This window comes from Bacillus rossius, chromosome 7 (genome assembly GCF_032445375.1).
Source record: "Bacillus rossius redtenbacheri isolate Brsri chromosome 7, Brsri_v3, whole genome shotgun sequence".
Lineage (NCBI taxonomy): Eukaryota > Metazoa > Arthropoda > Insecta > Phasmatodea > Bacillidae > Bacillus > Bacillus rossius.
The window spans coordinates 63,901,459-63,973,547 of record NC_086335.1 but is presented as its reverse complement, the minus strand read 5'-3'; the positions used below and the strand labels follow the sequence as shown (position 1 = coordinate 63,973,547).

At 39.8% G+C, this 72,089-nt stretch overlaps 2 protein-coding genes across 2 annotated transcripts; both read left to right on the top strand.

Moving 5' to 3' along the window:
• Positions 1 to 36,325: 36,325 nt before the first annotated feature.
• On the top strand, positions 36,326 to 42,491 carry LOC134534608 (odorant receptor 4-like). Its single transcript, XM_063373091.1, has 7 exons — positions 36,326 to 36,579; positions 37,068 to 37,305; positions 37,806 to 38,008; positions 38,977 to 39,076; positions 39,967 to 40,071; positions 41,618 to 41,773; positions 42,402 to 42,491. The coding sequence occupies exons 1-7, from the start codon at positions 36,326 to 36,328 to the stop codon at positions 42,489 to 42,491; spliced, it is 1,146 nt and encodes a 381-aa protein (XP_063229161.1).
• Positions 42,492 to 53,020: 10,529 nt separating this feature from the next.
• LOC134534607 (odorant receptor 22c-like) lies at positions 53,021 to 60,115 on the top strand. The gene is made up of 7 exons (XM_063373090.1): positions 53,021 to 53,274; positions 54,659 to 54,896; positions 55,550 to 55,752; positions 56,690 to 56,789; positions 57,286 to 57,390; positions 58,599 to 58,754; positions 60,020 to 60,115. Exons 1-7 carry the CDS (start codon positions 53,021 to 53,023, stop codon positions 60,113 to 60,115), a joined length of 1,152 nt encoding a protein of 383 aa, XP_063229160.1.
• Positions 60,116 to 72,089: the final 11,974 nt, after the last annotated feature.

The window sequence follows — 72,089 nt, the reverse complement described above, 5'->3', positions numbered from 1 at the left end:
ATAAATAAACAAAACTAAAAAGTAAAAAATACATAAGAGTTTTAAAAACTAAAATAACACGCTTTTATAGATAATCCAACTAAAAAATAGAAAATAAATTTTAATAAATTTAATTTTAAAGTAGTGTAAAATAAAAAATGTATTTTATTTTTAAAAAAAGCTAGGGGTGCTTTTTAAGATATTATCAAAATGATAATCCTTCTACTCATATCTGTAAGTAAAATAATTATAACTATTGACACCATGCACCCCACGGTTATTTTAAATAAAATACATTTTTTATTTTACACTTTTTAAATTAAATTTATTAAAATTTATTTTCTATTTTTTAGTTGGATTATCTATAAAAGTGTTTTTTTTTAGTTTTTTTTAACTCTTATTTAAAATTACGTCTTTAGGCCTGTTATGAAAAATGGTTAAGAGTGAATTTTTTATGATGAGCGCGCACCATGCAACGAATTTTCACAGGATAAAAAAAGGCTATATAAAATAAAAATTAAATTTAAAATCTCATGTTTTTTGTTATTTATATTAAATGCGCGTTCATATCATTAAAAACATCTATTTATTGTGGATATTAGTGATATAAATTGTTTATAAAAAATTTCAAGTGTATTTATATAAGTGAAGTTCTTTCCCGTAAGTCTAATTTATTTGCATTGTAAATTATAAATATTACCTTATTATGTAATAAATTATTAAAATAATAAATTAGAATAAACATAATTATTATTTTTTAAATTAAAATTTATCTCGATTATTTTAATAAATCAAATAATTCATTTTATACACCTGATTATATGATTGATTACTGAGTATTTTATTAATTTTTTTTAAATTTTTATAAAACATACTTTACCAACTCTATTTATTATATCACTGCAGTAATTTTTTAAATATTATTTGTATTAATTATTTTAACGTAGTAAGTATACCTAATTTCTAATGAGCGTACATAGGAACACGTACCCATTTTTGAAGTGAAAACTTCTATAGGGAGGTTTGGATAGGGAGTAAATTCGGGGACGTGGAAGACTGCCATATCGGAAACATACCATAATGACAGTATTCCGCTTGGCTTTTCCAAAAAGGCGGAAAAGTACCATAACGGTAATCTGGCATAAGCTTAAAGGACGAGGCGGAATTCTACCATATTTCCTTATACACTCCATGGAATGAGTACAGCTGATTTGCTCTCGAAGTAGTGTATAGAATACGTCGCCAGGTAGCACTGTTAACCCCCTAGCGGTTTCTTAGGTTAACTTAAAAGGCTACCGATAGACTGACGGTTACTTTCTGTAGTTCCAGTCATAAATCAACTGAACAGATCGCGCACTAATAGAAACAAATGTTTCCAGAAATGGGTTATAGGAAGCAGCACTGTATACTTATAGCCGCGATCAGTAAAAATAAAAATATGGTACTTTTCCTCCTGTTTTGACGGGGGAGGTGGGGCGACGGAAGACTGCCATACTGGAAGACTACCATACTGGAAGACTGCCAAACTGGAAGACTACCATACTAAAAGACTGCCATACTGGAAGACTACCATACTGGAAGACTGCCAAACTGGAAGACTACCATACTAAAAGACTGCCATACTGGAAGACTACCATAATCGAAGAATTCCGTTTGGGGGCGACGGAAAACTACCATAAGTTAAAACGCGACCATACAGTCCTAATACTCGAACGACATGAGTAAATTATGTCTATTATCTTAAAAAGAATTGGAATAAATAAGCAGCATACAAAGTCTTGTGATTCTAGTTCATGTTTTAACTCCATGTCACTAGTTGAAATGAAATGCAATCTAGTGGCCGAAAATCATAATTCCCTGACAACCGACGGTTAATAAGTAAGTAAAATATTGCATTATCTATATACTTATATATAAGAGATTTCCACCTATGTACTGACTCATCACGATATCTCTGGAACCATAAGACCTAGAGACTTGAAATTTGGTAGGAATATTCCTTTCGCCGAGCAGAGGTCAGCTAAGAACGGGTTTTACGAAATTCCACCCGCAAGGGGTGTTTCGGGGGCGTTAATTAAAAAAAAATCCACATTTTCAAAATTATAGGTATATAACTTAGCCATAATATTCTTTTTGGCACGTTAAAATTTACCAAGAACGACTTTTATGAAATTCCACCCACAAAGGGCCGTACTGGGGCGTTCAAAAAAAATTAACTTTAAATCTATAGCTCCTGCAGATTTTAAATTTGGCGCAATTATTATTTTTGTCATCTTGAGTTCAACTGAAAAGGAATTGTACGAAATTCCATCCACGAAGGGGATTGCGGGGGCTTTATAATGAAAATATAAAAAAATATTAATTACTGTTCGGGCTATAATGAATAATATAATTAATATGTAGGATTCTATACGGGTTCAATTAAGATTGCTGATGTCTACAGAAATATTAATTTGTTATAGAAGTTGAATAAGCGTTGTAAAAAACATAACCACGATTCTTTGTTCGTCAATAAACTCATCAGCATTTGATTTCAATCAGCGTCTTAAAACTTTGAAAAAAATGAAGAAAATTTAGCTAATCAAGTAATAATTTTTATAATTGTCACTAAATTATAAATGAAAAGTTATATCTTATCTAGTATTTTTTCCTTATTCATAGTTTTCATTGCGTAGAATACAACAATTGAACTTGGAGTTCAGTTTTCGCACGAAAATGGCGATAACATTTATTTTCTTTCCTTTTCAATTCTCGATTTTCGATTTATTACGTTCTTTGACTATTATTTAACCTCTGAATTTGCAAATCTCCAGTTCAAAAGATTAAACTCAGAAGAAAAAGAATAAATTTTACCAATTAATTAGAATTAATTTAATAAATTGTATTTCATTTAATTTATAGAGGTCATAATGTATTGTACACATTTATTATTAATTGCTCTAAATTCAATTATTTATTAAATATTGTCTTTTTTTAATTAGTTGGTTTATATTTGGTTACTTTATTTAACATGAAATTTTATTTTTATTTAAATAAGTTAATTTTGTAATTTGTAAATATATTAATTTTTATTTCAGTTATTAAATTGAAATAAGATTTTATTGTAATTTGTATTATATAACTTTATTATGTTCATAGAATTGAAGCTATCTTAAAAACATTCATTTCGATACTTTTTTTATTATGTCAAAATAAAAATATAACCAGACAGCTGTAAGGATAAATATTTTCAAAAAACAGATCAGATTGATTTAATTAAATCAATTAAACCTGATTAAAGTAAGGTTAATTAAGTGAATTAATTATTAATCTATAGTTATTATTTTCTTCGTTTTTGTGATTTTATTCGAGTAGAATATTTTAGTTGATGTGTATTTGATTAATATTTAGTTAATTGTTACTCAATTCAGACGTGATTTTATTTATATTTAAAGTGAGTGAAATCAAACTTAGTGAACTCAATTAATAAGAACTTATTCTTCATATTCTTGAAGTTTTGGTGAGTTTTTATGTAATTGGTTTTTCCGTTTAAACGTATATAATTCTAATACACTTTACTATATTCCCCATGGAATTTATCACAATAATTTTAAATAATTCAACTTATGAAATAATAATTACATCTCTATTTAATAGTAATTGCTAGATTCTTAATTAAATTTAAAAACATCCGTTCATTATTTTCTAAACTTTATTAAACATATTTTTTATTAATTTGATTAGTTAAGTTATTGATAATCAATACATTCAATGAAATTTTATTTATGGTTATAATGATAATTTAATTTTTTGAACATTTTTTTTTTCAATTTTTTTTTTTTTTACAATACACTGCACACAAATTTGTTCGTTACCGAGGTTAGATGCTACTGCACGTGTTAGTGACACAAGAAACTACAGTAAACTCGTGGAATAACATCATGTCAGTGTTAAGAAGACTGCAAGTGTCCGCTCTACCACTCTGGTTCTGGGGTAGAGCGCCTGCCTTGTGACTTGTAGGACCCGGGTTCGCGCCCCGGCTCCTCCAAGGCGGATTGCCCAGACGAAATGGTGGCATTTTCGCTGGTAGGAATACAATCCCTTGTAACAAGTCAGGCTACCAAAGAAACGGTGGGTGGAACAGAAAAAAACCTACCAGGTGGCTTCCAAATGGGGAGCCCGTTTCTTTTCTTGGGCTCCCCATGCGGTGGCCATTCCGGGGGTTTCTCCGGGGGAACGGAGTTTTGCAAAAATATTTTTGTAGTTTTGTAGCGTTTTAGTTTTTAGTAACTGTAGTATTATCATGTTATAAATAAAGCTCAAAAAAACATTTTAAAAAAATTAGTTTTTCTACATATATCTGTATATATTTTCTTGAAGTATTATTGACAGTTAAATTCTAGTCAGAAACCTTTGTTTTGTAGTATTTTAGCAGTTTTTGACGAAAAAATATTTATAGGCACATGAATTTTATTCCTAAAAATATTATTCCTGTAAAATCACATAGTTTTCAATCAGGAATATCGTCTTTAACACACGCTTTATATATATATGTGTGTGTGTGTGTGTGTACCAGTATAAATCCAGATGTAAATAAAATATTCTATTTATTTCAACATGAGCAAAGCCTTCAATACTTTCCAACATAATCTTATGATTAAAAAATTGTTTATTTTAGGCCTCGTCAAGCAATGCGTGGTATATGTGTTTTAATTATCTTACAAACAGACGCTTTGCAGTCAAATTTGGAAATGCAATTTCATGGTATTAGGTGTTCCGTAAAGTAGTAGTTTATCTCAAATACTCTTTAATATTTATTAAATTATATTCTACCTGTAATCAGAATTGATCAAGAAAAGATGCTGATGAGAAAAATATATAATTGGGAAATATGTTTGTGAAACTATTCAGCAAGATTTTCAAGTTAACAAACGTCTCTGAATTACGATAGCATTTATTGTATAACCTTTAGTCAAAAAAACTAATTTTATTAATAAAAATTATCACATAGTAAGTAATGACATTAAACGCGGTGTCCTCTTTTAAGACCTTCGAGTTATATTGGATGCCAAGCTTTTTTTCACCAACATGTAGATACTATTAGCAACACATGAAGATCTTTAGGTCTTATTTAATTTAAATTTTCAAAAGATTTTAATTAGAAAAGAATTGAAAGTATGCAGAAAAAGTTCTTAAATTAATATGTAAAAATTTCAGGCATTTAAATTATTTTGAATGTGCGATATTCCTATATAACCTATTTGCATTTTATATTTATTAGACGTTCGATCAGTGATGCACTTTTTACTATAAACACTTTATTTTACCATTTTTGTTGGTTCAGACATAATGACTCGGTTTGAATTAAGAATTACAACTTGTAATTAGAGACACTTTTAAAACCATTAGTAACTATAAATTGTGTAAAAAATTATAACTCCTTTCGAATAATCTATAAATATCACAGGTCTGCGAAATTGTTTTTGAAAATTATTTTTGTTAAATGGTTAATATTGTCACACATATTTTGTATACACCATTTTAGTTTCGGTTTAAGATTTTTGTGAACACCATAGTAACCAATTGGTTAACTTTATCAATCTTTATTATCTGTGTGTTGTGTTGTTTCGTGTTTTGTCGCATTCTATACACTACTTCGAGGACAATGCTGCTGTACTCATTCCATGGAGGGTGTAAGAAAATATGGCATTTTTCCGCCTTCTCGAAGAGGCCAGGCGGAATACTGTCATTATGGTAGTCTTCCGTCGCCCCGTAAATTCATTTAAGTCGTTACCGATATGGTCACGTGACGTGAATGTGTGTGTGTGTATGTGTATATATATAATACATACTCAGTGGTGCGCGCGCAGCCAGTACGCGTCTTCAGTCCCTGTACATCAGTGCTGTGCATTGTGCATATGTGAATCGAATGTGTGTATACAGTGTTCAAATTGTGTTTGTGTTCAATTTTTATTTTAAATCTTAAGTATACGATTACTGTGTAGTAAAAAGTGAGTATAAAATATATTAATATTCTCATATATATATATAGTTTGGGTAACGAATAAAACGGAGTCTTTGAAGCAATATAACCTAAAAATTAAGAACATCATTATTTATTTTTTATACCTACCTACAACTACTATGCAATGCGTATTTTATAGTAACTTAGGAGTTATTTTACTAACGTGATAAAACAAATTTGTTGCGTGATAATATTTTTTTTTTCGTAAAAATTGCGAAAACGTTTTCACTTCCATCTGCAGTCCTCATGACTGCTATGAAAAAAAAAAATCTGTTTTTCTTACGTAAATTACTTATTATTTTTGTCGTCCTTGATTTTCTGCGACAAAACAATGTTGTTGCGTCGGTACCTTCTTTGTTTTTTTCCATAAGCCTTTACCGTTTATTTCCGACCTATGTACGTGGGGCAGCCTTAAGCCTTCCAGGCCGTCTGTTGGCCAGTTCCCTCACGTCGTCCAGGCCCGGGAACATCGAGGAGACATCCCTCCAGAGGCATGGTCCTCACAGGGGGGGGGGGGGGGGAGGGGCAACCCCCGGCCGAGCACTCGGCTGTTTTCTCACGACGACACTCCCCCTCCTCCCCTCACCCGGGCCCGGCGCTACAAACAAGATGGCGGCCGCATGCGCCGTGCCCTCCCCCTGCGGACCACCGGGAAGCCTTCTGTTCACAGGCGAGAGAGCCAAACACCCGATCGTGAGTCTTCGGTTTTTTTTTTTTTTTTTTTTTTTTTCATTGTAAAAGGTTAGGTTAGCCACATTATAAATACTTTAAAACTTTGTGAACGGTTGATTTGGTTAGGATAGCTACGTTAAAGATACTGTGAAATCATGTAAACGGTTTCCCAGCCCTGGATAGCTATGTACATATTAAAAAGTTATTCGCTAAGCAACCATGAAATGATTTTAAAAGTATTTTTAATGTAGATATACTTACCTAATACAACCAACCGTCCGCAATGTTTTAAAGTATTTATAATGTAGCTAACCTATCCTAATCGACCGCAAAATTTAATGCTACACCGGGTTATGCAATGAGATAGAACGGAAAGAAAAAAAAGCGAGCATGAACTTCGGGGAACTTAGGGTGTGGCTCTCTCGTGTGTGAAATGCAGGCTTCCCGCCGTGCCCGGGTGCGAGCGAGTCCCGACCATGCACGACCATGCACGACCATGCACGACCATGCACGACCTTGCACGACTAGTCCTTCTCTCGAGTGCCGGTCCACAGTGCCACGTACAAGGAGACGGATCTCCCTGAGAACACATCCCGCCATCGCGTCAGGCTGCTTCTGCAATGCCACGAGAGACTTAACAAGTTTTTGACAACCTGTGAGAATGCGCATTTCAAGAATACGAAATATTAATGTGTTTTTTTAAAAAAAAATACATATATACACCGTGCTTCGAAATCATAGCACGGCAGTGGTGTTCCTTATATAAATTATGATACGTTTGGCCCGGGCAACGCTAATACAAAATAAAAAAATTTAAAAATTTTTCGAATCTGTGATGACGAAGAGAAATCTACTTAAAGGCGGTCCTCTGACTGTAACAGCAAAATTTAGGGTTATACGACTTTTTACTGCCGTTTCTTCCTCTCTCTCTCTCACTCTCTCTCTCTCTCTCTCTCTCTCTCTCTCTCAAAGCTCGGTTTCCCACGTGGCTGTGTCGGAAACAACGCGGGAAAATGTGCGCAGAAAACCCTCCCCCCCCCCCTATTCGAGGGAACATAATCCAAAAGACAGAGAACGTCAGGTAGAAGGGAGGGCGAGGGGATTGCGCTTGTATCTCGCGTGAGGCCCGCCACTTCTTCAGCGACCGCGGATCGTTCGAGGCGCTTCAACGCCCAGATCCTCTAATCCAGACGAATGGGTGTGTTCGAGGCGCCCTGTCGTCCTGGATGGAGCACGAGGGGCGCGGCGAGGAGAGGAAGGTTTCGATTGGTCGAAGGCGCAGCTCCCAGCCCTCCGAGGACGGGAGTCTTCACGCGACAGCGCGGGGGACTTGGCCGCTTGTTCCTCGGGCACTGGAGGTCGAGGTCGTGACTACACGCCCGCGTGCACGGCGCAGTTCACCAACAGAACAAAAAAAAAATTGGTTGTCTGTAAAGTCGGTTTACGGACGATAGTTTAACGTAACAACGTCATAACAAAACATTGACGAAATGATTGCATACTTTTATGAATAAAATTAAATCATTTTTATTGAATTATCACTATTTTGTACGGATACAAAGAAGGAGTGAAATGAAATCTACAATTTAACTGATAAATTTACTTTTATTTGCACTCATTATTTCAAATATGTTTTATTACTTTAACGAAGAGATTATTAAAACTATAACTTTTATACATGTTTGCTATTTAACTTCTTCCAATCTGTGTTATTCTGTTAAGGACAGGACGATGATAGGAAAAGTAGGAAACGGATGGGAGTGTTTCAAGTTTAATGTGCCTCGAAACAGTCAAATCGATGGTTGTTCCAATCGAGTGGAAGAGAGATAGATGCGGCGCAAGCGTACAATGAGCGTAACGGGACACAGCGTAACGGGACAATGTGCGTAACGGGACACTTTTCCGTGCGTTCAGCCGGCGTTCAACGATTTATTAGACGTTGTCACGTCAAAAAAGAATGGTGTCTGTAAAGTCGGTTTACAGACGATAATTTTACGTGATAACGTCATAAGAAAACATTGAAGAAAAATTGCACACTTTTTTATTTTCAAATATTATTTACAGTTCTTTGCAAATTTAATTTAAATAATTTGTTTAAATATAATCACGAACAATTAGTTTAAAAGCCCGCCTTAACCTGTTTGATATTATAGAAGATTTTCGCACGGTGGTTGGCCGGTTCTTGCACGCTCGGCTCAGGCGGAACGTGACAATGAGTCATGATTTTTCGTGCGTGCAGCCGGCGTTCATCGATTTACTAGACGTTGTCACGTCAAAAATCTCTACGTTTGCAAAAGATTCTTTTGGAAACCAGTTGCCAAGAAATAGTTGGTACCACTACAAGAAATACATTTTAACTTCGCACAACACACGGCTATGGTTATTTCTGGCTGCATGAAATATGTTTTCTTTCGAGATAATACTGAGCATTACTTACGAATATTGGTGAATGATTTTATATTTTATTATGTGATTCATGCAAGAATAATTTTCTTAAACCATGGAAAAATAATCGAATACTTATTCAATAATTTGACTTTATTCGATTTTATTATCCTTATTAATGTGCGCAGTCAATAAATACTCGAAAGCTATTCAGGGAACGGTTTACAAATAAGTTTAATTATTGGAGGTACTGGGACAACACAAAGCATAAATGCCCGGCTAAGAATCCGAACCTACTATTATTGCGAAAACACATGACTTTGCTCGTTACCCAGGTTCTATGTTTGCACAACTGGCGAGTACTTAAAGATTCGCTCATCCTTTTTATGCCTTTTAACTCTGTTTTAAATTTTTTTTTAAAAAAAAAGGAGAATGACAATGTAAATTACTGTCATAGTTGTCTGGTTATACAATAAAGCTTTATTTCGAAATTTAAATATAATATTTTATTAACAGCTTTGACGACTATGTTATTAAAATATAGAATGTAATTATTTGACAAGCAAGAGACTTGTATACAGTACATTGCGTTTGGAATTCAAGCTTTTTTATTAAGTAAATGTATTTTGTAGTTATAGTGCCAAATTATTAGCATTTAAAACATACATATATGCATGTAATTTATATATCACAAAAGTTCCCTTAAGTAAGTATTGTTCAGGGGAACAACTGCGCAGGCCAGAAGCAGTATTTATTAAATAGAGAATATTTCCCAGCTTCAGCTGCCAAGAGATCCCGACAAACAATTTCACGAAACTTTTGCATTCTCATTCTTCAGTAATTTTCGGGACATTCTTCTAGTGGAAGCTCATAGATATTTAATATGTTGCCATTTCTCACCCGCCACTTTGCTTTCCACGCTTCCGCAGGGCAACTTTCTGTCTCGTGATAAATGGCACGGGCCTGAAATGGTAGGTAATTTGCTGTCCAAACTCTTAACTCACTCAATACTTCTGAACCCTTTAAACTTTGCTAACTCAAATTTGATTGGCTTTGTAAAAGGGCGTGGGGTGGTAGGATTGAGGGGAGGAGTTCGACTGCACTGAAGGCGCAGTTTAGACTTTTTCTACTGCAAAATGATAAATGTAGAAGTTCCCAACTGCAAAGGAAGTGAAGAGGTTGGGTATGTTCATAAACCAATCTCCTAATTAACGTTTGCAAAATATTTGAAGTAGAGCAATGAGGTGTCATAAAAAAATTTAATTTACTAATGGCATTATCCGATGATTAGTAGTTTGATGTAGATCTTAAAAATACTTCTTTTATTTTTGTTGCATAGTTTTACCCGATAAACGTTGCAGCCGTTAGTTTATTTGTTCTTTAATCTCCAATTATTTTAACAGTGGCCGTAGTTTATCTTAAAAAAGACAACATAAAAATGACAAAAACAAGTTATGAATTTCAGGCATGGATAACTTGTTAGTTGAAGTTTTATTGAAAAATTCACACTCTAAAAAATTATTTATAATTTTTTTTAGTATCTACATTCCTCAAAACTTATTTCCAAGTAATTTACGCAGATATTTAAGCACAAATTTGAAATGTTTATTTTTTTATTTTAATTTTGTTTATTCGTTTTTTTTTTTGTTTTTTTTCTTCTCAAATTAAAATAGCTTTGTTGACGATGGTTTTGGGGTCTATGTACCAAAAAACGAAAAACTAAATAAAAATTTTCTGGAAGTCGCATCACGGCAACATCTACAATATGTAGTATTTCTTTGATATATATCTAAAAGAGCGCTTGTAACTCAGTACACGTGATAGAAATAAAACATCTTTTGCAATTCAAACCTAAACTCGTAAGTTTATCGTGAGGGGTAAAACGGTAGAGAGAGAGAGAGAGAGAGAGAGAGAGACATTAGACAATGTTATAAATAACCATGAATTTACAAATAAATAATGTTTAATAAATAATTAATAGTTATCAATGTAGAAATATGCAATAAAAAACTGTGCGTTTATTGTTTCTTCTAACAATTCTGCACTTTGGAACACGTCAAATCTCTGACATTCATAACATGTAGCGCTATCTATGTGGGAAATGCAGTAAGCTGTCCCAACAGCGCTCTCTACGCTGCTGGTTGAACAAGAAGTAACGCGAGTGCGCTGGTAGCAAATATAAAATTCAAGGCACTCACAGCTGACTGCATAGGATACCTATATCGATTTTCTGAAATAAGCGTATGCGCACACTCTCTGTTCTATTATTTCGTTCATTTATCTCTCTCCGTTCTATATGTATGTTGGCGGGGGACGAATTATCGCACAAAGAGGAGATCGAAAACGAGCCCAGCAACATATATAGCATAATGCTCTCTTTATATATCTTTGTGCAAGTACCAATCCTCTGTTTTTTTTTTTGCATCAGACTCTTTTCACAACAATTTTCACAAAAACGTTGCATTAAAATTTGGCCTTAAGATTTTACTCTCATCGCGCCTCTAAAATATGTCTACTTTTACAAAAGATTTCTTTGGAAACTAGTTACCAAGAAATAGTTCTTAATGCTACAAGAAAAATATTGCATATTTGTATAACATTCCTTTGGGTTTTTTTTGCATACATTAAATACGTTTTATAAAACAATATCTACTGATTATTTCTTTTTGCGCTTATGACAATCGGGGCAGAATTAAAATTTTCATTGAGTTTGTATACAATCATATTATTTTTAATGTGATAAATATAATCCAATAAAAAACAACTATATTCTGTTTTGGTTTATTATGATTGTTAATGTGCCCAGTTAATAGTGAAAAGCTTTTAAGGTAACAGTTTACAAATACATTTGACTAATGCATGTACTGGGACAACACAAAGCATTAATGCCCAAGTAAGAATCCGAACCCAGGATTGTTGCGAACATATTTTTTTTTTTTAGCTACACGTGGCTTTTGCAATCATCTGGAACTTTGCGTAGTTATTTCAGTTTCATTTACAAAAAAAATTGACAGTGTACGACTAGCGGTTATTTCGAGTAATGTCGAACGAGAGACAGGGTACGCGGCGGAGACCACGAGTTTTTCTGAAACACCTGTACCGACGCGCGTCGCGACGCATGCAAATGACCGTCGTGCGGCGTCTGTCAGTTGTTTGGGGGAGGGGGTGTGAGGGGTGGAGGGGGGGGCCATGATGACCAACATTTGTCCGCGGTAAGAAGGGGGGGAGTAGAGAAAGCCCGTGATTGGATGTCGCGAACCGACGGGGCGCCCAGATAAGCGACGCAGGCCGGCGTCCAAAGTGATTTGCGGGCGGCATTTGACTTGTCTCTGCCAGGCAAGAGCCAGAACGAGGCTTTTCTGCGTTTTATTCATCATCCTAACCCTCCCCCCCCTCCCAAACCCTCACTGACAACAGTACTTCAGCGTCCTCGGTGATGGCTCCGCGATTGTCCAGTGACGAATATCTATCCGAGCCCTGGCCCAAGATGAATTCATTTTTTACGATTCAAACAAAAATTACGTCAACGTTATACCAACCGAGTCCGCGCACTTAGTAATAACACGTCTACCCGCGCCAAAAATGTTTTTGGTGGCAATAACACAAAGTGGTTTATTAGTGACAGTGGAATTTTGTGGTCATTTATGCATAGTTTTTGGATATTTTCTTCTAATTACACAATGTTACGACCGCTAAAAATTTTCAAAATATATTCCTGGTAATAATAAAACTATTTTTTTTTTAATTTGCTTATTTTTCTTCAATGATTCAAGGAAAAACAAACACGATAACTTGTTATTTCAATCACTATTAAGTTGCCTAAAAGTATTCATTCCATTAACTGCAGCAAATGTTTAAATAAATAAATTTCGTGTTCAAGATTTAATCTAGTTGTATTCTTGACATTTGTTCACTAATAGTTAATAGCAATTCTAGAGGAATACCTACATTTCAGATGGTATTAAATGTGATTCATGTTACAAAAAAAAGTATGTATGATAATTATGTCATAGGGCCTGTAACATGCTAAAAAAAAGTAGTTTTTATAGCTACCTGAAAATATTCTCGCAAATCTTCTTTGGCAAAGTAATTTTAATTAAGATTAAATATTAACAAACAATATTCCTCAATGAATTGTTTTGTCTTTGCGAGAATCGCTAGGAATTTATTATTTAATCACATTCAACCGTTACAAACAATATTGCATTTATCGTACAGACGCAAACTTGAATGTCCGCTTTTTTATTTTTCGTATTTATGCCAAACTTGAGGTTCACGAACAATTTTAAGCACATTACTGTTCAACAGAACGTGTTTACTTAATACTGTTAACATGCAGTCAAAGACATGTTATATAACTTTATATGATAATATACAAATAATTGTTTCAATACTAAATGAAAGTTGTATAAGCTGGATAGCGGTCAGCCACCGTGTAGAATTCAGTTTAAAAAAATTTATGCAAATTATTATTTTTTTTAATAAATGCAAATGCAAAATACCTAGACTAAATTTAAACTACGTTTTAAAATTCAACTTTGAGAAGTTATGTTACAGTATCAAAATAAATTTTTTATCGTGTTTGAACACATCACAAAAATTAATAACTTAATTTAATACTGAGCATGCTACTACAGAATATTATCAAAGAGATAAATAATAAACCGACACTTAATGTAAAGTCAATAAAGTTACCACGTTCAAAAACTTTTATTTAAACGTGTTCGTTTTCCGTAGAGTTTTGGTTTTACTGACTTAAAGTTCCGTTTTTCAACGGTTTAGCTTTCCTTGTTATGTGTATGTATTTACATATATTATTTTTAAGTCTTGGTTTGTAAATATACTACATACACCAAGATTGCTTCCCAAATAAACTGCCAAAAGTAAGCATGACAAACCAAACTCCAGTAAACTTCATGTCAGTGTTAAGAAGACTGCAAGTATCTGCTCTACCACTCTGGTTCTGGGGTAGAGCGCCTGCCTTGTGACTTGTAGGACCCGGGTTCGCGCCCCGGCTCCTCCAAGGCGGATTGCCCAGACGAAATGGTGGCATTTTCTCTGGTAGGAATACTATCCCTTGTAACAAGTCAGGCTACCAAAGAAACGGTGGGTGGAACAGAAAAAAACCTACCAGGTGGCTTCCAAATGGGGAGCCCGTTTCTTTTCTTGGGCTCCCCATGCGGTGGCCATTCCGGGGGTTTCTCCGGGGGAACGGAGTTTTGCAAAAAGAAAAAAAAAGCAATTTTTATATTTATTTCAGCAATTTCGATGAAATGTTAGAAATATTTAACTATCATTATAATTACCAAACGCAGTTTCAAACATTTTGGTTTCAAATAAATGTATCAATTTCATTCAATCATTTTAGAATTATTGCTCATTAAAATGTAAAAAAGGAAGAAAAAAAGGTTTTGCATATGTTCATATGTTTACTTTCAATTTACAAAAAAAAAACTTTGGTTATTTTTTTTTCCCTGAAACGTTAACCTATCCTCTTTAATCATAGGCTATTGAAAATTTATAATTTTTCCAGTTCTCTAAATATAAAAATTTACTCTACAAAGATTAAGTTTGGATTATTACACGCTTTATATTAGCTTCACCTGTAGGTTTGTTTGTAACCGACTCCTTTGCACTCGATTTTGACCCACTTTAAACGGACAGATTTAATCTAAACTCCATACACTTATCGAGGACCGTTGACAATAAACTAATTTAATAAGTTAATCTCATTATCCTGATTAGGATCGATAGGATTAAATAATTTCCTCACCCAGCCTCTGTGTGAAAGCAAGTGAGACAACCTTGCACAGGCGCATGCGTACCGTCTACTTACTTTCCTGCTCAAGCATTATTTCAAAGTTTACTCGACAGTTAGTTTGTTGGCCGAGCGGATTATGGCGCGGGTCTTCGTTGAAGTAAACTTATAGATTCACCGGTTGTGGGTTCTAATCCGGTCCACGGCTGGAAAAAAAAATATTTATTTTGTTTTCTTTTCAACAAATTTTGGGATTGGTGCCGTAAATCCAACTGTAATTCGTCTGGCACTTCGCCAATCCTTCTATTTAAACTAAAGAGTGAAAAATAAATATAGCTTAAAAAAGTAATAAATACGCTTTTATAAAGCACATTGAAATAAAAAGTGAAAAATAATTTTTAAAATAAACTTACAACAATAATGAATGAAAAATACTAGTATTATTGTGAAAAAAGCGTGGGGCGCTTTGTTCCATATTATCGTACATCGAGCGCCCGATGGTAGAGCAGCCTACATGTCATTGGAAGGCTCTGGGTTCGAATCCCAGTCCGGGCTATCCGAATTTTTCTCACATATTCTATACACACTCATTGAGAAGGTCCAATCCTTATCCTTCCCAAAATTCCTGTTACGTAAATGTGGAACGCTTCACGTAATAATTAATCCGTAACTCCCATCCTTTCCTGCTTCACAGCATTAATTTCGTACAGTATGTAAGACTGGTCGATATCACTTATTCGTCAATAATCTTATACCATTAAGTCTCACTGTAGATATTGATAACGTTAAAATCTTTGAATGGCTTCTAAAATCGAGATTTGACTATCAATACAGCTGTGCAAATTAATAAATTGGAAAATAATTACAGTTAATTATAGTTAATAGTAGATTAAAACAAATAACAGTTTAAAAAAACACGCTTTTATAAATAAACCAAACTAAAAAGTAGAAAATAAATAATAGTTTAAAAAAACTAAAAAAACGCGCTTTAATAGAAAATCCAACCATAAAATAGAAAATAAATTTGAATTAAAAATAGTGTAAAATAAAAAAAATGTATGTTATTTTTAAAAAAAATATTTGGGTGCTTTTTAAGATACCTATTATCAAAATGATAATCCTTCTACTCATATATGTCAATAAAATAATTCTAACTAATGACACCATGCACCCCACGCTTTGTTTTAAATAACATACATTTTTTTTATTTTATACTTTTTTTTGGATTTTCTATAAAAGCGTGCTTTTTAGTTTTTTTAAACTATTATTTATTGTTCATTTTTTAGTTTGAACAGAAGGATTGGTGAAGTCCCAAAATTTGTTGTAATGAAAAAGGAAGAAAAAAATGCTTTTGCATATGTTCATGTGTTTACTTTCAATTTACAATTTTTTTACTGAAAGGTTAACCTTTCCTCTTTAATCATAGGCTATTGAATATTTATAATTTGTCCAATTCTCTAAATTTAAAAAAAATTACTCTACAAAGAGTAAGTTCGGATCAAGTTCTGATTTTTACAATAGTTTAGAGTGTGTAGTGCTAGTGATACTATATTTGAAAAATTCTAAAGTGAAATGTGAACAGTACCAGGAACAATGAACAATGCTCCGCGGCTGTAGTGGCGTGCTGAGAGCGAAGCTGACTGTCTTGCGCCTCCCCCTCCCCCCTCCTTCAGCAAGGGGGGTTTGCAATCAGGAAATGGAGTGGGCGAGTGGCCCTGCTGGGGCAAGTTTGTCTGGGAGGGGGAAGGGGGCGAGTGTAATGCAATCCGCCCTAATCACCGGGCGTCGCGTGGGAAGGTTGGGGGGGGGGGGGGGGGTTCGCTGTAACTGCCTGCGCGACACCCCTCCCCCCCCCCCCTTCTTTTCTTTTTTTTTTAGTTTTATTTTTACTCCTTCGCAGCGATTCCTTCAGGGACACTTTCCCTGGACGTGGTTCCGGGACTGCCTCCCCCCCCCCTCCCACCCAACACGACACGGTATAGTTGAGTAGTTGGTTCCGCGGCCCCGTGTCTCGGCTGCCTCGTTCCATCACACGCACACTGACGTCACATCGGCCATCTTGAAGTCTGCTGGAGGCCGCCATCTTGTTTGTTCCTAGAGTGCGCCAGCATCGCTCTGTTACTGCTATAAGTTTAAACCCCTACAAACCTCCCAAATAAATTGAATATTTAAAACTAAAAAAAGGGGGTTGTCTGTAAAGTCGGTTTACGGACGATAATTTTACGTGATAACGTCATAAGAAAACATTGATGAAAAAATTGCATTCTTTTTAATTTTCGAATATTATTTACAGTTTTTGCAAACTTAATTTAAATCATTTGTTTAAATATAATCACGAACAACTAGTTAAAAAGCCCGCCTTAACCTGTTTGATATTATAGAAGAATTTCTCGCACGCTCGGCTCAGGCGGAACGTGACAATTTTTCGTGCGTGCAGCCGCCGTTCATCGATTTATAAGACGTTATCACGTCAGAAAGGATTTTTAAAAATATTCCCACTTTTATACGAAACTACCAAAATGGGTTCACTAAGCGTATGGAGAATGAAGGATGTTGCCAGACCTATGTATAAGACCGTGGATAGAACTACTAAGCAGTGTACTTTTATTTGAAGTGGAATCTTCGTTGAACAGTACGTAAACTTACATGTGATGTCTAAACGCATGCGTGTGCAGTAGATATCAGTGGAGGGCCACTACTATGTTTCCAGTCATTTCATTGGTTGGAATGACCTGAATGTGTATCCAGCTTCCAATGGCAGTCGATTTTTTTTTTAAATTATTGTTTTAGACCACAGCTTGTTACATGAAAGCGATGAGAATACACTTAAACGATAGCAACGCGTTATCCTTTGATTGCTTATTTATTGAGGTTGTGACGGTTGTGACATGTCGTGCCCGTATCAGCGGATTGGTTCTCCCAACTTATGTCGTCATCGCTGTGAAGTCGGGTAGCAGAGCGTATGAAGGAGTATTTAAGGTATCGGAAGAAGAATACATAATAGCTTGTTTCAGGCATCGGGATGTGTATACACGAGTGCGTGATTCGTGAATCGTAAGGAGTATACACAGGTGTATGTTTCAGGCTTCGGTAGACATGTAGACATATACAAAGGGGCCTTGTGTTATTCGCCACAACACCTGTTGGACTGCAGCAGCTGCTCGATATTACTGCCGAATATCTGTCGCAGTGTGGCTTGCGTGTAAACGCTGCCAAATGCTTTAGTGTATCCCTTGCAATTGTCCCTCATGAGAAGAAAGTGGTGGTTGCAACTAAACATCGATTCAAATGTCTGAGCCAACCTATTTCGGCACTTAAGAGGTCTGATCAATGGAAATATCTGTGAGTTTCATGCATCGGGAAAAGAATACACAGGGATTTGTTTCAGGCTTTGGGAGGAGAGATGGCCGGGTCTCTGCTGGTACAGGATAGTGGCATAATCGAACTGTGAATTGTAAATTAAAATTATGGCAATTGATAATTCTTCACTTTTATATCTTATATCTGGTCAAATTGCTTGTCATTCTATCAAATTTATGTTTTTTTTTTTTTTGGGAATGCTAGGAATAATATCAAGGACTACTGAAACTTTCAAAATAAAATGACTCGTAGCGGCTATGTTGTCTAAAACCGTTGGCAGGGATCTGAAACATTTGCGTATTTTATATTTCCAGGTTGGCACTCTCTTACTTGTAAAGAAATATGCCGATGTAGGTATTTTGTTCTTTGGTCGCTGGGACAGTTTCCTTCTGTCTGATCGCGTGTTTCATTTCAAACCACCCACGACCTGCCTTCTCCAAATAATCTGGTGACTTGCCGGGTGTTCAGCCTTGGGCATTGTTTCCGAAGTATTCTCTCATTGTCATGATGTTGCACGAGCCATGCACACGCTAGGGGACAGACGCGTCTCAGGGCATATCCAGAGGGGCAAGGAGGCAGCTGTCCCATCCATTTATGAAGTGTGAAAATAATAACACTTGGAGAAAAGAACTGTAGCTAGAAAATTAAGTAACTGTTCCTAATAAATAGAGACCTGAAAAATGTTATGCTAAAATTCAAATAATTATACCTTAGTGCTGCTTCTGTCATTGGTTCACTGTTATTCTGGAGGACTGATGGCCAATTAGAGACCCTCACTCATGGAAGTGTCGAATCACAGACCATCCAGTCGAGACGACTCACAAGTCAACAGCCAATGAACAGTTGGCCTTTGCCCGAGTATGTGGAGGATATTGGAGTCTATCCTGGAGGTCATTGAACGCGCGAATTTTTCCTGTCTCTACTAATAAATAAGGGCACCTGTATTTCGCGAATACATTTCGTGTCAAGGTATTTCATAAAATACTGTAGCTTTTCTCCTGTGGTTATTGGCTGAGGTCGGTGAGAGGTGTCGTCCCTCACTTGACGAAGCCAATGAGAATGTAGTCACCGTACTGCTACACCCTCACAATTTGCCATGACTCTTAGAAAAAGCTACAGTGTTTTGTGAAATACCTTGACATGAAATATGAAATCGCGAAATACAGGTGTCCCTACTAATAAACTAATGTGATTAAAAATAAGTTAGTATTTCATATAATTTTTATGGCACCATGTACCATCCTGCATCATGAAAGAGGTTGAATTTCAAATATGTTCCCCAGCCCCTCTGCCGAATTTCAAAATATACCTTCCCCCCTTGAGCTATAAATGGAGGCGGTGAGAAAGCGCCCCCAGGGGCAGCTGCCGCAGGACATCTCTCTGGAAGGAGCGCGGTGAGGACGACGGCATAACGGTGTCCTGTTGGGTAGGGGGGGGGGAACATCCCGGGGCCTAACTGCGCAGCCCGGTTAGATGGGGCGTGCGTGATGGCAGAGGCGAACACCCCGCCCCCTATTTCCCAGCCGAGGGGCGCTGTTAGCACCGGGGACGGGAGACCGCGTGGGCCCGCGCTTTTTCCCCGCGACCGTTTCGTGATTGGCTGGGTTTACATCACGCGCATGTCTACTTTCCTTAAATTCTTGAACATGTGCCACTGCAGTTTGTCACGGTAAAAAAAATAATAAATAAACCTGCAGATGAACCCAACGATGAACCTAAACAGGTAAACACAACGGCGATAGCACAAGAATACCGTGGAAGGAATTTCGACATGAATAATGATGATAACAACAGCACAGACAAACACAGCGGGATAACAACGACGAGACAGTTTCAAGAAATAAGAAAACACGGCATATATGTCCGAACACAAAGATGAAGACAAACAGATATTATGGACAACACAATGACAACAGCGACGAACACATGAAGAAACCAGTTGCAACGTTTCGGGAACTGGCATCTGGTACCGTCATCAGGCATAAACAGACTGATGTGGGACACAGTTTACTGTCAGCACATCCAATGATATACATCCAGCGCGGAAGCAAAAGCATTCTGAATGGCCCAGCCAAATAGAGCAATGGCTTATCTTGCAGTCGGCCGCCAATGAACGAGCATACGACATTATGGCAGTCTAATGAGCGAACATATTTATTTTCACAATAAAAATTGGTTGTCTGTGAAGTCGGTTTACGGACGATATTTTAACGTGACAACGTCATAACAAAACATTGATGAAATCATTGCATACATTTATTAATAAAATTGAATCATTTTTATTGAATTATTACTATTTCGTATGGATACAAAGAAGGAGTGAAATGAAATCTACAATTTAATTGATAAATTTACTTTTATTTGCACTCATTAATCCAAATATGTTTTTTACTTTGACGAACAGATTATTTTAACTATAACATTTATACATGTTTGCTATTTAACTTCTTCCAATCTGTGTTATTCTGTTAAGGATAGGACGATGATAGGAAAAGTAGGAAACGAATGGGAGTGTTTCAAGTTTAATGTGCCTCGAAAAAGTCAAATCGATGGTTGTTCCAATCGAGTGGAAGAGAGATAGACGCGGCGCAAGCGTACAATGAGCGTAACGGGACACAGCGTAATGGGACAATGTGCGTAACGGGACACTTTATCGTTCGTGCAGCCGGCGTATATCGATTTATTAGACGTTGTCACGTCAAAAACCTATTTATGAAGGTTAATTTAAATGACACGAATATACATTAAACTAACTACACACTGTCCTGAAACCAATAGAAAGTATGAAGTCGTATGCGTGATAAAGTTTCTTGTAGTCTAGCATTGGCCGATGTTTCCGGGGTTCAATACGCTTATATTGAGACAGGTCACAAATTAGGTGATTATTATGTCCTGAAGCTTTCCAAAAACATTTTTTTTTTTAATGCTTGTTAATGGAGTCTCGTAGAGCGGGCAGCTGGGTGTCTTATAGTAAGGTTTCCTTTTGAGTATATAATGGCTTCCGCAGAATAAGTCTCAGCCCGACGACAGGTAATCTCGTATGCATCTGAGAAAGATACAAATGGCAGTTACACACAAAAAATTCTCTACTTTTACAAAAGATTCCTTTGAAAACCAGTTGCCAAGTAATATTTTATAATACTACAAGAAATGTATTGTAAGTTTGTACAGCACATGGCTATGGTTATTTTATCTTATATGAAATACATTTTTTTTTTCAATTTTCTACTAATTAATTCTTACGAAAATAAACGAATAGTTATATATTTGAATTTATGTTACATTCAAGCATAATATTTTTCAACCATATAAAGAGATAACAAACAGCATAGATTCTTGGGTAAGTATCCAAACCCATTTTACCTCAAACACTATTTTGTGGTGATACAGTTGTTTTCATGTAATTGCCCGAATTCACAAATATCTGTTGTGTTACATTAATATTTCTGTTGTATTTACTAAAAAAAATTGGTTGTCTGTATAGTCGGTTTACGGACGATAGTTTAACGTGACGTCATAACAAAACATTGATGAAATTATTGCATACTTTTATGAATAAAATTGAATCATTTTTATTGAATTATTACTATTTCGTATGGATACAAAGAAGGAGTGAAATGAAATCTACAATTTAATTGATAAATTTACTTTTATTTGCACTCATTAATCCAAATATGTTTTTTACTTTGACGAACAGATTATTTTAACTATAACATTTATACATGTTTGCTATTTAACTTCTTCCAATCTGTGTTATTCTGTTAAGGATAGGACGATGATAGGAAGAGTTGGAAACGAATGGGGATGTTTCAAGTTTAATGTGCCTTCAAAAAAGTCAAATCGATGGTTGTTCCAATCGAGTGTAAGAGAGATAGATGCGGCGCAAGCTTACAATGAGCGTAACGGGATAATGTGCGTAACGGAACAATGAGTATTCCTTTTTCGTGCGTGCAGCCGGCGTTCGTCGATTTATTAGACGTTGTCACGTCAAAAAAAAACCTCAGAGATTTAGAAATGGTCAAGGTATCAGATTAATCCGTTCACGAATATCATTTAATGATACTCTGAAGGGGTTGATGAATGGTTCTGTTTCCGTAGTTAGTTTTTAAACCCTGGGCACGATTCTAATTGACTGGTCCCGTCCAGCGTGTTCTGGACACTCAAGTTATTCAACTTTCAAAAAAAAAATTTAGTGACGTTTTCGGTTACGACGTAACCTTCCGACATTATTCGATCGAACGTTTCGGAAGGTGTTGGAAGCGTGAGTTTGACAGTGTGGCAGGACCTTCAACGGGAAACAGTTGGGGGTGGTGTGTTCCAGCGCGTGATGTTGTTAAGAGTCGAACTCGCGACCTGCGAGGGGTAAGTGGGCCTGTCGAGGGGTGGAGTGTGGGGGGAAAAGGCTGCTAAATGCGGGTGTGGAGGGGAAGGGGATAGAATGAGACGTCTGCCAAGCGCCGATTTAATTACAATAGCGCGGGGTCGCGCTGCTCTCTGATTGCCTGCGTGTCGTACTTCATAATTACTTGGTTGGTTCGCGCCATAAATTTGGCCTCCCTTCTCCCCCCCCCCTCCTTCCCCACTGCCACAACCGTTCGACGCGCCCCGCTCCCACAGAAGGAAGCAGGGAAAGGGGTGGAAGGGGGAGAGGGGGTGTAATTTATGCGTGCGGCGAAGCTGCAGCGTCAGTGAGTAAGCGCAACCGCAGGCTTGCACGCCACGCGCCGGAAACAACAGCGGTTAGCGTCGTTCCGTTCTGTCACGTTGGTTGCCTTGCGCGCCGGGGAAACCTCCTATATATATTCACACATCCCGAGTCAGACGCCGGAATAATCCCACCTTCGGGCATATTCGGGTTCCATTTTTTTTTTGACTTGATAAAGTCTTATAAATCGATGAACGCCGGCTGCACGCACGAAAAAGCATGACTCATTGTCACGTTCCGCCTGAGGCGAGCGTGCAAGAACCGGCCAACCACCGTGCGAGAAAATCTTCTGTAATATCAAACAGGTTAAGGCGGGATTTTTAACTAATTGTTCGTGATTATATTTTAAACAAATTATTTAAACTAAATTTGCAAAAAACTGTAAATAATATTTGAAAATTAAGAAGTATGCAATTTTTCATCAATGTTTTCTTATGACCCCCCCCCCCCCCCTTTTTTTTTTAGGCGCGAGACTTCTAAACAGCCGAGGCAGTGACTCATCAGAACGTAACAAAAAATTGCAACGCTCATGAGCATGGTGCTTTTTTTTTTTTGTCGCAGAAAGAAAGAAAGGTTGGTAATAACGAATAAGGTGGATGTTCAGAGAACTGCAAAACTCTTTGCAATTTTGCATTCGCCACTTAGGTGTGTGTTTCACATGAGTTATCCGAGCATAAATCACACATGTCCAACTATAAAACCATTATCTTATTTTTTTTATTACACATTATAATTAATAATTTTTTAATGAAAATGAAACAAATAGTTTAAATATTATAAATAAAATTTATTAAGTGGTTTTCATTAAGGCTGGAATATTTTAATTTCCAATATATTTTTGGGATATTTGCCAGAGTAAAAATTTATAACCATTCCTTAAAAGTTAGTGTTTGAAAAATTCACAATGCACGCAAACGCTCTAAGCGCATCAGGCAGTACGCAGGATGACGAATTTACGAACCCTAGGTGCACTCGGCACCGCCGCACCTTTCCTACATGTTTTGGAAGTCGTAATTCTTCTAGGGGAGTTGCTGGGAGTGAAGGACAGCTTTCAGATGCTCGCGCGTATGCGTGAACGGAAGTACTTGCGAACTGAAGTTACACATTTTTAGAGGCAGAAATCTCGAAAAGATGCCGGATCGGCGTGATTCATCCTATATATATTATAAATAAAACTTTATAATATTAAAACTATCCTGTAATACTTTTCATCATTTAAATTGACGACGAGTAATAATGCTAACGGTAACTTGTAAAAAATAGGTGGCCTTCAAATTAAGATAATCCTGTAGTTAACTTCAAAAGAAAGAGATAGCGCATCACATTCATCACACTGTAAAGACTCGAGAAATTATTTGTTACATTTATTCCAAACGATTTTGAATAAAAGAATGTATAGATCAAATTTCAACCATCAAACATTAAATGTTGAATCTCTGATTAATAATATTAAGGTTAGTCTGTAGGAACTATTTACAGCCTGATTAATTTGTTCAAGCAGAATCAAATATACAACCATAACATAGTGTCTTAGTACATAAGTTTTTTACAATGTTTCAGATTAAGTTTTAGTAACGCCACAGAAATACATTTTCTAGTACACCTTTTTTGACGTGACAACGTCTAATAAATCGATGAAAGCCGGCTGCACGCACGAAAAAGTGTCCCGTTGCGCACATTGTTCCGTTACGCTGTGTCCCGTTAGGCTCATTGTACGCTTGCGCCGCATCTATCTCTCTTCCACTCGAGTGTTTATAAAGTGAAGTGAAAAGTTAATGTGGTTTTCATTGCTTATTACAACAACAATTTCGGCAATAAAGGTTAATTATTCTTGCATTTTAAAATTTTGATTACTAGTATAATTTCAAGTATTTATTCTTTTATTATTAAAATATTAATGATTCAAATTTATTCACAAAAGTATGCAATCATTCCATCAATGTTTTGTTATGACGTTGTCACGTTGAACTATCGTCCGTAAACCGACTTTACAGACAACCAATTTTTTTTTTAAATTCTGGGTGGATTCTAGCTTTGTGCCTTTCCACCTCATCAGGACGGTCTCTTCCTATACATAACCCCTTCATGACCAACACAACCATGCCATGCCCACTTCTCCAGGGCGCAATACTCCCTCTACATCCACCGAGCAGCGCCCAATCGCAACGCGCCAGAAGGGGATAGTGCCGAGCGAGCCTAGGGTTTGGAAATACGCGAGGGGGGAGCGTGCATGCGTCGTCTTGCTACGAGCAGCCAGCCCATTTGCCACTCCAACCGCGCGACGCGTCACGTGGTGTGACGTTAAGGCCCAGCACCTCCGGCTGAAGGGGGGGGGGTTATCGCGCCGACGGACCGCAAGGGGTTGAAGTGGGGAGGAGGGAGGGAGGGAGAGGTGCGAAGGCAGCAGCAAACCTCATCTCCCCGCTTTACCAATTAAGGGGGTGGGAGTGTTTGGAAGGGCTGGAAGGAGGAGGGGGGGAAGTGAGGTCTGGAAGGATCCGATGGTGCGGCGCGAGTCTTGCCATCTCCGCGATGATGGGGCAAGCCACCGCCGATTGGCTGACTCTCAGCCGCGACTAAGTGGCGGGCCACTTTACGCCTCTCCCCCTCCCACGCCCCCATTACCTCTGCCCCCTTCCCTTTAACCAAATTGACGGACGCTGATCCGCGAGGAAAGACGGGCATAATGGGTCTCGAGGAAGCCTGCGGCGAAGGATGGAAAGGGCGGGAAAATTTACGTAACCAGGCCATTCGGATGGAGAAGGTTTGTTTTTTTTTTTTTTTTTTCCTTCTTGTTCTTTCGCTCCGAGACCTGCTCCAACCTTCCTTCGCCTCCCACTTCTACTTTTCCCGCGCGAGGGTCGCTATCTCAATCGTTCCGAGTCCCGCTGACAAATCTTTGACTGAAGGAAAGCCACCCAGGGGAGCCGTTAAGGACGTCGTACCGCCTGTTCCCCTCCTTCTAGAGCACCCTTACCGCTCTCCGCTCAGACCTTCTCCACAACCCTTGCGTCAACTCACCTCCCCCCTCCCCAACAATCACGTCCTCCGCGGGCTGAAATTGCGGTCTCGCGTAAAACGCGATTACTTTGAGCTGCCGGCAATTATTTCCAACCCCTGCACTCCCCCCCCCCCCCCCCCCTTCGTGGCGCGGAAATTACGCCCGGCTGTTTGGCGAAAATTACGCGTCACTTTTTTTTTTTTTGCCTTCATTCCGGCCGACTCATCACTCAGCCGCCAGCGACTGAGCTCGAGTGAACGCCTCAGCCGGCAGACGGGTTGACGACGAGAACCTTTCTCAGGATGTTTCCAGACGACGTGATGAGTAGAGACCCGGAAAATTCGCGGGTTCATTTCGTGTTATGCTAAAATTCAAATAATTATACCTTAGTGCTGCTTCTGCCATTGGTTCTCTGTTAATCTGGAGGACTGAGTGCCAATTAGAGACCCTCACTCATAGAAGTGTGGAATCACAGGCGAGACGACTCACAAGTCAGCAGCCAATGAACAGTTGGTATTTGCCCGAGTGTGTAGAGGATATTGGAGTCTATCCTGGAGGTCATTGAACCCGCGAATTTTCCGGGTCTCTAGTGATGGGTTGGTGGACCACCGTTGGAGTCCACTGTTCTACACGTGCCCGAGGAATGTCAAACCGTTAGGGTTCATTGACCTCCAGGACGGACACCGCGAACCTCTGCTTACTTGGCCGAACGTCACTTGTTCATTGGCTGTTGACTTGCGAGGATCTACAACTGGGGAAATCTTGATTTGAGATTCCCCTTCGATTGAGGGTCTCTGATTGGCTCAAATTCATCCAGATCAACAGCTAACCAAGGACAAAAGAAGCACACTATTTGAATTTCAGTACACAGAGAAAAAGGTTTGTTTGAATCAAACAAATATTTGTTTATATACGGCGAAACAAATATTTACTTGCTATAACAAAATACTTTGTTAGCTTAACCAAACTTGGTAAGTAACAAAAATGATTTGTTAGTTACGCCTAAACAAATATACAGTTGAGTTGAAAACAACAATTTTGTTGGGTCAACAGAATTTTTCCTACTACAAAATATTTTCTTGAATCAACAAATTATATTTATTACGCCATATACAAACAAATATTTTGTTGAGACAATCGATTCTCTCTCTCTCAGTGTACATCACGAAACTAATCCGCGAATTTTGACGGCCTTATTAACTGTTCATTGGCTGCCGTTTGCGTTAGTCGCCGCATTACTAGAGCCACAATCATTTCACGTACTCATTCCACTAAGTTTTTTGGAGTGCTGGTTGGTTGATGACAAGGTTTGGCAGTTTGCGCATGATTGGATCACCACTTCTTCTCCTGGTTTACAACTGGCTCACGGTCATCAAGGCATGTCAAAAGTACTGTAGTCCAATCACAAACGTGAAGCAGACGTAGATGTGCTTTAAGGGCCCCGCCCACCCGGGAACACATGCGGTGCGCAGAGTTTCAGGAAAAACTACTCAAGTGGGGTCCGTTTACGAAAATCATTTAAGAATTCGTTGATGGCCGAAAAGTACTTTTGATTCCGAATTAAGTTTTTAAATTGTATTTTTAGAAGAGTTAAAATGGCTAAAAGGAGTGTTTTCAGAGTAAATTTTAGGTGTAAAAAACCGGTACAGAGATTCTTGAAAGCACTTCTTTGCCATATAATGTTACGGTCACTGCTCAAATTTCCCAGTTGTCCTATGAACGAAGAGAAGACTGCATGCCAGTACACAGCCTTGCACTTAGAGGCGACACCGCGCTAGAAATACCAGCGAGCTCGCACTTATCATCCCGCCTCACTAACACACATACACCTGACTAGAATAACCCCTTAAGTCTACTTTGCTATCCTATGACCACGCGAAATAATCATGGCTATGCGTTTTCCTCTCTGACTTGAGCAACGCGGAAATTCGCATATCCAAAAACCAACGTGTCTGCCATTTGCCGGAGGTTTTCTAGGGGTTTAAAATTAGCGAACTCCCTGTTAGAAGTTAGATGCAAAACGCACAGATGTTGTTTGAAAGGTAGTCTGGTATTCAAGTACACCGCGTGTTGATGAAGCCGTTATACGTCGTTAATTAACAGCGTGCTTCTGCTTAATCCTCGTGAGTCAAACGTCTGTGGATTTCGGGATGTGTTACCAGACGGCTCTCAGGGAAAGGGTGCAATAATCTCCTTCTGGCACCTGAAGATCCGACATCTGTGTGGCGACTGAGCCAGGTGCCAGGCAGTTGTGGGAGCCGCGTTTTCACTCGCAGTAGATCTGCCATACATCTCAGTTAGATACAGTTTATTGATTTGACGTTCTGGTTTTCTCAGGAGAGAAAAGAGGACCTTTAAGGTTAGTTCTTTGAATGATTCTCGCAAAGGACAGGCTTGATTTAAGATGTCATTTTCAACACATAACATTTCTGCATGTGTCCAATCTAACATCTTAAATCATTTATAAGGTGTTAGTTAATAAGGTCGTAAGAATTTATGAATCTTTTTTTTGGTGTTTCGTCAAAAAAGAATTATGTAGTAAAAAGCAAGAAAGAAATAAAATGATACCCCAAGTGACACCAACCTGAAGATGGCACTTCAAACCATCATTGCGTAAGAGCAAAAAAGACGGAGATCGCCAGTCACAAAGGTGAAGATGCAACCGGAGAAAACTCGTAGGTCAACCATGTGGTCATTATCGCCTTTACAAGGTCGTGCGAACAAAAATAGAAATTTTATTTCACAAGCAATCGCTTGAATACATATTGCAGATATGGTGAAGAATTTTTATTTTCTTACGCGGGTAGAGAAATTACTATTCATTCAACAATTTATTAATGATTTTATTGCATTAATGCCAAATGTCAAACTTTGCACGTGAATTTTATAGGTAGTTGAAAATAAAGAAAACTTTAGGTGACTAGGGCCAAAAAAACACCAAGTCAGAAAAGGGTATGTATGGTCACATCCTTGACAGCCACAGACGTCCAGAGACCTTGAACTTGAGCCCTGCAGACAGCTCTTAAGGGCGTCGCGGGTGGGCCCCTCGGGGGGGGGGGTCAGCCCCTTCCCTCTGGGGGGGAGGGGCCACGGACCCCGCCTCTTGTTTACGGCGCACGGCGCACACCGAGGAGCCGGGCGAGCCATAAACCAGACGTCCTCCCCCTCACTCGCGCACCCCCCAAAAGCGTCCCTGAATAATTTAGCTACGCTCGGCCCTTACCTGCGCCTCGCCCCCCGTTGTGCGCGAGCAATACCGCCCCCGGCGCGCTCTAAAAATAAAACAACTGCAGCTGGTTTTTATTACAGACGCCCGGACGGGCTCCGCGCGGGTGGGTTCCTGCAACTTGCAGGAGTCTCCTCCTCTTACCGACCCCACCCCCTTCCCGAGGAAGTTCGCTCTGCTTCCTCCTTCCTCCAGGGCTTATTGCTCGTGTCTTCCCAGCGTGGGTAACCCCCCCCCCCCCTCCCAACCCTTCCTACCCTCCGGCATCTTCTTCCTAGAGGAGAAGGCACATTGATTCCTGCCGGTATCGAGGATTGTGGACCAGAGATGGCTCTCCAGTCGCTCGCTCCAGGTCCAGCCATGTGTGACGTCAGTTCCTCTTCCGTCTTCCCAACACACACACACACACACACACACACACACACACACATACATACATACATACTAGCTGAAGTACCCGGCGTTGCCCGGGCTAAACACCGCCGAGTTTAAAGACCGCAGGACATACACTTGGAAAACGGGAAATTTTCGATTCTATAAAGTCCCATTCATTGCACAATCTCGGAGCATCTAGGCCACGCATCAGCGAAAACCGGGACGCTGATCTTCAGCTTCATTTTTTTTTTTTTTAGGAAGGCATGTAACCTTTAGGCAAGACGTGACGAACGCACCAAACGATAGCGCTTTAACAAATTTCAAGGCAAAGCCATCTATTGACGAAGTTCTAAACTAGACTGTTGTTAGCACCCCCCATGTTCGCTAGCAGCTGCGAGCTTCACTAGGTGGATGGGTTTCGCCAAAGAGAAAGATAGGAAGTTGTCAGAACTTACCATTATGACCTTGTGATGGACATTGAGAAATGTAACAAATGCACTTTTTGTGTGTCTATGACTTGCCTCCTATTATTTTCTATTAATAAACTGAATTTCCCCTTTTTTCACTCCCGTAGGAATGGAATTTAATAATTATTCTTAGTATGACACTCTTCAGCCCATAAAATATCTATATGCAAAAATATAATGTCAATCCGTTGAGCCTTTTCTGCGTGAAAGAAGAATAAACACACTTTTTAAATATTTTTAAACTTAGGTCCATAGTATATGTATTTTATATCACAAATCATTACTGGAAGAGATGGAAATAACAAGACTAAAAGACAAAATGTCATTTCTTTTTTTAATAGATAGGTATACTATCATATCTATTATAATTTATTTTAAAACTCCTACACTTTATCTAAAAATTTGGCTGAAACGATTTTTGATGAAACAAACTATTACCGTAAAAACAGGGATTGAAATTAAAAAATAATAATACATTGTAACTATCAAATTCTTCGGAATGTATTAATAACCTTATTAATATTACCTTTGCCAATTAAAATTTACACGACCACGTAATAGTGCAAGGGATGAAAAATAGTGTTTGAATATCAAAAATAATTGCATAACTACCTTGGTAGGCATAATATTAAATTTGTTAGTACATTCAATGCTGGATGCATTAAGTTAAATACATTTAAAATATTTTCGTTGCCTGGAATTTGAGAAAACGGTTAATCGATCTTTGTTTTTATATCGGGGAACATATGGGATGTCCTGTAGATTAATTTCTTAAAATGTTCCAGGATTTTATAGACGTTTCCAAAACACTTCGAAATCTACTTACGCTTGTAGGCTGTGCCGAAAGGGATGTTCTGATTTAAAACGGATTTTCACTTAAATTCCGGCGAATAGTTTTATTGTCTCACTTTGGATCCTAATAGTGCTCCGGAAGCTGTTCACAGCGACACCGGAGTAAATGTCCTAGCTGAACACGTCTCCACGCTACACCAATGTATAGAGACCTGCAAAATTCGCGGATTCATTAGGTGATAGGCTAGAATTCAAACACATATACCTCTTAGATAATTTTGCTATTGGCTTACTGTTCATCTGGACGAATCTCAACCAGTTATAAACCCTCAACCAAAGAAGGATCGAATCACAGACAAACCAGCTGAGACGACTTACAAGTCGGCAGCCAATCAACTTGCGTTATTTGCCCGAGTGTACAGGGGTATGTGCAGTCTATCCTGAAGGCCATAGAAACCTTGAATTTCGCAGGTCTCTACCATTGTATAACTTTGCACGAAACTAATTCGTAACAATCACGCGCATGCGTCTCAACTGGTACGATGACGTCACAGGAAAAACAAATACTGCGCGACAAACACGTATGGACATGATCCATCCGTTTGTGTGCTCAACCACTGATGTCGACGCATTGTTAGTCTCGCAGTTATTACCGATTCAAATCTGAAGGCATTCTGTCGCACCATCACACTAACGAGCGGACGTTTCCACGTCAATACTCGAGTTTTTTGCTCCATAGTTACTACGCTCTGTTGACTACTTTGGAAATCAGTAGATTCGGACATCACGATTGTAGTTTTCCTAGATATACTGGGACAATACTCTGTGTATTTTCTATGGTCTTGAATTCTGACTCTTCGATTGCCTAAAACTGGCTTTCTTGAGGCCTTTGGTTTTCCATCAACATAAATTATTGTTTCAAAATTATGGTATATTTTATATTAATATTTTTTTATTTAAACATAAATATATGTGTACATAGTAATATAATTATATTAGACAACACAAGCGAACTGCCGCATATTGAGGGTTCGTATATTGTCGTAACATACACTGAAAGAAATGTTTGTATATTTTACAAGGAAAATCCTTGGAAACCCTGTTGCCAAGGATATATACTTGTAAAACTACAAGGCAGAGCTTTGTACCGTGTGCGATTTTGCAAGGCTCTGCCTTGTAGTTTTGCAAGAAATATCCTTGGCAACAGGGTTTCCAAGGATTTCCCGTGTAAAAGTACAAATTATTTTCAGAGTGTATGCTTTAAAACAAATTTAAAGTCCGTGCGACAGTGTGACGTGACTCGCACTGGGCTAAGGACGCGGGCTGTTGCCCCAGAGGTCGCCGTCGTGCGTCCGCACCGCCGCTGAGGGGCGACTTCGTGGATGTCCAAGTTGTCGACGAAGGGAGGGGGAGAGGAGAGGAACTCTTCGGCAAATTAGCATCGCCCTACGGGACCGGGCAGCGATCCTGCTGTGTCGGGCGATGAGGGGCTAGGGGCCACCGCACCGCGCAGTTCGCTAACAGGATCACTCTCCGCCGGGGCAGTCAGTGCCCTCCCAACACCACCCCCCACCACCACCACCACCACCTCCTACTTTCACCCGCACTTCGCGGCCGAGGCTCTGTCCGCGGACTTCAATCACCGGAATGGCGCCCGGAGGAAACAGAGTCACACTGCTCGCAGTTCGGCGACCGCTGGAACTCTCCGCTTCCAACAGCCCCGAGGTCTAACAGACGTGAAACTTCTTCGGGCGCGATGGAAGCCAAAATTCCGAGGCCGAATTTTATCGCAACGTTTACCTTATTTTTCCCCCTAACCTAACTAAAACTAAGTGTATTTGGGAGGGTTCCGGGTTAGGGGAGTTTACCTAGGTGCGTCTCTGACCGAAGCCTATACGCCTAGTCGTGCTGGGATTAGCCACGCAGGGAGAGGGTCGCATGCATCGTGTGCTAGGAGGGGATTGGCCAGCCACGGCAGCGATTTATGCCATCACTAATTCCCCTCACTCATAAATCTATAATATAACTAGATATAGGTTGGGCCCAGGTAAAACCTGCATAGACACAGGGGAAAACCCTGGGCGGGGTGTCATGCGGGGTGCAAATTGGCATGCATTACGTGTAGGAATTTACAGGAGACAGAGGATGGTCTGGATGAAGTGTTGGACAGAGTAGAAAAGAGTCTACCATGAGGGGGGGTTGGGCACTTGGACTCGTGGTCCGCTTACGTTTACCGTTTTTTTTTTCCCTAACCTAACTAAAAACTAAGTGTGTTTGGGAGGGGTCCGGGTTAGGGTGGGACCTAGGTGCGTCTCAGTTGAAGCCGATATTACTTCAAACATTATTTGATAGTGATACAGTTGTTTTCATGTAAATATACAAATGTAGAAATATCTGTAATTTTACATGAAATAGTTGCACATTTATACATTTATATTATCCAGCGAGCAAACCATCGACTTATTTTCAACAGTTTGACAGTTTTGCGTGACAGTTTCATTGACTTGCAATATATTTGAAACCAATTTAGACGTTACCAGTTCACACACATGCCATATATGAGATACATAAATAAAAACCACACAACCAAGTGCAACCAATATGAAGTGAGCTCCCATTTCTACCAACACCCACTTCTGCCGAAACTACTGTGTACTACATACAATATATAATTTATTTATTTTATCACAATCAATTGATGATCATTTTTTTATTATATGATGTGATAATTAAAGGAAAAAATTCACTGTACGTTTATCCGCTCGGGGGCACACACTGCTATCTTATAAACAGTCGGGCACGTATTTTCCAGTTATTGTACTTTAAATAAAGGATGCGTTCAACGAACGAATCAAAAATTCTCCACCAAAAGGGGATTTTGTTTTAATTAATTGCCACCAGTTTCCCGCGAACAGCGGAGAACGCAGCGCGGAAGACAACTGCGAGAAGATTACGCGCGCAGATTTATGCCCCCGCCACGCGTCACGGCCACGTGGCGTCGGTCATTGAATTATGGGGCGCGTTTCGTTTTAATAACAACCGCCAGGGGCGCTAATTAACCAGACAGAGCTGCGCGCCTTCCCCGCGAGATTCCAGCCTTCACGTTGCGTTCCCGGAAACCAAAGGAAAAAAATATATATATTCTCAGAAACATCCATCGAGACCATAATGCCGAGAAATTATTCCAAGATACCTAATTTTCCCGCGGAAGCAAAAAAGGATAATACAACAACACATTGCATTTTCCTATATCTAGATACTGCAAAAAAAAATCGTGGACATTTCGCGATAAGCTATGGTTCAAACATATTTTACTTTCTCCTGATTCTGCAGTTCGCGTTCAAGAAGTTCAAATGTTTTATAAACTTCTCTAGTCATTGGTTGTTACTACTGTGTACTAAATTGGTATAAAACTCTATAGCTTATGTAAAAAGTAAGACGTACAGGTAACTTGGATCACAATTATAGAACGAATTATTTTTTTATTTGTTTTCTAAGAAAGTTGCTCGTGACCCGGGTGTTTCAACATGGAAAGTATGGTCAACGGTCCATGCAGAGTGAAGGCAAACATTTCACTGCACCCACGGTGAAAGGTAAACAATGTATGACATTTATTCCATAATCATAACTCATTTTCTGTTTATTTAAAATAACACGAAGTATGGGTTAAGAATACAAAGCCTTTTCATACCTACCCACTGAACAATGAGCAAATTTAAAAAAAAAAATGTTTTACTCTCCTTTTCTCCGTTGCAAAAACGATTTTTTATATTATTTTCATTTGGGATATCCCTCAAGACCTACAATAGCCGTGTAGTGTAGCCATCTCGCTTTTTTTCTTCCAAAGAATTAATTTCCAGTTCATGTTAAGTAGAAGGGGATGAAGAGTGTCAATTGCAGTTCTGCTGTTTTCTCCTACATTCCGACGTAGAAGATTGCCCAATTGTTTACAAATTTCGTGGATGGATGAATCTAAATTTATTCGAGAGAAAATATTTCAACCAGCGCAGCCTTCCCAATTGGCAATAAAGCATCAAAATCAAAAAGCGACCAGTCAAACATCTCATCAAACCATATTTTCGGTAAACGTATGGGCAGATGTGGTCGAAAGGCACATAATTGGACAGCTTTTTTTTTCGGACACCCGCAGGGATAATTATGCCGAGTTCCTGCAGAATGATCTCCCGGATATAGTGAGCGACGGGCCGGTATTCGAGGGAGATCGTCCCCTGTGAGAATCACATGTTTCCCAGGAAGATAAAGAAACATATTCGATGATTATATTTTGCCATAAAGACAGCTTATACTTAAACTGACTGAATATTGACGATACATGTTATTAATTGAAATCTCCATACAGGACTTTGTATATCGTAATCGAATTCAGCGTTTTGTGGAAAACCTTTTCAACTCCAACTACATTTGAATTTTGGACGATGCACAACATCCATGCTAATTCCTGTCTGCCATGACATATTAGCATAATGTGTAACATCCCTGGCCTCTTAACTATTCCACTCACGGACTGCATGCGAACAAACGATGTAATATTGAATGAAGAAATAATGCTCTATTTCGCGAGTCTTTTTGTGGGGGTTCTGTCAGTTTCGATCCCCGTAAATAATTCCACGTTACCGCCACCCTGGCGGGGATACGAGGCCTTTGACATTGAAATGCGACTGGGTATAGGCGATGTAGGCATTGCCGTGTGGTCGCACTGACAAAGCGTCGTCGAGTGAGCCAAGACCATTAACGGAGGGCAGTGGTGGTTGGCGAGGTGTTGCAGACCGTGCTACTACTCGCTCTGTACTGTGTAGGACTGCTTCATAACTGACGTAACAACCAGTAGAAGATATTTCGGCATCTGACAACGTACCGCGAGTGAAACTTCTGTCACGCCTCTTGGTCGTGATTGGCCATTTCAAGTTCCATATCCCTCGACCCAGCAGCGGTTATTGATAGTTGGTCTCTGGTGCGTGCTGTCAAGGTGCAGAGTCAAAGGTGAGCTCAGCATGCATCTGCCAGGAGGGAAATAAGTTGTGTCGAAGGTGAAAGAGCTGGAGAAGGAGCAGCGCAATGCAGAGAGTTGGGTCACGTGTATGAGGAGGGGAAGGGTAGGACAAGAGGAGGAGATGCATAGGCCATCGGATATGATCAAGGAGCTGGTACGGGAAACGTAGCAGTGGAGAAAGAAAGTGGATGGGCTTGTAAGGATTTTTAAGGTAGTCAAGGGAGGAAAGGTTTTGTAAAGGAGGAGACAGAGATAGGAGAGAACATGCGTGGAAAAAACAGAGGGAGACAAACAGAAAGAGGAAAACACTCGTTCCTGATGATGACTGGGCAGTAATGGAATGGGCTAGAGGATAAGGTGTTGGAGGTGGGATTTGTAAAGGAAAAAACTGCAAAGTTGCCAACATAATGACTGGGGTACAAAACATTCTAAACCATTGTTTTTTTAACAGTCCATGTGTTGCAGAAAACCTTTAACGATACCTACAACACATAAGTACATACTTTTGTTCAAACAGTCGGAATCAATTGTATTTGATGAAGTTCGGATCAAAATAACCCGGTATTATTTTTCTCAGAGTGAGTGCGGGGATGTCTTCGACGCGGGAGTTCACGAGGAGGGCCCGCCTCGCCGGCCTGCTGAACACGGCGTGCGGTCTGGCGGTGCCCGACCCGGGGCTGGTGGTGGCCTCGCCGTGGTCGCTGAGGACTCTGAGGACCTTGACCGTCGTCGCCGAGCTGCTGGTGTGGGCGCACCTGCTGTCGCTCGGCGCGAAGCTCACCTCCCCGACAACGTCGGCTGCCCACCGCTGCATCGGGGTCTTCACCACGCTCACCTCCGTCAAGTGCGTCGCTCTATCGCTTCACCTCCGTCTCCGGAGGGCGCGCTTCCACAGGTAGGGAATACTTCGTGGAACGAATATTCTATATGGGCCTGAGAAGGGAACTCTACAGTCCTTAGAATTCTCGAGCTAATGATGCACATTATTTGGCTGTTGGAGTGACAGAACACCGTGCCTCGTTTTAAGATCGGCTATTTCTAGATAACAATAGAGAGTACGGTTATCTCTTTTACAGGGATTGGTGAGTACTTAATTCTCGCAAAGGGATGTCAAAATCACCGACGTGAAGTCGGTGTGAAGTCTCTTTGTAAGTTATTTCTTGCACGACCAGCTGCGATACTAACGTATAAATGTCCGTTTGGGCTTCTAGCTCAGGTGACTCTGCATGTAATGAATAGTAGGCAATCAGCAGGAGGACCAGAAGACTGGGGAGACCAGAAGGGTGATCGGCCACACCGTGAAGTGACGTGGTCTCTCTTCTTGTTCCGCAGGCTGATGGCGCTGTGGGGCTCCTCGGGCGAGACGAGCGAGGCGCGGCAGGAGCTCCGGAGGGCAGGAGTCGTCGGCGTGGTCATGGCGGCGGCGATGGTGACCATCGCCTTCTCCTACAACATCCTGTCGCTCCTGCCCGGCGTGCGCGAGGCGTACGGCGGCCGCCACTCCGTGCCCGCGTGGTTCTTCTTCGACACGTCGACGTCGCCGTGGTTCGAGGCGACCGCCCTGTTCCAGGCACGGACCGCTTCCTTGCATTTCTGCTCGCGACCATCGAGCATGAGGTTGAACTTGCTTCAACCTCGACTCCCGACAATTATGATGCAGACATTGTATCCGCAAGCGCGAATGAGGCCAGCCAGAATCGGGTCACTGATGGCTAGATACCGGGTAAAGTTCGCGGATTCATTTCGTGATAGGCTAGAATCCAAATAATTATGCCTTTGTTAATCTGTAGGACTTTGTGCCAATTAGAGACCCTCACTCATTGAAGTGTCGAATCACAAGTTGCCCAGCTGAGACGTCTCACAAGTCAGCAGCCAATTAACAGGTGATGTTTGCCCAAGCATGAACAGTATCGTGGAGTATATCCCGGAGGTCATCGAATCCGCGAATTTTTCCGGTCCCTACTGATGGCTTAGACGTAGGTATACTGTCGAGCACCGCAGCTAGCTGGCTAGTGATCACGGCTGGAGGGTTACAACAGGTAACCATGAGGTCTATCCTGTGGGTTGCAGGCGGCATCCGCCAGCGTGACGGTGGCGCGCAACGTGGCCTTCGACTGCCTGTTCCTGTCGCTGGCGGGGGCGCTGGTGGCCTGGCTGCGGCGCCTGGCGCGCGACCTGGAGGCCGTCTTCGCGGACCTGCCCGACGAGGCGCCCGGCAGGGTCGTTGCGGCGAGGCTCGGCCCCTGGGTGCGACGGCACCAGCTCGCCGCCGAGTGAGTCGCGCTCACGCGCCGTCGACCTTACTAGCCCATTGCTATGGGGCAGGCATTTTTCGCGAAAAGATCTGAACACTTGTTAGACTGCAACAAGGTATGCCCTCACCAGCGGTTTCTTCCTCCTGATTGGCGGCCGTCTGCGAGAGAAGTCGTTTTGCCTTATTCGACCGAGCCACTCAGGATGCGTTTGCTTCCGCACTGGATTATCGTGATTGGTGTTGTCACGAAATACGTGTACCTGAAAGAAACTCACCCAATCACGAAACACAGACGATGCTACAGTGTTTTAACTATCACCCAGTCTCGAAATCTTTACGCGAAATCTGCATGCCCCTACCCATTGCACGTCTAGGTAACAGTGGAGTGTTCAATGATTTAGTGGCTGTAGTCCCTGTAGGGTAGACTGTCTGTCTCGTTGCAAATCACTCTGTTTCAATAAGTTCCATAGTTAGGGACCGGTAAAATTCGCGGGTTCAATGACCTGTACGATGAACTCCATTGTTCTACGTACACTCGGTCAAATGTCACCCACTCATTGGCTGCTGTCTTGTGAGACATGCCAACGTAGCAGCACGTGATTCGATACGGCTTTGTTTGGGTGTTTTCTCATTGGCCCAGAGTCATCCACGTGAGTGGTGAGTCAATAGCAGAAGTAGCCCATCGCGAAATTAATCCGCGAATTTTTCCGGTCTCTATCCATAATATGTTATTTCATATTATAATCCGGTAATTTTGAACGTCCTTAATGTTAAAACAATGTTTTTTTTATCAGTGAAGTAATCTAAACACTGCAACAATTCTTAACACAATGATTAGATTCTAATAGAATAATTAGGAATACTCTCTGACATACACTATTCAGGGTAAATGCTTGAATAGTAGTTACCACACAACGTATCCATCACACTTTGAAGTTTCGGATATGAAATGCATTCAGCGTGGAACTTTGTTGGATCTTGTTGTAGGTACGGCATGGAGTTGCAGGAGCTCTATTCTTCAACATGGGTGGTACAGTTCCTGTGTGCTTTGTTCATACTCTGCTTTACTGCTTTCTACACGATAGCGGTGAGCACACACTCCGCTCAACCCCACATAATTCCAGAAAGTTTCTGGTTTTTGAGTGCAAATTCGAAAGCATAAAAAAATTATTCTGGACGATGTGATTTCATAGTAAACATTTTTTGCTGTTTGTCCCAGCAGGAATGTTCAGTAGATGTATTTGTTCATAAGGGTATAATATTGATTCGAATCTGAATTTTATCAATTAAATTCTAATAATCAATATGAAAGATAAAATTAAGGAATCATACGATTAATTTATTCGTTTTTATAGTAAAAACAATTTTTTTGACCCGGGGTTACTGGCACTGAATGAATGAATTTTATAAAAAAAAATGCAGATACAACATAATTTCACTATAAGAGCGTACGGACATTGCAGCAAAAATATTAATTTTACGATTTATTTACTTAACGGTTTCTTTAACTGTCCCTTTAAATTTAATTTAGTGGCTCTTAGGCAAGTGTCTGAGACCAGGAATATGGCTGGCCACTATTTACCATCTAGGAAGTTGAACGTGATACTGTTCATTGACGATCAGTCTTTTTTTTTTTTAACTTATATTAGGAAGTGGTTATATTGAAATCCACCCGTAAACAATTTATATAAATAATAATATTAATAATAACTTTAAAATAATTAATAATGTTATGCCATAGCATTCTATTCATACAGCTTTAGTTAAAACAAATAAAAGAAAAAATTTAATGAATTTTGAAAAAAAAAAAATGACTTTAACATATATATAATCTCTTTTCACAGCGATGGCTTCTAGATAACTAGCATGATAAAATATTATTTTCCCCACACTGCTATCAAGGCAACACTCCTGACATAGCTAATGGCAGGGACATGTCATCTAGCGCCGAGAACGAATGGCCATTGTCTGCTGCAGGTGTCCCTGAGCCCTCTGCAGTACGTGCTCGGCGTGGGTTACGCCCTGACGAACCTGCTGCAGCTCTACCTGCTGTGCCACTGCGGCGACCGCCTGCAGGAGGCTGTGAGTGGTGTCTGCCTACTGCACGTCCTTATTGTAGAAGCATAGGGCACGCACCTCGGTTACTTCAGTCATCTCACAGGGCAAGGACCCTAGCTGATAGCGATGTCGCCGCTAGGCCAGCGAAGCAAGTAACATATTCTGCTCGCTCAGAGGTCGATCTTATTTTTTTTATGCTTAAACAGCACTTTTTTTAACATCTTTCAATACTAAAATATTAATTTTTTTTCTATATCATGTAAATCGGAGGTAAAGGTAACCATGTCACAAAATTGTAATTTTTTTACGATGGCAAATTTGATTTGTTTCAACTTAATTTTTGGGTTTCTTTTCTAAAAAAATTGATCTGTGTCATGAAACTTTAACACATTGTTCTAGAAGAAAACTCTTCTTTTTTTTCAAGATAATAGTTTGATTTTTTAATCGTGGCATGCTAACTCTATTCCACACGAAAATGGACATTTATCCTTTACTTCCGAGGTACAGATGTGTATTATGTATATTTAAAATGTTTTAGAGACTTGAGAACGTAACACACGACCGGCCACTTGGCGAAGTGCGAGCGAATGCAATGCTTCGTGATGACGAAGAGTTTTTCTGAGCGCGGTGAGTCCCGAAAAAAAACGCCACGGTGTCGGAGGTTGAAACTCACGTGTCGTTCTCACCCGGGAAGGTAGTTCTGTGGTGATTTTTCCTTTGCTTCCTCAGTATTGGGGTAAAGGGAACCCCACGACAAACCCGGGAAGAACTTACTCGCGAGTTGAAAGCAAAACAGACCCGCTCCGGGATCGAAACTGGGAACTTCCTACCTGCTTGCACATAGACCAGACAACCACAACAAACGGTCGTCTCCAGCACAACCGTCGCCACTTAATGACAGTGAAGTCGGAAGTTGTGCCGGCGCGGCGGGAGGACAATGAATCTTCAACCGAGCGACAGTCTGTGACATCTCGCGATGTAGCAGTCGCGCAGGATCGCATAGGTGGAACAAACAGTAGCACCCCGAGAGAAAACCCAGAGACCCGCAATTGAAGTCCACCATGATATTTAATCATCGAAAATTTTTGTTTAACCTCTTCCTGTGATTAAATTCGAGTAGTCTGGCCACACGTTTAACAGCTAGGGATTCAAATAAACCTGGAAGATAAACTGAATCATGTTTTCTATGAGATTCTTAAATGCCCTTGCCATTAACAAAAAAAATTAAAATATTTTTCCTATTATTTTGTAATCCGTTAACTATTTTCATACAATTATGTTGCATAAGAGTTAAATCGTTACTTGAATTCAATTTTTTTTAGTTAGTTAAATTATAAATTGGGTATTTATAGACTTATTACTTAAAGAAATATATTTCTAATTGTTTATAAATAACATATATGATTTAGAGTTATGTTCTAGTATTATTTTATTAGATTATTAACTGTATTTATATCCCCTATTGGAATCTTTGTCCGCCCCCCTTCTGAACCAGACCGTGTGCTAAAGTACGTGCGAGTGTACCATAGTTACGGTTCCCGCGCGGTAACTGCCGTGCGCTGTGCCGTAGAGCGAGCTGCTGCCGCGCGAGGCGTACGCAGCGCCGTGGTACGCGAGCGGCCGCCAGGCGCACTCCAGCCTGAAGGTGGTGTTCGTGCGCTGCCACCGGGCGCTGCGGCTGTCGGCCATGGGCGTCGTCCCGCTGTCCTCGGCCACCTTCGAGTCGGTACGCGCCGTAGAGTGGCGACCAGGAAGACTCGTTCCATAGACTCGTGACAGTATAGAACTGACTTTCGTCTTCTGCGCATGGCGAATGTTTATTATATAAAAATAATTGTAAAAGTTAGCTGATGTAAATCGAACATGGCTTTTGCACAAGGCATTGGAAATGGCTTATAATTTGGTACAAACACTAAAAAATACAAATAATATAAAAAATATAATGTGCACTTGTGCCTACAAATGATATTCTAACAAAAAAAAATATCATAATATCATAATTATAATAATTGTATGAGAAGCAATAATTTGGCATGGTAGGTATATATTAAAATGCACTAGTGATAACTTATGAAGCGCCTAATTCTTTTCAAATAGAATATTTAAACTGTGATATATTATTACTTAACATTGCGCTAGTTTCACATATTTTTAATGGTTTTACTGGCAAGCAAATATATATTATAATGTTGGAACCACATTTTACTGCTGTACAATTTGCGCGTGAGTTCTGGATCCTTTATTAATTAGTCCGTGAAGTAGACAATATTACTTGTACTTGTACTTGTGCCAATGATCTCTGAAATGTAAAGTAGTTTATTTGATGCTCTCACTGGTGTGTCTGTGTTTGACAGGTTGTGAAGACTACAGTCTCCTACTTCACGGTGTTGAGGAAGCTGCACACGGACGGTGGCAACTCTGACGTCGATCCATCCAACGACTAGGGTTGAGGCCCTACGGATAGCCTGTAAATGCTTACATAAACTATAAGGATGCAAACAATGCTTACAATCTGCTTCAGGCTGTTTTTGCTATTGTCACAACATAACCTATATATCCACATTAGGCTATCAACATTAGTGTTTTGTTGTAATTATCCTTATCTACCAAAATAACATATCACAGTGTCACCAAAGTATTACTGATAAAAAACTTAAATAAAAAAAGGTATTTTTCAGTTTACTGAAAAGTCTGAACTTCTAACAATAAAGTGGTATTCTCATCAACCTTTTCTCATTCAATTTAAAAAAAAAAAATATTTTGTAAATTAACCAAGAAAATTTTTGATTTTCCAAAATTTCTCCGCGAACTATGGGCACAAATTTTTAGATGTAGTGAAATTTCAACTTGAAAGAAGACTACTGTAATAATTTTCCGCATGGATGACATATAAAATGAGTAAATAGCCATTTCTTGTTGCATAAATGGCATTTTCGAGTTAATTTTTTTAAGTCTTTACAGATTCTTGATAATCATTTCTGTAAAGTGTCGTAACATAATTATACAGAAATCACAAAACCATTTTAATAGATATATCAATATTGTAATCCTTAAAATATGTATAATCATTTTAATTATATGTATTTTATAACTTTAATGCAAAGAAATAAAATATTATTTCACAAGATTAAGTTTTTTTCGCACATAAGTAAATACAAAAAAATTGAACTTCAATTATGCTGATGTTAATACAATTGTCAATAATGTTTGAAAATATGTTTGTACTGCTTAAGGCTAATCATAAAAGGAAAAAGTTGAATGACCAAACTACGTCCACAATTTCCGACAGGTGATTAATTGCGAGAATTAAGTTTAAATATATGTAATACTTTTTACTTAAGATTTAACATGCACTGATTTATCCAATTTTCGAATATCTTTTCAACTGAATATTATGAACCTCTTTCAACTAAGCAAATTTTAGCAAATAATTTACATTATAACAGAGATCCAGTATACGTAACAATATTGTTCCCCTTTATTGGTGTAGTAAGGGTCGCCATGGAATAAAATTAACCAGTACATGAAAAGTAACAGAAAAAAAATTGTCTTATTTGAACTCTCTCGTGTAAGACCTTTTTCGCGAATGCATACATTTCATATATTTTCATATATTTAACTGCCTGAAAGCTTACCCTGCTTATTTTCTGTGTTGGAATAACAGGTTTTATTAGATTAATATACGTCTCGTAGAGGCGACCGGGCACCGGATGCACTTGCTGGTGGCGCCCTTATCGCCTCCTAGCGACGAGAGGACGTTCGCCACGTGTCCCCCAGGAGGTCAGCTGCGGACAGGCCGTGAAATAAACTTGCCGGTCCGCCAACGCACACCCGTGTTTCAATTATCCCCCCCCCCCTCCTTAATCCGTCCTCGAGTGTTTCGTCGCAGTGAAGGTCTGCGGGGACCTCGAGATAGAGAGATGCTTCTGAGAGACCGCGAACAGAGAAGCCCATCAGAGGCGTCCCTCCCTCGAAAATGTCCCATCGACATGTGAAGTCATGAGACAGCCTCCCTACGGAGCAGCTGGATAACATGACTCTTCCCCCCATGACGGAGAGAGAGTGGCGCAGTGCTAAGACTCTGAACCAGTGGCGGTTATTGCATTAGAGCACACTCGCACGTGAACCCCCTCGCCTCATTTAAATAAGCGCCTACTGAAATACTTAAATATCATACACATCAAATAATAAATAAATGCAACCCATTTGGTCTTATAACCATTAGCAATATTTTCCAAAACCGCCGCTATAGAGTAAGCGCAGCTATGCTGGGATCGCACGTGCGCTGGTGGCTAGGCGGGCGACGGCGCGCCGCTCGGCTCGGAGCGACGTGGTGGGGGTAGCTCCCCATAAGCCAGCCTAGGAGCACAGTCCAGTCGTGCGCGACACTATCCTGTGCGCGGCGCGACATTTCTTGTCCTGTTTCTCCCATTTTTGCTCGCTCTTCGAGAATGATGACGGCGCTGTTTGTCACGTGTTATTGTTCTTCTTTAGTGCGTTTAGTGCGACGTTTAAAAAGTTTGTTTTAACTACTAAGTTAAGTTACTCGTTATGGCCTTGAGTAAGTTAATAGTCTCGGACATAAAAACATTGGTGTTATCTAATTTGTCATTGGAAAGGAAAATCGAAATAAAACAAGCAGGCAGGCCAATGCCTAATCTTACTATAGTGCAAGTGACTAAGTCAAAAAATAGGGAGTTCAGGAGAGAATTTAAACAGGACATTTACGAGAAAAACTCGTGGATCTGTGGATGCGAAGAAACCAACCGGCTCTATTGTTTTCCCTGCCTGCTCTTCGCGAAACGAAGTGGTGAATCTAGTTCTGTAAGTTTTGGCGTCTTAGATTTGTCTCACTTAAGTCAAAAAATAAAGAAGCATGAGAGTGCAGAAACACATTTGAATTCCGTCCGGGAGTTTCATCTTTTGGGGAAATTAGACATTCGCCAACCACTTGATTGTGCCTACCGTTTGAACATTAAACAACATAACGAGCAAGTTACGAAAATTCGTTATGTATTGTCAAAAATTATAGATTGTATAAACATTTGCGGGGGGTTTGAACTCGCGCTGCGAGGTCACGACGAGACACAAGAATCTGCTAATCCTGGAATTTTTAGAGGGTTAGTTAATTTTTCAGCAGAGTTAGACAAATCTTTGAAAGACCACCTTACAAATGCAACTGTTTTCGAAGGGACTTGTAAAGAAATCCAAAACGATTTGCCAGATTGTATGCTTTAAGTCTGCCAAGAATATGTACATCAAAAAAGAAATTTCATGTGCAAGTTTTGTTTCAGTGATTGCAGACGAAACGACAGATATATATCATCTTTATTCCAATTGGTTATAGTTTTTCGCTATGTGTTACCTAACGGGCAAGCAGTATAACGATTCTGGCAGTTTGTAAATCCTTCAGGACATGATGCTGCGTCAATCGCAGAATGTATTCGCATTGTTTTGGAAAGAATTGTTGACAAACCCGAGAAATTGATATCTCAGAGTTATGATGGGGCTAGTGTAATGAGTGGGCATCACAATGGTGTTCAGGCCATTATTCAACAAAATTATATATATGCACATTATGTGCATTGTTATGCGCATCAGTTGAATTTAATTGTGGCACAATCTACAAGCAAAAACCAACATGTCCGTGTATTATTTTCCAATTTGAGTGATATAACTAACTTCTTTAACCACTCACACAGAGAATTGCTGTTCTTGATGGCGTTGTTGGCAGGAGAATTCCTCGTGCTTCTTCTACAAGATGGAATTTTTAGAGTCGTACTGTTAACACGGTGTACGAGTAGGTACAGAAAACAACTGATCGATTGCATGAACAAAATTGAGTCGTCATGCAAGCAGTCAACAACAATCAACTAGTCGGGAGCTATTCGGCGTATGTTGAATGATCCAGTGTTTGTATTTTGGCTGACAGTTTTTCACAATATAATGTCGCACGTAGACCTTTTGTTTAATCAGCTACAAAAAAGGAGCATCGATGCAGATAAAGTCAGGAAACATTTTGACAGTTTTCGACTTTCATTTGAAAAAGAAAGAGAGAATATGGATAAAGTGAGAATGCGAACTGAAATGTCGGTGCCAGAGCAGCATTCTAAAAAAAATAAAGTGGAAGATGTTCATGTAAATAGAACTGTTGCAGCCAAGGAAGTATGTGATGTGATTACTAATCAAGTAAAGGAGAGGTTTTCTTTCACAACATATTATTCTGCGGTATGCCTTTTTGATCACGTCCAAACCACCCTCTTCAAAAAAAGGGGGGGGGGGGTGTTCGGCGATTTTTTTATTAAATGAGCCCAATGCTGTGAACCCCCATTTTCAAAAGTCACCAGCCGCCACTGCTCTGAACTCGCATTTCGGAGGATCTATGCCACTTCTATGTTTTAATTCTATAATGTTATATTAATTATGATTTTAGAACTATTCGAGCTAATTTTATATTTTGTGGCCAAACCCCTGGCCCAAATGTTTCCACCAAACATAACGACCATATGTCGGATTCTGTTTTTTTTTTTAATTTGAAGTTAATACGCACCATTATTTGTTATGCAGTGGGTTCAATGTTTTCAATATTTTTTCAGCGGTTTTTACCTTTTTCAATGGTTCCACCAGTTTCCTTGCTTTCTATGGTTACCTACCCGCATCATTTCAGCTTATATCCTGAGGATGGCTCCTCAATATGCAGCTTCCGGGATATCTTCTGAGCTCCTGTATTTACAGGAAGTGCCAATGTTTATCTATATTTAATTTTCAGCGGAGCACTGAAAATTCTATACTCATAACTATTTTAAATCGATAATTATTGATAAAATTATTTCTTACATTAAGGACATATGTACAAAGGGTCCTTTTCTTCACTTTATTAATAATGTTTCTAAAACATGTACATTTAAATTTACTATGAAAAAAATCCAAGACGAAAGGCCAGTAAAATATAAAGAATAAAATATAAATTTTGTTTTTGGTATACAGTAAAACCTTATCATTATTAAGACTTCGATCCATTAAATAGATAGTAGGTTATTTGTAATGTGTCTCTAAACCTCTGTATTACAAAATGGTAGTAAGAACTCAGCATGCATCCAAACCGCTATAAAATAAGTTATAAATATCAGGGACCATTAAAGTTACATTTAGAATCCAGGTCGGCAATCCAGATTTATTTTCCATTAGTTTCCCTTATTTTAAACCTGGGTAATGCTGGGATGGTTCTCTAACATAGACCATGCCCAATATATTTAATAATCCGATACATTTAATAATATGTATGTCATTCATTTGGTTTCCCTCAGTGTACCTATTCCCAAGTAATGCTGGGATGGTTCCTTAACATACGCCATGTCAAATAACTTTCATAATATTTATTTTCCGTGTAGTCGTCTATAGTGAACTCGCTGTTGACAAGATGTTAATCCAAATATCATAAAATAAAAGTCTTCTCTTCAACTGAATGATACATGAGCATATAGTTACATTCTGACTTATCAATACAACTGCAATTAATAATATGAGCTACTACTGAGATTAATAATAAATTGCTAAGCTAATTCTTGCTTAATAATTATATATATATATATATATATATATATATATATATATACCAATATTAATCTCCCTAGTTGCACAAAAAATTACTGTATGCCAGTCTTGAGAATGGAGAGCATTGGACATAAGATCCAACCAGGAGTGTTGCCCTATGCACTCCATTGCGCTAGTCATCATCATCGTCATCATCATCAACTGCTTCAAGCCGGCGGACGGGTCAGCCAAATAAAATGCATCCATTTTCCTCAGTCGCTACACCATTCCTCCTCTTCCACTGTGTTTCAATATTCTCCTTCTTCCTGTACTCTTTTAACCATCTGATATTCGCTATTGGTCATGCTAGTGGCATACAGAAAACAAGTCATGCCTCCCGGCAGGCAGATCTCTTAGGCACAAACCAACAATAAATAAAAGAGAGCATAAATTTCAGAAGGCCTTGCCTGGGACGCTTTCAGGTAGCGCAGAAGATGCTGGCGCGGTCTGTGTCGATACTGGGAACCACTTATTGTGTGGTTACTGGATAAGTTTCAGAGCTCGTGCTACACACACCCTCTATAATAACATGCGTTCTGTGATCACAGGGCAGGCGTCCTTCATGAGAATACACAATGCTCTGAAGATTCTTTGTCGATGTGATAGAACATCATGACAAATTCATTAGGAAAGAAACAAAATTCAGCTCTGGTACGATTGTGCATTATTACAAAAGCTAATAACGACAACACATCATTTATAGCTTGATGTAGGTAACGGAGGCAGGAAATCGAGATCAGGAAGAATGCAATGGGTTACTTTCTTTGAGTACGAAATGATGGGGAAGCGGTGTGAGGTTAAAAAATTCCGCTTCTAGCGCCTAGCTGTTAAATTCATATCTATTTCGTCCCGCTTTTCACGAGGCAACTAATGCATTCTCCATAAGTTCGTGGTATTAACTTTAACTATCCTGTTGTATAATTTCCTGTCAGAAAGACATCAGACAGAATGATTTCCAATACAATTACACATTTTCTCGAAAGAAAAAAGACAGAATTTATCATAATATTGCCATGAAGTCATTTGAAATTCTTTACAATGAACTTGCCTTTAGTTAAAAATGAGTTAAACAATTATAATCGGCTCCTATATTTGAAAAACTATATAATTGCTCTAAAGGTAACCTGACATCAACAACTGGAGCTTTGACACTTTTTTGTTTGCAAAGGATGATGTTTGATAAATTATTTGGGTTAATTGCTTCTCATACTGTCCATAACTGCGTGTTTACATTATATTTGATAAAGATATTTTGTCGATTTTTTTGGTAACACATAAATAATACTCTTTTTCCGTCATGCTGCAGGGATACTTTGTTTCTTTACAAATGTAAATGAGGCGATTATACATAAGAAGGAATTTTAATATCACAAATAAAATTAGTTATGCTCACTTCGTGTACGTGGTGTTCTTAGCCCTGATCTAACATATATGATGGGCACATACATGCTGTTCATAATTTTTTTTTTAATTTAAGGACGGCAATTTTTAAAAATGTTATCAAGTAGCCATATATATTTGATTTATTTAATGAGATGGTTGCTGAGACTGTCAATAATAGAAACTTTAGTTCAAGAACCATACCAGATTCACCATCTTGGTTTGGCCTTGAACATTGATCTTTATAAAACTACGGAATTTGGAAAATACTATTTTTTTTAATTTACTGGCTTATGACTCCTACTCCAGCTCGTGTAATATATAACTATAAACACCGTGCTTAAATTTCAGAATAATTACTTTCAACACTCGCTATAATCAGGCCTACAGACCGGTAATCGCACCTATCATCACGAAGAATGACTGGCTTTGATGATCTGACTGTTTAATTAGCCAGTAAAATAACTTAATAGCTGAGAAAGTTACATGCTTGTAAACATCCAGAATAGTCCCTGTATTCTGCTTTTAAAAATTTCGCTAACACTAATTAACATTTAAAAAGCTACTTCGAAAATAAATCAGTAATTGGTCGTTCAATATTCAACATACTATTATGTAATTATCGGATGTCTAACGTATTTTTATGATTAACTTATTTTATAATTGAGTTTTATAATTAACTAATTTCATAACAATAATTTTTTATAATTGAAATGGTTTTTTATTCAAGCAAACCTAATTTTTTAAACCATGGTTAAAAAAATCGAATATTTAATAATTGGACTTTATTTTGTTTTCTTATGCTTATTTATGTGCGCAGTTGATACTGGAAAGCTATTAAAAGAACGATTTAATTATCGGCGGTACTGGGACAACAAAAAGCATAAATTCCCGGGTAAGAATCATAACCCAGTATTACCATTTTTTTTTGTGATACAGTTGTTTTCATGTAAATGTACAGAATTATAAATATATGTAATTTGACATGAATATTTCTGTTCCATTTAAAAGAAAAAATGGTATAGTGGTGAACTGCACCCCTGCTGCTGATGTCAGGACCGTACACTGTAAGTGCGGTGCGCACTAATCCAAGCCTGCTGTTCGCTATAGCGAGCTTGTTATCAGAGGCTGTGCATGACTGTCGCGCTGAGACGCAGCCAAAAGAAAACATTTTGGCCGGATGGCCTTCACAGAAATCTAGTGCCGCAAAATATCAAAATTCTAATGAAATAAATTAATCTTGAAGTGATGAAAACTTGTTATAAATTTATTAACACGAACTGTCCCATAAAAAAATTAAGTGTCACAAAATATGTATAGGAATAGTCACAACCTCAAATTAATAGATATCGTTATAAAAATATTTAAAAAAATCTTTTTTTTAAGTTTCACTAACCTCTACTTTAAACTTTCATTTTTTTCACTTAAGATTAATTATTCGAGATTTTTTAATATCCTGGTTACGTTTATTTTGGTTTGTACAAATCAAGCCAAGTTTATTTTCTCATGTTTTGTTCGATTCCGAGAAATTTAATCTTTTTTTATTATTATTTTAAAACCATTCTTACCATAAGTTCACTACCTTGGTGGTCATATTTTTATTAATTAAAAATATAGTTGTAACACTTAATCCAAGTTATTAATACTCAGTTTCTTACATACTATTATAGTAAATTGTCAGATATTAGTATTCTTTGTAATGTAAAACTTCCCATTGTTTTACTCCTCCGGAGAGAAGTATCGGAAATAAGTAGAAATGAGTATGTAGTTCTGTATTTTGGTTATTCGTGCCTAGTATTTTTACTTATGTTTTATTAACTTTAGAGATAGTTTGTATTGATTACCAAACTAAACTTACTTCATTTTACTCTATTTATATGTGGAATTTCGGAATAATGTAGAGACAAAAACCTTATTTTGAAAAATCGAATTACATTCAGTACGTAGTTTTCGACTGATACTGGAACAAACTCACAAAAAAAAGGCAAATCAAAGCAAAGATTTTACATTTGTGTTAATAAAAGTAAATAGCAATTTTAAATAGTTCATTTTTTTCATAATTCAATTCAGTGAATATCTTTCACTTTCAAATTTCATTAGCAACTGAAAGAACTTAAAATAAAGTGGGGGGGTGGGGAAGACTGATTATGGAGTTTTGCAGGATTGAGTGTGTTTTACCTCTGAGAACAATTTCACTTCTTTGAATAAATACACCTTCCCGACATCGCGTGCCATCCATATGACAGGGAAAGTTTTCTTTTGTGATTGAAATGTGGCGGCACAAAGTAACCAGATATAAGCGATTCGACCCGATGCTGAAGTTACACTGAGAAGGAAAAAAGGTTGAGGCAACTAACATTCGGTTTATCCTCCAAGACTTGTATCACAGGTGAGAGCTGGCGAGATGTTTAAAACCGCGCTATTATTCTCTTCCAGCTGTGCATGCTTGCTTCAAGGCTGACATAACAAGCAGTGTAACGTAGTTTTAGAACATGTTAAACTATTGCTTTGTCGTTTGCTCGGTATTAGAAGTTTTAAATTATGTACCTCGATGTTTGCTGTGGTATCTGATGCGTGCTGCGAGAGTGGACTGTCGCAAAAAAAAATTGTTCCAACCCTAACCAGTCGCGTCTGATTCAGGGACAGCTTTGAGTCGGGTTGAAGGTGTCGCATAACAGTTTGTGCACACACACAGAACTGTTAAAAACTAAATGTGATGCATTTAAAGGATTTTACGTCACACGGTAATGCACAGAGGTTCAAAACGACAGCTATTGAAATAGTATACTGGACTTAGAACTATTTAGGTTAAGATTAGGTGCTCACGAATTTTATTTAATAAGGTTCAAATTAGCACAGTTCTGCACAAAGACTTAAATTGATGGCACCTCCAAGATTGTAATAGGCTCCAAAAAGATTTTTAAATATTTAGTGTTCACAAATATTATTTGTTAAGGTTTAACTTCGCACAGTTGCGTACAGAGACTTGAAGCAAAGACTCTCAAAATTTATAGTAGGGCCCAAAATATTTGGGTAGAGAATACATGCTTATAAATTTGGGTCGTAACGGGGTACCGGGTCGAAACTGTGAGCCTCGTCATGACATTGACACATTAGTAACCTCGGCCTCCATGGAGACCTACAATTAAATATCATTGAGTGTGTCGTGCTGAAGTTTATTTATTGTCACCATTGAACTTTTACAGTGTGTCACGCGTGGATGCGAATTGGCATTCAATCAGTAAGTTTTGGTAATACAAATCTGCTGTTTCTGTTACATGTCCTACACATATTTACTGTGACAATAAGAAAACCTAAATTTTATGTGACTAAGAAAAAAGAAATGGCTTGATGTCATTTGTAAGATTTTTTTATGTAACATTGCGGATTTATTAATATTTTAATATTGAACATAATATAATTTGAAATACATCAATAAGATCTAAAATGTTCAGATTACATACCACAGCAGGGGTTCAAATATGTAGGATTATCAAGGGAAGCCCCGGGAAATTCCCTGGGCCGAGGGGGAGGGGTGCCTTTGAGAGTTATGAATGTAGGTTTTAACCGACACATGTCATCGCTGGATGGATTGTTGTATGTTGTATACTGCCCATATTCTGCCTATATGCATAAAACATTTAAAATACCTACCTAAAGTTTTACATAAAACGTAGTTCTGACGTTTATGATTATCAAACCCGTTTGACAGTACGATTTTGCAAGCACAAGCGGGCCCCCTCGGTAAGGGGCTTCTTAATTCCACGGGGGACTTCACCCCCTTTCCGAGATCCAAATTCATGACCTATGAAGTCGATTACATACAGGACAATATTTCATTGCAAACAATTTTATACATGTAGTAAAGTAGTAATTGAACTGTTTATCAAACAAAGACTTATAGATAAATTTATGCCAGGCGTTTTAAATCTATCACATCTTAGTGCTGACATCTCATTTTGAATTGCATTGATGTTGAAGTGCTGTTCAGTGAGCGGGGATGTCTTCGACGCGGGAGTTCGCGAGGAGGGCCCGCCTCGCCAGCCTGCTGAACACGGCGTGCGGTCTGGCGGTGCCCGACCCGGGGCTGGTGGTGGCCTCGCCGTGGTCGCTGAGGGCTCTGAGGACCTCGGCCGTCGTCGCCGAGCTGCTGGTGTGGGCGCACCTGCTGTCGCTCGGCGCGAAGCTCACCTCCCCGACAACCTCGGCTGCCCACCGCTGCATCGGGGTCTTCACCACGCTCACCTCCGTCAAGTGCGTCGCTCTATCGCTTCACCTCCGTCTCCGGAGGGCGCGCTTCCACAGGTGGGGAATACCGTCATACTCTGTGGACCTACGAGGTGCACCGTGATCTTTTTTAATGGAACAGAAATATTGATGTAAAATTACTAATGTTTGTATATTTGTACATGTACATGAAAAAGGAATCACTACAAAATAGTGTTCGCAGTTATACTGGGCTGGGGTTCTTACATTTAATTACTGAGTCAAGAAAATAATGATTCAATGTTTATCCATAAATATTCAATCGTGTGCAAATTTTCGTAATAAATACTTAGTATTATCTCAAAATATTAATTCGTGCATGCAAAACCCGTGTGTCATAATAAGTTACAATGTCATTCTTGAAGCATTACAAACTATTTTTTAGCAACTCGTTTCCAAAGGAAACTTATTACATCTCTGGGAACCCTCAGGCAACCAAGCAAGCCTGTGATCTGGCCGAAATCTATCCGAACCTCTACTACATTTCCAGGCTAGTACTGAGGCTGTGTTGTCCTTCAACATGGATGGAACACCTCCGAACTTGCTCTAAGCGATCAGAGCTACCAACAGCCAATGCGAGTCTTCACCATTAGAGAAAATTCTCAGCGGAGAATCCTAGTCTCAACAAGGGTCACCCCGCACTACTGCCCATATTTTTCACGCACATGCAGCTTGTACAGTATGTTAACTCTCAAGCTATTAATATAACTGCCAAAGTTTAGAACTCAGGAGATGCCTCTGAGATAGGTCCCGTGGGGCAGCTGCTTGGATTCTCCACCGACTCTGGTGCCCCAGAACTTACAGCATAATCATATGCCCAGTCGCCTCCATCTCCACAGCAGATGCCATACCTAGACTAGCCATTCTCATAAAGCCATAAGTTCTTCACAATGAGCCAAGCATTCGGGACCCAACGGCCTGAGGGCCCGGAGTGAGAACCCCGTGGTAAGGTTTCCGAAAACATTGCTGTTGCCAGCACAGAGGGCTTTTGCACCTCAGCAGATACCTCTTTCCAACGTCTGAGGATGTCGAGGAATGTGGACTCCCCGTTAGAGCTCACTTTATTAAAAACTCTTAGTACCGCAAGGCGTTAGTGAGTTGCTTTGGTAAGAGAAACTGCAAGTTAGCATCTTTGCATGCTTTCCATGACCATGTTGGATTCTGTGACTCAAAAAGACATCTATGTTAAGGCTCATAAATTTCCTTAATGGCTTCTAGAATATTTGGTCGGAGTCTAATAATTTTTCCCATTAATTGCAGGTGACTTTACCTGTAATAAATAGTTGGTGATGAGCAGTGTACGGGACTGGGATACCAGAAAGGTGGTCGGCCACACCGCGAAGTGACGGAATCACTCGGTCTTGGTCCGCAGGCTGATGGCGCTGTGGGGCGCCTCGGGCGAGACGAGCGAGGCGGGGCAGGAGCTCCGGAGGGCAGGAGTAGTCGGCGCGATCCTCGCGTCGGTTTCGGTGGCCACCGCCTTCTCCTACTGCCTCATGCCGATCACGCCCGGGGTGCGCGAGGCGTACGGCGGGCGCCACTCCGCGCCCGCGTGCTTCTTCTTCGACACGTCGACATCGCCGGGATTCGAGGCGTCCGTCCTGTTCCAGGCATGGACTGCTTCCTTTTTGGAGTTATGGTTCGCGGGAAGTTTGAAATATCAAGCCTGATTCAAGCTTAGATAATGAGCGCGAATGAGGCTATCCAGACTCAGGTCATTCATGACTTAAACGTCTTCTTGAAGTGTCTTGGGCCTCATGTAAAGAAATGATGCTAAGAAGATATAGGAAGAAAATAATTTATAACAAGTATTTTACAAATTAATAAATCTTGCACAAAAATTTTATTTATTTAAACTACATAATACAAATAATAAAATATATTGTAGCTATTTTTTAAATTATTTATTATGGTCTTTACAGTGTGTATTATTTTACAAACAATTAGAGGCTGGAAAGTTCGCTCATTTAATAACCTCCAGGATACACTCCAAAGTCATCTATACATTCACTCAAATATCAAATGGCCATTGGCTGCTCACATGTGAGAATGTATAAACTGCGTAGCCTGTAATTTGTCAATCTATTGGTTGAATGTTATTGGTTGGCCTACAGATCGCAAATACTAACTGTGAACCAATTGAAGAAACAGTGCATAATTAGATGTGCTTAAATTGTATCTTATTGTAGCATGACTCCGCAATATTTTCTGTACGTATATGGTGTATTTCACAGCATTATAAGGTCTATCCTGAGGGTTGCAGGCAGCAGCCGCCAGCGTGACGGTGGCGCGCAACGTGGCCTTCGACTGCCTGTTCCTGTCGCTGGCGGGGGCGCTGGTGGCGTGGCTGCGGCGCCTGGCGCGCGACCTGGAGGCCGTCATCGCGGACCTGCCCGACGAGGCGCCCGGCAGGGTAGTCGCGGCGAGGCTCGGCCCCTGGGTGCGACGGCACCAGCTCGCCACCGAGTGAGTCACGCTCACACCGTCGAGCTTAGTCAGGGCTGTAAGCTATGCGGAGCCAGAGGCGATGGGATATCTGAGGGGCTGATCCTGCAGATATCCAGTCCCCTAGGTGACCCTGTTGACTGGACTGAGTCAGTTATCCTGTTAGCTTTCGGGCTAACAGGCCAGAGAAGCCCCCTTGCAATGTGAAATCGAGGCAGTAGTGTGGGGCAGCCAATCGTTGACTTGGATATTCTTCTTGAGGTTTCCTTAAAGAGCCCAGGTCGTGTGGTGTCGGTTTCGCACTTGGTGTGTAGTCGCTCGGAGATTTACGAGCAAGCCCTAGTATTCCCCAAACCGAAACAGGTAGATGGTAAGCAGCGTTTTACTGCTCCGGTACTAGCCTGGATAGGCTGTAGAGATTGGATAGTTCCTCGGCCGGATAACGGGCTCTCTGGGTTTTCTGAGGAGTTCCAGAAATGTAGGAGGTCTGGGGAGGTGCCTTTACTGCCTGCTGAAGGTGGTTAGCCGGCAGGATATAATGTGATTGCTCAATATACTTCAAAAAGATATGCCCGCTCTAACGATTGTTCTCTTGTAAAAATGATGGTTATCATGTAAGAGATTACATTGTCATATTCGGCCGGGCCATTAAGGACGTGTTTGCTTCCTAACTGGATGGATGTTATTTGTGTGCTGAATAGACATGTGCCTGTTATAAACCCAGCCAACCAAAAAACACGGGCAATTTACACATTTTTAACTATCAACTAATATGGAATGGTTATGGAATTAATGGTTATTGGAATCTAATAGAATATATTAATGAACATTTTTGATATGGTCTATTCAGGCTGAAGGCTTGAACATCAGTAACAACACAAGTATTAGTATAATAACATACTCTAAAAGGTCGGATTTAAAATGTAGCCTGTGGTGTGGTTGTTGTGTCTTGTTTTAGATACGGCATGGAATTGCAGGCACTCTACTCTCCGACATGGGTAGTTCAGTTCCTGTGTGCATTGATCATACTCTGCTTTACTGCGTTCTACTCGATAGCGGTGAGCACACACTACTCTCATTGCCGTGTCATTCCAGAAAGTCACAAGTAGAGAATGAAAAAATTCTCGGGTTCAGTGACCTCCAGGATAGACTCCACAGTCCTCTGCACACTCCCGCAAATATCGCACGGTCCATAAAATCCTGTTTAGGTTCCTTGGGTTTTTCTGTTTGACATCATATGATTTAGACTTGTTCTCTGTGTGTTTAATTTTTAATTTTACTTCTTATTTTAACATTCATGAATTTATTCTCATGACAAACAGTACAAAACTGAAATGGTGTTTGTACAAGAAATTGTATTAATTTAATATAAAATGTATATTCAATCGAATTATACTGAAACGGATTCTAGATAACCAGCATGAAAAGTTAATTATTTTTTTCAAAAATATTAATTGTAAACTCACTGGATGTATCTAAATGAAGAGAATTGTTTTAAAAGGTTTAAAGGAGTGTCGTCTAGCACCAAGAACGAATGGCCACTGTCTGCTGCAGGTGTCCCTGAGCCCTCTGCAGTACGTGCTCGGCGTGGGTTACGCCCTCACGAACCTTCTGCAGCTCTATCTGCTGTGCCACTGCGGCGACCGCCTGCAGGAGGCTGTGAGTGGTGTCTGCCTCCTGCACGTCCTTGTTGTAGAAGCATAGGGCACGCACCTCTGTTACTTCAGTCATCTCACATGTCAAGGGTCCTAGCGATGTTGCCGCTAGGCCAGCGAGGGTCGTTTGGGTGCAACTAGTAAAAATTGTCTGTTCACTGAGAGATGATTGTTTTCTTATATCATAATTTTAAAAACTTTTTTTTAAACTAATATATATAATGTTTCAGAACTGAACATAAACAAAAAAAATTACAAATTATGTTCATAAAATCCCCGAACTGTAACCTATCAAATTATTGTATACTGTGACTACAAATTTTTATCAAGCAATCCTGAATAACCTAAGTATTGGTAACAATTCAAAATACATACAAAACTTTCATGCTTTATGGGGAAAAACTCTAATTTGACTATTCAAACTGTAAAAAAAATATCATTCTATTTTAGCAAGTAATTTGAAATTTTGGCTTAACAAACGGTCGTGCGGTGCTTCAACATAACCGTCACCACTTCACTACAACGAAGTCAGTATCTGTGCGGGCTGAAGGCGAGTGTATCTCCGATCGAGTTGCAGATGTGTCGCGTGATACCTGAAACCTTTGTGACAGAGCATTTGTGGGAAAGCATAAAAAAAAAAAAAGGAGCACCCCGAAGAAACACAAAGACCCACGACGAAGTCCACCATGTTTTCAGTAAAAAAATTCCTGTTTAACACCTTTCGTGGGTCTTCGAGTGGTCTGACCACTTGGAGAATAGCTAGGAAATTAATTCGTTTTAGGATGAACTGATTTTTTTTATTATGTAACTCTGAATGGCCCAACACACGTATAAAATATGTCAAAAATAAATATGCTTCCTACTATTTATTCATTAGTATTCATATACTCGTATTCATAATAATTATTTCTGAAATTTATTTGTCTACAAGTTAAATATAGCATGAACTCAATGATTATTATTTTTATAAATCTATTTTAAAATTAGCTATTTTATATATTAGTTAAACATATTTTTTTAAAAAATTGTTGTGTATAAATTTTATGCTATAGAGTTATGTTCTAGTATTATTTTATTTGATTATTAATTGTATTTACAAGCCCTACTGAAATCTTTGTCCGTCCCCCTTCTGAACCAGACCGTGTGCTAAGTACATGCGAGTGTCCCATAGTTACGGTTCCCGCGCGGTAACTGCCGTGCGCTGTGCCGTAGAGCGAGCTGCTGCCGCGCGAGGCGTACGCAGCGCCGTGGTACGCGAGCGGCCGCCAGGCGCACTCCAGCCTGAAGGTGGTGTTCGTGCGCTGCCACCGGGCGCTGCGGCTGTCGGCCATGGGCGTCGTCCCGCTGTCCTCGGCCACCTTCGAGTCGGTACGCGCCGTAGAGTGGCGACCAGGAAGACTCGTTCCATAGACTCGTGACAGTATAGAACTGACTTTCGTCTTCTGCGCATGGCGAATGTATATTATATATAAATAATTGTAAAAGTTAGCTTATGCAAATCGAATATGGCTTTTGCACAATGCATTGAAAATGGTTTATAATTTATTACCAACACTAAAATATTCAAATAATATAAATAATGCCATGTTTACAAATGGGACTCCAACAAAAACGCACATGTATTTTATTTCAGAATTATTAAATGCAACCTAATAAATTTATGCAGAGCATATTTCAATACACTAGCAATATAATATCAAGTATGTATTGCATTTAAACGAAATTTGAGCTTTCATAACCTAAAAAAACCCTAATTGCTTTTTTTATTCACACGTTTTTAAATTTTATTAGCAAATGATTTGTTCTATGTTGAGGCTACATATCTGACATCACACAGATAGCTCGTGAAGTCTATATCAAAATTATTTAGTTTATTATTTAAACAGTAGGTATTGAACAGGCTCATTAGTCAGCCGGGTCAAGTATGGAAGGGCAAGCGCTCCCACAACTTAGCGCACGCGATGCCCGAGGAAGAGGCCAAGGGTTAGTTTCCTCGCTCACACACACACCCCCCTACACACACCGTTACGAACGCCAGCGCGTTTAGGAAACCGGTATTTACGTTCAAACGCAACCATTACGTGCCAGCCTCAGGTTTTGACCATCGGATGAAAATTCTTCAAGTTGCATCGTTTAAAAAGGATCACGTTTAAAATTGACAAACAACGCTGGTTATAAATTTTCCGGAACTGAGATTAATTTCACTAAACCTGATGCCACAAGAATTAGCTAGGAATATTAACAAACACAACCTTCCCAGGGGAAAAAAAAAATTGTTTACTTACACATGCATGCTGACCATATCACCTTACAGACACAAAACTCATATGAGAAACTCAAGCGCGAAGAACTAGTAATTCGTATATACAAATAAAGCTTTGTTTATTGAAAACTTTGTACATTTTTGTGTAAATTATAACAGTGTAGAAAACTGCAGTTCTAACAAGCAATTCTACAGCTTCATAACTAGTTTATTTCCAATGTTTGAACTCTTTCAAGTTTGAAATTATGGCTATGTTTAAAAAAAAAATAGGTCTGACGTGCAATTGTTAGAAGTTTTGAATGCAAAGTGACCGATTTAGTGCTCTCCTTGTCAGATAATATCAAGGATCTCACGTGTCTGTGTTTGACAGGTTGTGAAGACAACAGTCTCCTACTTCACGGTGTTGTGGAAGCTGCACACAGAGGGTGGCAACTCTGACGTCGATCCATCCAACGTCGCAAATTGACGCCATGCGGCTACCTTGCAAATACAGGATGTCCACAAAAGAATGTCACAATTGTAAATTGTAATAGTATCAACTGTAAGCGTTGTAGTGTGTTTGTTCAAGGTCACAATTAAAGAGTTACTGAAACAGTTTTAGATAAGCACATGCGCGAGTACTGCTTTGTTGTTATCTCGCTTGCAGCGCCACATACGCAAAAATGCTACTCCTAGCGTAAAGCGTTGTGTGTTTTGCAATTTGCTAAGAGTGAATCTGTAATTTCAGTTCAAAGTTTAATTGTTGAAGTTCAAATAAAAATAAGTTTAAAAAATACTCGGCCTGAGTACACTATTTTCTCCATCCGTAGGATGCAAAAACAGGCTGTCCCATTTTTTCTCTCAAAGTACTTCAGTTTGGAATTCAGTAAACTAGCTACGGCCGAATTTAAATGTAATAAATATTTACAAATATACAAGAGATAATAATTACACGTTTCCACTACTAATGTCTATTTTTAAATATGTAAAACAGTAAAAGTAAATTTATTTAGAAAATAATTACGTTCAAATTATAAAGGTGACTACTGATACTTTACAGCATGTACAATGACAAAACCCGGAAAGGGTGGGGAGGAAATACATCTCATTGGCTTGGTATCATACATTGAACTTCACTACTGTTAAGAGTGTTACTTGGACAACCGACCATGTACCTTTGAAACATTCAACATAGTGGTTATGCCAGTGAATTTATGATACAATGTGTCATTAAAATTGTGTCTGGACATCCCTTCATAATTCCTGGTTCCCCGCGTTAAACAACAACGTGACTTTGTTCTCTTCCAGCGACGTGAAAAACCGCGAACCACGTGAATAATGGCGTGTCATTCGGCATTCTGCGCGCGGGCTGTATCTCGCGGCGACGCGAGTGTGCATCCCGCCACAGGGACAGCTACACGTGAAGAGAGAAGAAGAGAAGAAAAAAAAAACACTCCAAGCCAACTTTCCACTTCCAACCCCTTCGCAAATTACGCAGGTGGAGGCTCATGAATTTTTGGGGAGCGGACGGAATCATTTCTGGGGGCCGGCAAATTGCTTCCCTCGCCCACCCCCCTGGCCTATCCTGGACGGCAGCGGCGCGAAGAGAGATCCGCGCGTGCGCAGTAATTACAAGGCGGGGGCGGGCTCTGCCGCGCGGGGCAGGTAATTCGCGCTGCCCGCCGCTGTATCTTGTTGTCGCCCCGCGCGGTATCATTCCGCTCGCGAGGGTTGGCATGCTTGCGAGCGGTGGGGTAGCGGGGGGCGGAAAAGAGAGGCGGGTGTGCCGTGGATATAACATCAGCTACATTCATTATTCCCTCATCGCGAATTCTGGAGATAACCAAGCCAACCCCTCCGGTATCTCTCGCTCTCTCTATTCGCGCTGCTCTCTCTCTCTCTCGGCGGGGGTTGGTTGAAGGCCGACGGAGGAAGGCAGGGGGAGGTGAAGGGGTGGTCCTTTCTCGCCGTCGCGTCGGATGGTCGGATCTCCCCAGCGACGTCGAGGAACGCGCGGAGGGAATCCGTAATGTCGTGGCGCGGTCTTCCCCCCCCCCTTCACTCTCTCTCCCATAGTGCGCCAGCGAGGTCACGTGACCGACCGGCCGAACAACGACGCATCGCTTCTTTGCCAATCCCCCCCTCCCACCCCCCTTCCTCAAGAAAAAAAAAAAGGTCCTTAAGTCGCGATGCGATGCGAGGGAGGATGGGGGAAGTCCCGCAAATCGCCGCGGCCTTGCAATGACCTCCCCGCGTGCCATCTGGCGGAAAGAATTGCGACTAAATCCTGTCCTCCATCTGAAATCCCCCCCCCCACCCCTCTTCAAACTCTATTCCTCCCCGCTCACCCCCCCCCCCCCTCCCGGGCGGTTCCGCTGACCCTTCCGCCGCGCAAGAACCATTCTGTCACACACGACGTCCGCAGCTGCGAGCTGGCATTTGTTACAAACAAAACTCGTCCAGAAAGAGACCGCGAGACCGACTCCCTTTGATGCTGTTGGTGAATGTACGTCTGTCCGAAGCAGGTCGCAATAACGTACATTCGCTTCCGTCGGCTATTGAGATACGCCTCTGCCTTTGCCATAATTTACATTGTAAGTAGGGAGAACTCTGAGGGAACACTTAACGTTTGAGTAATTTTGTCTTTCAGTCTCAGAAGCTACTTGTTCCACCAACACGAGAGATCACCACTTTATTCTGTAATGGACATGCCAATTTCACTGTAGCACCAACAGTTTTTTACGTTATAAAAGCGAAACATTGTGCACATAACATGTCTCAAACAAATATAGGAATTACTTATCTTCACAAACCTATGAAAATAATGTTTCCTAAACGTATTCCCGCAAACGTTTGGTGGAATTCTAAATCTATAAGAGGTAGAATTTTTCTGCCTTTTGTCTGTTTCTAGGTTCTTCATGGAGAGTCATTGTGCACCTCAAATCGATTATTTAAAAATTCGGTTTTTTTTGGAAAAAAATAAACATTTTAGTTATTTTCGCCCAGCGATTAAAGTAGAAAAAATATTTGAAGTTTCATTCGTCACCATGTTTCTTATATTTTCAAATTTTCACTTGCAGCATATTTCAATTTTACCTGTATTGTAAGCATTCCAAGTGTTTTCTGTCTGTTGACGTCCGTAGTGAAGCCATAAACGTAGTGACCATCTAAATTTGATGAGCAGTCTAACTTATTTCTCTTTTCAATGAACTGGCCTCCAAGCGAGACGGTCCGGGTTCGAAAACCGGCTGGGAAAACCTGAAACCCTTCTTCCTCCTTAATTGGAAGAGGGGTTGCGTCCCCGACTCACTCTGGGCGCGAAGGGAAAAAATAAATATTAAAAAGCTAAACAATATAAATTCCCCACACCACTGCCCAGGGGTCAGGCCAAAAACTTCAAAGGATAAAAAAGCAGAGTAACCATTAAACAAACAAGAGGCAAAACTTTGGACGTATGTTATTAAAAAATAGAAATTTGCAAAAATAGTATTTACTATACATAACCATACAAGCTTAGTTACAAAAGTTGACGTTAATAATGGCAGCATCTTATCCCCATTTGCGATACTAACAATAACCTTTAAAAAATCGTAAAAATATAAATACTGATAACAACAAGTATAAAAATATATAAGGGCGTGAGGCGTGGCCACTATAAAATATCAAAATTTACTGACTGCCCTAATACCAAAAATCAAACAAGACAAACAATACAAATATATAAAAAATTCTACAATAATAATACTGAAGTACAAAAAATTTATTTAAATAAAGTTCTTAAACTCTCAATCAACGGTTTAGTCTTTCTTCAGATGTTCGTTGCTAAAGACTTGCCAAAAAAACAAAGTTAATATCCTAGGCGTGCGCTGGCTTCCTGACCTTCCTCACCAACTCCAGAGTCTAATGCCACGCCGGGCCATAGGTACGAATTGACAAAGGCGTGAACGATGACCAAAAAAAAAAAATTATCTTATTTTTAAGGGAAATGTAGCAAAAAAACTTCACGTAACATAACTATGTTACCACAGAAGTATTTATCATCTACTTCAAACAAAGTCTTACTTCTTTATTAACTTGCCAATGATTTCATAAAAACGTAGAATGGCCGCACCAACCAACATCAGGCTGCGCATGTAGTCCAATACCGATCGCATACATTTTATAATACTGCACAAGCTGATTATATTAGCTAAATGCAACTTTAAGTATGCAAATTCCGAAGACAAAGTCTCAAAAACAAATTGCGAAATGTTCGTTTCTTCCAAACTTATACTTTTATTACAACTACAGGCAAACGGGCGACCTTTTTTAAAAAATCCCACACTGGAACAACGTGTGAAACAAATGGGCCTCTTCACCAAACAGGCTAATAAAAGTTCCGTCCAAATAAAATTTAGTATGGGAAAATACACAGTTCACTAGGTTTGCCAAAAACCAGTGCAGCACCACGAGGGTAAAAATCAAAATCGCGGCCTCTCTTTACCTTGATTTCTTCTGTATCACAGGGCAATCCATTGCCCTGTCACCCAGCGTGGAGCCTCCATCCCAATACTCTTCGTCGCCCGTTGCCGTCCGGCACACCAGTCCGCACCGTCACATAGCTCTGTCCTCGACGGTCGCTGGCCACACTCTCCCTCCTTCGCGGCCCAGCTCATTTTCACTCCCGGCAAGCCGAAAGTCTGACGTCATCAGCCAACCGCCGGGCGCTCGCCAAGTGGTATTTACGTGAAACACAATCGATGTTCTTAAACTCATAATCGATAGCTACCAAACGGCGTATAACTAATTAACAAAAACAAATATAATTAAAAAAAATTACAGATAAATTAACATTAATTAAAAAAGGCGTAAAAATACGTGAAATAAAAAACCATATAAAACTAGAGACCAGCAACAAAAATAAATTACAAGTAAAAATGTGGCCCTGCCGGCCACAAACCCATCATGCCTGTCGTGAGCCATTGGGGGGTATTCCGTTTCTGCCGCCCATTCAAATCTAACCACACTTTCCTCGCCGTCTGCAATGGACCCCCCCCCCCCCCCCCGTGCCGATGAGGCCGAACGCGGTAGACGTTTCAAGTTAAGGGTCTCCTCCACACGCACACACACGCACACGCGCACACACGCACACACGCAGTGGACTCGGCTGGTGCGGTGGGGCGTGCTTCGACAGTCGATACCGCTTGCGCCGTGCCAAGTGCCTGGCTGAGGGGGCAGGAGTGTGGGGTGTAGAAGGGGAGGGGGTGTGGGGGTAAGTCCCACTGTGGCAGCCGAGGGCACGCTTCGCCCATCACCAGAGGGCAGGACCACAGCTAAGTCCCCGAAGACAGGCTGCGGGCACGGCCGATACCGATCCCCCCCCCCCCGCACCTAGGGGTGCTCCGACCCTGAAATTTACCCGGCGCCTCCACCAAACTGCTGCGCTGTGCATCGATACCGCGCACCTCCGCGCCTTTGCCTCGTTTAACGAGCCGCGCAGATGTTGTGTAACCACGCGGCGGAGAGTTAGAGCGATAAATCTAGCATGGGGTGGAATAAGCCTGAAGTAATGTCCGATACAGGCCGAGAAGCCAGTTTAGCGGAGCCCGGCCAGTTCTCAAAACAGTTGTCTGAAAGAAACTAAAGAATATCGGTTTATTTACTCTTACACTATGTGCGCTTGTTTCGATGCCATTAACATTGTTAAAAAAAAACGATAAAATATAACAATTGTTAAATAATATGGCCAATCTGTATGTTGGAGGGTTGTTTAGGATTCAGACACCAGCTGAAAATTAGTTTCGTACCGCGTAACTTCTCTTATAAAATAACTGCTAAGTTAAAGAGAGGTACATGAAGCTCTACGTACAGTGATAAAATATAATATATTATTACATACATAAAATTTCGAGTAATCTCTTCATTTATTTCATTCTAATTTTTCATCCTTTTTGATATCAAAACATAACTGTTTTATATGAAGTATTCAAAACAAAAAGTAATAAACCCTGCACTCAAATACAAATATTGTCGCATACTCATCTGTCAAAACGTCACATGCCGTGTAAGCCTTATACAAATATGTGTTTTGCTATCACAATATATAGTGTGTAAGTACTTCCAGGTTGTAAACCTGCCACTGCACTACCTCGCAGTGATCAGCTCATCCCTCACTACACAGATAATTCAGGTTTTGAGGAAAAAAAGTATCACGAGTAAATGTGTTTAGTTTGCTGTTGATATTCCTGCAAAAAAAAGCAGTGGTCTTATCGCAAATTATTTCATCCTCGCTTTTGAAACAAATTCTATAATCTGACAAACATTGTAGTTTTGTTTATCATGCCAGAATGTTGAACCAGTCATCTGTCGTCTCAACAATGTCGTCTCTGCTTGGGGCGAAAAACTTCTGGGGACGTCAATTATTCCTTTTGCAAGAAACAATTTCTAGAGCTACTGACGTCTCTGCCCCTTTATGACAGTCGGCCTTAGTCGGATATGACTTGCCTACTAGCTTACTAAACACTACAAAAATAACCTCTAAATCGGTTATAAAGCTATTCTGCCCATACGAAGAACCACACGTACGACAAAATTCTTGGACCCTCCGGGTGAACTGTGAAAGGCGAGTCTAAGAAGATAGTTTGGTGGGGAAGGGGTGAAGCGATGTCAAGGGAACATGCTAACAAAGGTGATGATCTTTTTCTCGATTCGGAAGTAGTGGGCTTAGAAAGGTGGTGTGGATAATGAGTACAGTTCTTGGAGAGAGGTCAAAGAGACCTGAAACTACGACGTTAAGCAAGAGTTGCCCCGCCCAGAACGGCACGTCTGCAGACAGAAACTTGCTTACACACCCTCTTCCCCCCACCAACAACTCACTTTTCTTTGTCAGTTTCCCGCGCCAAGAAACCCCTTTCCATCAGCAGTGGCATCGCCTACCGCACCACCCCCTCCCTCCCTACTTTCTACAACCCCCCCCCCCCCCCCCCGTTCCCAGAACTGGCTTTGCGACCCCGCTCACGTCCCGCGACATTGGATATGACGCTACATCCACGTCCATGTTTATATATGAAGGTCGCGTACTTCGGCAGGCGGCTCAGCGTGTCCCGTGGTGGGGGGGGGGAGGGGGTTAGGGCTCAGAAGGAGCCCGCGTAGGAGGCCCGGACTTACTTCAAAGTCAACTTTTTACTCAAAGATCTTCTTTGAGGCCACCGCAAAAATGTGATAAAAAAACTAAGGGGGAAAAAAGGACGTGGCAAAAGAAGAATGTCAAGAGAATGATAAAACGATGGAACAGGAATAAAAAATAACGGGTGGGGAGTTATGCATTTGACAATTTTCTTTCCATCCATGCCTCATGAATATAAGAACTTCTGTGCCTACCTTTTTTTTTTCTGTGTGTGTTTGTGAGGAAAATAGAAAGCGGAAAGTTTTTTTTTTTTGTGACATAATTTTTCGAACGTAAAAACATTCCTCGAGTAGTTTCTGAAGAACTGTCGATTTTGAATGTGAAAATCTGTTATTTCAAACTGAACTCCAACACAGGTTTCGATATTGGAATTAGTACGTATAATAAATTTCAATTTTTCATAACTCTATTTCCTGTCATTATCGTTTCTTATTATTCTTTGCGTGAACCAGGTAGTCGCTGCAGTCAATTAATACAACAAAAAATCAACCAAGTTTACAATATGAATTTGAACCCAGCCTTTTTCTCGTTCATTACGTTATTGGAGCAGCTTATAACGATATAAAAATAAAATATCGCGTAATATTATCCTTTTTTGTAGGTTTTTTACATACGAGTAACATGGAACAGTTTGGATACTTGAGAGTTTGCCTAAACGCGGAAAACCCCTGTTTTATATAAAGATATTTATAGTAAAATACATTTTTGCTGCGTGATATAACACAAGGTCATCATAATGAATTCGAACTTGTTTCATATAAATTATTCAAACAACACATATCGATAGTATTATTGAAGTACTTCCGTCTATTTTTTTTTCTTACCACTGTGCAGTTGCAATCTCGCGAGCCTTCTGGGTTTCTTGGTGCCACGCGAAGCTGCATTTGACATGTTAGTGGTGAGGGGGGAGGCTGTCGTAAATTTGAAACTGTTTAAAGAGCAATCTTTTATTTCTCAAACTTACGTTCACCGGCACACTTTGACTTTTTTTTCATACACGTGTTTCCATCTGTTTGTCATTAGAAGAAATAAAACAATTCAAAAGTTCTTTTGGCAGCTAGTTTTTCTTCTCTCCACTTCAAAATTTAGGTTCTTTGTCGTTTGGGAAGGAAATATTACTTTTTCAACAGATACGTGACCATTCTGTAGCTAGAAAACTTTATCGAAAAGTTTGCTAACAACTCGTTGGCTCCTGAGCGTAACAGACGTATCTCGGAACAGTCTAATACAAATTCTCTGTCGATTCTGGTAAACTAAAATTCGACCACCTTAGGCTTAGGCGATCATGCTGAGGCCTATGTAAATGCATGCACATTTTTTTTGTGAAATTAAACGCGGCTCAAAGTACAAACTGCAAATATCGCGCTTCTAACCGGTTAGTCTACTTTTATAGGTGGTGCCAGCACCAAATGCACACAATCGACTTACGCTATTGTACCAGTGATCGCTTTTTTTTAAACAAACAAGTAAGGTTCACTGCTTACTTTTTTGTAGAGTTTCATACTTATCAGTATTTATCGAAAATATTACGTTATTATAAAATATTGCACGCACACAAAGATAAAAATATATGTATATAGGTTTTTTGTGTATGTGTGTACAATGTGTTATCAAAAAAATATGTTACATAATTTCATTACGAACAAAGCAATAAAAAAAATTTAATTAATCTCTTTTAAAATATTCCCCTTGGCTTGCGATGCGCCCTCATACAGTACTGATGTTGATTCCACGATTGGAAGCATTTCTGGAAGGTTTTTCAAAAGGGCCTTCAGCGGCTCCATCGTGGCTGGTATCGAAACTTTTTACTTTTACCACGACCCAATTTTTTGGTCTCCGTTTCGCAAACAAAAAAAAACTTATTGTTAGGGCTTTGTCCGGAATTTGTTAATAGAGATAGGGAATTTTCGCGCATTCATTTAGTCCCAAGTTAAAACACTAACCTTCACAATCTCGCTCTGTGTTCATGATTGGACCGCAGTTTTTCGGACACGCCCCTCTGTTGCCGTGGGCCAACGATGCTCAGATAGGAGAGAAGTAATGGGATCAGGTAGTGCCAAGATATCAACCCAATGGGAAAGCAAACGTGGGTTGAGCACACCTATGACTTTCAACTATACCCTGAGGCCAGAAAATGCCCAAAATTTCCTGGTATCTTATCCACGACGCGCGACAGACACGGTAAACACGACCTTACTCACCCGGCTCTGGAGGCCGACTGACAAGTCACAACTTGTTCAAACTGGAAACTAACTCTCTCAACGTATCAGGCCATCGGGCTTATATGTATCAAATACATGTCGCGTTAGCAGTTTCTGCTATAAAAATTCATTCACCGCAAAAAAAATTTTTATTGCACCTCGCATACACATGCATGCATACACACAAAATCTCACTAAGTCTCTAGCTCACGGACTCATCCAAACAAATTCTAACTTCCTTCCAGATGAGCTAGAAACTTTAAATTTTGCAAGATAGAAGCTTTTAGCTTGCAAACAAATATAAAATTTAAAAAAAAAATTAAAGTTTTTAGTTTTACTCCTCCAAAAATATTCAAAGTGTCAAACGCATTTTTAAAGTAAGTGCAGACTTTTTTATATATATCTATACTTATTAGGTGTTTGCACCAGCAGTATAAAATCTTGCAAGATATACAATTTCTATTATGCGAAATTTGGTCGTAGTAGAGACCGGAAAAATTCGCGGATTAATTTTCCGATATTCTAGAATTTAAAAAATGCACCTTGGTAATCGCTTCTGTGATTGACTGAAGGACTTAAAGCCAACGAAATACCTTCAACAAAATAAAGTATTGAATCGAAGTCATCACATTTGACAGGTCTCGCAATTCAATGGTCAATGAGCAGGTTGCATTTGCCTGCTTGTGTAGAGGATTGTATAGTCTATCGTAGAGATGATTGAAAACACGAATTTTTCCAGTCCCTATGTTGTTAAAAAAAAATATTTCCTTTAATTTTACGAAGAACGCTGGTTACCAATTATTAGAGACCGGAAAAATTCGCGGATTCATTTCGTGATAGGCTGAAATTCAAACATGTGTATAATTCTGCTGGTTCTGCTATTGGCTCGCGGTTTAACTGGAGCTCTCTGGGCCAATGAGAGACTATCGACCAAAGAAGTGTCGAATCACAAGCTACCCAGTGGAGACGACTTACAATTTAGTAACCAATGAACACGCGTGTTTACTTGAGAAGTGCAGAGGATAATGGAGGCTATCCTAGAGGTCATTGAATTTGCGAATTTTTCCGGTCCCTACCAATTATCAAGGAATCTTCATTAATTCACGGTTTTCCTTGTAAATTAATGGCTAATGATTTCACTTCCATTGAGCACGAATCCACTACTGGTTAAGTCAACAGCAAGAGCATCCTTCTTCACATTCGCCTGTTTGCCCACGAACTACGAAGTTGGGATACGGCGGAGTTTTTTTTCGAAGATACAGTTATCTGGAACTACGAAGAACTGTCGGTTTATTTGGAGGAGTTTCTTCGTTAAAAGTCCGTATATTCAACTGCAATCTCCACAAGAGTGTGCTCAAGATAGCTGGCGTGAGCCCGGCTAGACTATAGTGCCATGACTATTATCTTTGAAAGATTTGTGCAATGGGAGTGCATGACTTGATGTAGGCTTTTGGACATACGCCATTGCTAAGCACATGTATGTCTGTAGAAGAAAACTACAAAAAACACAAATTAAGCAAAAATGTTGCTGTTGTCAGGATATAAGCACCACACAATACTCCACAGCAGGAATATGGTCAACAAACAAAGAAAAAGCAAAGAAAAATGGACTAACAGAACGAAAAAAATTTCTTTGTTTTTTCTTTGTTTGTTTACCATATTCCTGTTGTGGAGTATTGTGTGGTGTTTATATCCTGACAACAGCAATTTTTTGCTTAATTTGTGTTATTGTCATTTGTGTTTTTTGTAGTTTTCTTCTACAGACATACATGTGCTTAGCAATGGCATATGTCCAAAAGCCTACATCAAGTAGTGCCATGACTGTCCGACGCGGCGCGTGCGAGCTGTCAGCTCATTTGCTGGTTCAAACGCTGGGAAAGAAGGTTGCGTGGGGATAGCCCGCGCAGGGAATGCCGCGGGAGCGAATTAAAAGTGTTCTGACGATGCCGGGTCGGGGGGGGGAGGGGAGGCGCGGCTTAAGAGGAATGGTAATTACAATTTCAGTGCCGTAGGAGCCCGCGCGGCTGCAGCACCAGTCTTTCCTTATCCTCCGACTCCCTTTCAACCGCCCCTTCTTGAAGCCCTAGCAGGGGCATTTCTTACCCCCTCTCCCCTCCTCACACCCCTTCACACACTTTCCCAGCGACCCGTCTCGTCCATTTGTGATTTAAATCGAGCGAGCGACTTCGAACACGCTTACCGGGAGAAGCGGGAAGAAAACAAGAAGGCGTTCTTTCGTATGTTAATTTCTTTTCGAGTCGTTGAGTCATCGGCGGCAGAAGAAAGATCTTTCTGGGAAAAAAAAAGCTATGCCGTAAACAAATTTTACGAATTCATTCAGCGCTGGAGGCTTTCGTAATTTTAAAACTTATTTGCCTGCTTTTCAGCGCCACCTCCGCATCTTGCACATATTTTTTTTTCATCACCACCTTCTACTAGTTACCTTTTATATCTCGTTTATTAATTTACTTGCACAGATCGCGTTTTTGAAACACATATGATGCAGCTAATGCACTAATTTTATGTTACAACTTTTGTGAGGGATTTTACCAAGGAATGTTTTGTCGTATACCTTTGAAATTAAAGAAAGATTTGTTTTATAATTTTCTATTTTGCAGCAAATACGGCGCTAATTAGGGATATCATAGACAACTTACATTTCACGAATTCATTCATTCATTCATTTATTCATTCATTCATTACTCCAGGCTACTATGTAAAAACTACTAATAAAATTACACATAAAAAATAATTAGTATATTTACAGTTTTGTCGTGTGATTTTAAAAACTAAAACAGTTGGTGCAACTAAAGACAAATGTTTCTATAAAACCTAATTGTGCAACAGGCTTCGGTAAAAATACACGCATCTACATATTCTATTACAAGCAATGTTTTTAATTTGGATGTATTAATGAAATTACACATACAAAGGGAATGTTGATTTATTTCCAACTACGCGTGGCTTTTTTGAAACTGAAGATCGCACATGCATGGTTGTATTACAGTAGGTAGTTCTTTGGAGGACATGGGCTATGATGAATACTAATTTCCTATGACTAGGGACACCTGTATTTCGCGAATACATTTCGTGTC

Excerpts from the sequence above, each read along its gene's own strand:
- LOC134534608 (XM_063373091.1), top strand. The coding sequence starts at position 36,326 with ATGTCTTCGACGCGGGAGTTCACGAGGAGGGCCCGCCTCGCCGGCCTG. Across the intron at positions 38,009-38,976 it reads CGGCACCAGCTCGCCGCCGA|GTACGGCATGGAGTTGCAGG; the intron begins GTGAGTCGCGCT and ends ATCTTGTTGTAG. Across the intron at positions 40,072-41,617 it reads GCGACCGCCTGCAGGAGGCT|AGCGAGCTGCTGCCGCGCGA; the intron begins GTGAGTGGTGTC and ends GCTGTGCCGTAG.
- LOC134534607 (XM_063373090.1), top strand. The coding sequence starts at position 53,021 with ATGTCTTCGACGCGGGAGTTCGCGAGGAGGGCCCGCCTCGCCAGCCTG. Across the intron at positions 56,790-57,285 it reads CTGCGTTCTACTCGATAGCG|GTGTCCCTGAGCCCTCTGCA; the intron begins GTGAGCACACAC and ends TGTCTGCTGCAG. Across the intron at positions 58,755-60,019 it reads CCTCGGCCACCTTCGAGTCG|GTTGTGAAGACAACAGTCTC; the intron begins GTACGCGCCGTA and ends TGTGTTTGACAG.